This window comes from Nyctibius grandis, chromosome 5, assembly GCF_013368605.1.
Source record: "Nyctibius grandis isolate bNycGra1 chromosome 5, bNycGra1.pri, whole genome shotgun sequence".
In the NCBI taxonomy this organism is placed as follows: domain Eukaryota; kingdom Metazoa; phylum Chordata; class Aves; order Nyctibiiformes; family Nyctibiidae; genus Nyctibius; species Nyctibius grandis.
The window spans coordinates 9,342,712-9,414,800 of record NC_090662.1 but is presented as its reverse complement, the minus strand read 5'-3'; positions in this window follow the sequence as shown (position 1 = coordinate 9,414,800).

Here is a 72,089-nt window from a genome sequence, read left to right as displayed (position 1 = left end):
AGTTCTGTGTCCAGAAACTGGAGTAAGTTTGTGGTGATATAATACATACATACATATATATATATATATATATAAAGTAAATATATATAAAATAATGTGTAATCTAATAATATTAAATACTTATTATACTGCCCTATTATACATGGGTGCACACACATACACACAGCCTACATGTCCATATACGTGTGCGTGTGTGTGTATATGTAACGTAATCTGCTGCCTGTCTGTTTATCACGTCGCCTGAGATCAGATTCATCCAAGGCACATGAAATCTGAGGAGTAATTAACAGTTTTCACAGGTAACAGTAGTCTATATTGGCTTGGGGTGGACAGCTGGTGGAATACTGACCCTTTCATAAGCTCAGCATTTATTTGTGTTGTCTATTTGGCATACAGTTGGAATTCATCTCACTACATTTAAAACCCATACTGTATATTCAAGGCAGCCATCACAGGCTCTCTTTATATTCAAGAGAAAAAAAGAAAAAAAGAAACATCAAAACAAAACCAGCATGCATTTTGAAGGTGGCATTTGCCTTATTCAGATTACTCAGGCAAACCAGATACTCATAATGTCTGTATCTCTTCATTGATCATTACGAACTTCAGGGTGATTTACTCAGCAGTAGATGTCTAAGCAAAGGTGAGGTAATCCCACCCTTTTTCTTTAAGATGGGAGCTGATCCTTCCTAGATTCTAGCACAATACCTCATCCCAAATCTTTTCTAGAAACTACTGGAAAAATGATAAAATAATAATAATCATCATAGCGATTGTACCCAGACCCCTAGTTATAATTAGAAACCTGTTTTTCATTGATCTGCCTTTGGTAAACATTTAGAACCTGTACCTACATAGGAAAAGTATCTCCAGTGTATCAGATTCTTTTAATCAACATTTTCTGACACCACTGACTCCTCTGGTATGCTGTCACAACAGTAGTGATGCAGGCTGCCTTTTGTTGATCTCTTTGGTAATTAGTTTTTGAAGGTTAATCCCACTAGGCATTCCCTGTGTTAGCCTGGAGTTTAATGACTTTCTGAGCTTTAAAGCACTATGTGCTGGAGATAAAATGTTGCACAAAGTTTTGGTCTTTCTGATCCTCCAGCATGCTGACTCGATCAAATTCAGATAACCAACCCATCAGGTTAACACTGTTAATGTGTTCCTGTTTCCCTGTCATAGTCTCCCTTCTGACACACGGGGAGCTGTAGGTAACCTGTGCATCCAGGCACATTCTCTTGCTCATGGGAAATGAACACATATCTATTTATATCTCGGTCAGATGGAACTGACTTTTAATGGAGATCCATCTCAAAGTTAAACCCTGACCTCCAGCAAATCCTGAAATTTATTTGGAAATAAACCCCAGCTTTTAAAGTGCCTAAGCTAAAATTATTTGGCCATGGGGAGTGTAGCAGGTGACAATGCTGCTTGCCCAGTTCTTATGCTCTTGGTACCTTCTCTTGGCCATGGTTTGAGACAGCAGATGGACTCTTGGTCCGATCCAATGTGACTATGCTTTTTGTATGGTCTCAATAACAAAAAGGCTTCAGAGTGGCACCCTCACACTTTAGCATAGTAATGTCTCTATTATTATTTGTATGGGGGTTGTAACTCAAAAACCCAGTAAAGAATAAGGGCCTAATATGATATGCAGTGTACATACAAAGACTAAAATAGTCAAGAAACGAAGGTAAGAGACCTTGTATCAACTGGAATTTAATACATACTTGGTGCAAAATCATCTCAAATGGATTGATTTTACAAAACTTCAGTCTTACAGAAGTTAGATAAATAAGGTAGGGTTCATCTAACTAAAAGTGAATATCCACCTTTGAGAACATCACCCTTCTTTTTTTATATAGCCATCACTGGAGAAACAGGCATTTTTTAGAGGAAGAGTTCCTCCCACCTCTAATCTGACATCTAATAGAGAGCAGATGAATTATGTCCTTAGTTTTCCTACCACCAGTGGATAGAGGAAGGGACCTCAGATAATGATTCTTCCTACCTATGCTAAGTGCCTATGTAAGGACGGAGTAAGTTTTATCCTAGAGCTATCTTTTTATCTTGCCATGTATGAACATATCCTAGATAACTAACTTATATTATATGCCAGACGTAAATAAATCTGTCTGTCAGTGTTGCACACATTAGACGTATTTTTAGGGTAAAGGAGAAACTTCTCATGCAGTGTCAAGTTTACCTTCTGGAGTGAAGTTTGGGCTTAGCTTATCCCAATGGCACCAAACTTAGGCTACCTGGTTAAATATCTTACACTTGTAACACAGAAGGAATATTTGCAAATATATCCTCTTTCATGCACAAGTACCTGCTCAGTGAAGACCAATGTAGCTGTGCTGGGGCTCAGCTGCTTTCCATTAGGGCTAATGACAGCCACTGGGAGATATCTGCAGGATGCACTGGCTCTAAGGGAGATGCAGAGATTTTCTGTTTATTTGTTCCCTTTCATTTAATGTAGCTCAGGAGGAGAGTGTCTGGGTCATTAATTTTTAGGAAGGGCTGTAGAAGGATATAAGGAAAAAAAAGGAAAAAAGTAACAGAAGTAATTTCACGAGAGCTCCAATGAAAGTGTGCACGCCTCAGCTAGGTATATTTTTACTGTTGAAACATGCTTGTTGGATACCTCACCACGTAGACATTTACTCTAGAAGTCACAAAAACAATGTGCGTTTACACTGAAAGACAGCCTGACCCAAGTTCCCCTTCTTTCCCTGACCCCAACTGGATTGGTAGTCCTTGTCCCCTCATATAGTCAGGCAAGCAGCCTGGGGCAGGCCATTCAGTCAATACCTGGGGTGAACCTCAAGAGGGAGCTTGTGGAGAGCTGAAAAGTTGGTCGAGTATCCTCCACTTGGGGAGATGAGAGACGCAAATCCACAGAGAGCATTGGTTTTGGAAGCTCCTGAATGAGAGAAAATTAAAGCTATATCCCTTGTGCTGACTTTCAGCACAGCTGTGAATTGGAAGCTAAACCTCTAGAAGGAATGCTGTGAAAATCCTCAAGTCACTGGTATGTGGTCTGTGAAGAGCACATGTTGTGAACATTGCAATTTTTCCTCTGCTTGGCCTTCTAGGGCAGGAGCCCTGCACACTACAGGGTGCTGAGAAATTTCAACTCCCACTGAAATCAGTGGGAGTCAAGGGTGCACCAAACCATGCCCAAGACATAATCAGGTACAAAAGTAATTTTTATGTGGGCTTACAGAGGTTGTATATCCAGAGATGGGAAGAACCTTACCTCAGGATGGTTCAATAAAGAACCATACCAGATATGTGCAGAGATTTATGCACTTTAGCAAAACAGTTTCTCACTATCTGAAGGTCTGAATGCTTATCTTGAATCTAAATTAATGACCTGTATACTATTAGATATGCAGAATCCATAACTGAATCCTTAAAGCAAATTATGTGTTTTATAGAGTCATAGAATCATAGAACGGTTTGTGTTGGAAGGGACATTTAAAGGGAAGGGACCTTTAACGGTCATCTAGCCCAACTCCCCTACAATGAGCAAGGTCATCTTCAACTAGATTAGGGTACTCAGAGCCTCATTGAACCTGACCTTGGATGTTTCCAGGGATGGGGCATCTACCACACATCTGTCACAACAGGCCCTTCTAAAAATATGTCCCCATTTTATAGGCCCTCTTTAAGTACTGCAAGGCTGCAATAAGGTCTCCCAGAACCTTCTCGTCTCCAGCCTTTCTTCATAGGAGATGTGTTCCATCCCTCTGATCATTTTTGTGGGCCTCCTCTAGACCCATTCCAACAGGTCCATGTCTTTCCTGTGCTGAGGATCCCAGACCTGAACACAGTACTGCAGGTGGGGTCTCACAAGAGTGGAGTAGAGGGGCAGAATCATCTCCCTCGACTTGCTGCTCACACTTCTTGTGATGCAACCCAGGATACGGTTGGCCTTCTGGGCTGTGAGCAAACATTGCCAGCTCATGTCCAGCTTTTCATCCACCAATATCCCCAAGTCCTTCTTGGAAGGGCTGCTCTCAATCCCTTCATCCCCCAGCCTGTATTGATACCAGGGATTACCCCAACCTAGGTGCAGGACCTTGCACTTGGTCTTGTTGAACCTCATGAGGTTTACATGGCCCCACTTCTCAAGCTTGTCCAGGTCCTTCTGGGTGGCATCCTATCCCTCAGGCATGTCAACTGCACCACTCAGCTTGGTGTCATCTGCAAACTTCCTGGGGGTGCACCCGATCCCTCTATGTCATTGATGAAGGTATTAGACAGTACTGGTCCCAAGGCAGACCACTGAGGTGTCACTAATCTCCATGTGGACATCAAGACATTGACCACTATTTTTTGGATGTGACCATCCAGCCAATTCTTTATCCACTGAACAGTCCATCCATCAAAACTATATCTCTCCAGAGACATAGACTTGAGAGAAGAGAGAAGGATGTTGTGGGGAAATGTGTCAAAGGCCTTACAGAAGTCCAGATAGATGACATCCGTATCTCTTCCCTTGACCACGTTATTGTCTTTGTCTTTCCACTTCACAAATCTTTTTTCAAGAGTAATGCCCTGCTGGTGCAAAAATGTGCATAACAGCAAAAATCTTATTAATTTAAGAAGGAACAACAACCAAGAAATTTTCTTACCAAACTTGTAGAAATGCTGCGAGCTTTTGCTATTAAAGTGATTAGAGTATGTATTCAAGGTATTATTAATTTTCTAAGCTTTTCTTCAATTTCATTCATTTTGATTTTTAATACCTATTAATTGGATAATTATAGTTATTTAAAGAAAATCTGTTTAATCAAATGCCATTTTGTTAAGCAACTCTTATCATACATTTACCAAAAATTATTGTTATTCCATGAATGGTTATAAGCAAAATTCTAAATTAAATTGATGAATAAAAGCCCCAGATTTTATGATGCAACTTCCATTGACTTCAGCAAGCTTTGAATCGAATCCAAAGACCTGAAGGAGGAAACGTAGTAATTCAAAATGTCTGTGACTAAACAGTTATGTTTCTGTTTATGATATTAGAAACACTGCCACATGCTTCCCAGTCTGTGATATGGTCACGTGGGAGCAAATCTACACCAGGGTGGGGGTGTTTTTGCTGGTTTTTTCCTCCATGTATATTTCATCAAAATGAAATGACATAAAAATAAGTCATTATATATTCAAGATAATTTAGACTATTCTATCAATCTCCTTATCTCAAACGTATATTCAGAAGAAAATGTTTGTTTCATGCAACTGTATGTTAATGAAAATAAGAGCAAAACTTGTTTTCAAAGGACATTGTGCTATTAGACAGAAAAGAAAAAAAGGAGAGAGAAAAAGGAAGAAAATAATGAAAAAGCAAATGAAGAAACTTTTTCAAGTTTATTTCAAGGGAAATTCATAGTTTAAATTCACAGGAAATTAAACAAAAGAACCATCTTTGAAGAAATAATTTTTTTCCACAGTTATATGATATGTATGTTCATCAGTTTATTTGCATCAGATCAATATGTTTCACATGTGATTGTTACAGCTGTCCAATAATGAGATTCAGAATGATGTTTCTAAATGAGTGTCATGGTTTAACCCCAGCCAGCAACTAAGCCCCACACAGCTGCTCGTTCACTCCCACTCCAGTGGGATGGGGGAAAGAATCGGAAGGGTAAAAGTGAGAAAACTTGTGGGCTGAGATAAAGACAGTTTAACAGATAAAGCAAAAGCCGCACATAAGCAAAGCAAAACAAGGAATTCATTCACTGCTTCCCAGTGGCAGGCAGGTGTTCAGCCTTCTCCAGGAAAGCAGGGCTCCATCACACGTACTTGGGAAGACAAACACCATCAGTCCAAACGTCCCCCCCTTCCTTCTTCTTCCCCCAGTTTTATACGCTGAACATGACATCATATGGTATGGAATATCCCTTTGGTCATTTGGGGTCAGCTGTTCCAGCTGTGTCCGCTCCCTTCTTGTGTACCCCCAGCCTACTCTCTGATGGGGTGGTGTGAAGAGCAGAAAAGGCCTTGACTAAGTAAGCACTGCTCAGCAGTAACGAAAACATCACACTGTTTCCAGCACAAATCTAAAACATAACCCCATACCAGCTACTATGAAGAAAATTAATTCTATCCTAGCCAAAACCAGAACACTGAGGCAGAGACATTACTTATATGTCAAAATGGCATATAACTGAAGTTCAAATTGTTCAAAATCAAGTCGATAGAAGTTGTTATCATCTCAGTTTGTACATAAAAACATTCTGTACTGACTTTATTTCATCTTTTTTCTACTATTTCTATCATGTTAAAAGAATATGTGTTTTTAGGAGTTTTAGTGGCTAGCATAAAACCAAAATCCACAAGGAAACTGAGCCATGCTTCATCCTGCTTTGGGAATAACAAGTAAATGACATCTCATTTCACAGCCAAACTATCCTATGTGTAGGTTGTTATGTTCCTGAGCACTCCATATAAAATTTCCAATAAGTTGCCAGTTTGAATATATTTCCTTTCCCCTCTGTGCCTGAAAAATTGAGACTAAGTTAACATGGGAGGTTTGTGTGTGTTTGTAAATATTGACCCTGTGAAATCACAGTGGTTGAAATGTTTTATGCTGCTTTGTCTATGACTCAGCTTTTGATGGGCTGGAGCTTTTCTCTCCAGTGCTAGGTCATTTTAACTCTGTTACAAGTTCACGTTTCTACCCATGATGAGGCAAAACCAAATATAGGCTATACTGAGCGCAGCTCTAAACAAAGCATTTATTCTCAAGTCAACAGACTTTCAGTTTCAAAGGAACTATTACTGTTTTCATTTCCGCATGTTTCTGCAGATTATTCTATCCACCTTTCCAAGTCCAAGAATTTCTCTTGTTTCCATCACCACTGATGTCTCTCTGCCTCTTTTCAGGTCACTTGTTGAGAATGGCAAATTCATGTCCTCCCCTTTAGGAAATAACAACAAAATAAATCATTGCTATTGATCAAAAACAAGGGGAAAAGGAGGGGGATGATATTGTTACCTTACTCAGTAATCTGGTGTTCAGAGAGAATGGTAATGCCTTCCCTTTTAAGACTTTAATTTGCAAACTTTTCAGGAAAATACTTCTCATTGTACCCATGTATTAATTCTCATGCAAACATGTACTAGACTCATTTTAACACTGTGGTTAAAAATAAGAATTTTTTTTTACTATAATTTCTACATTTTTATTTGGCAATATAAATGAAACTTTAAAATGTCATAATTTCCCATGAACCTACATTTTAACGATGCCATTGCTTAACTCATCTAAAACATCCTTTTGATAAAATTGAAAGGTTTCGCTCAAATTTGACTTAAAATGTAGTACATTTTAATACATATCACTCCAAAAATTTAATGAAGGAAACAAATTGAAAACTTTCCTCCTCATATGATATTGAGAGTACTAATAAATGTAAAGCCTTTATCTTAAAAAATTCTTCCTCATGGTTTATTTCAGTAGAAATTCAATTAAATTGTTACAAGGGAAAAAAAAAAAAAAACAACAAACTAGTTACACAGCTTTCATTCTGCCAAGTGTGGTAATAGTACTCACAAAAGTAAATCCTAACTCTTTGTTTCTCTTTCCCTGTAAGTAAAAGTTAAACATCTGCCCTAAGCACAATTTTGGACTACACAGTACATCACATTTCAGCTTTAGGATCTCCTTTGTCTCACCTAACTAGAGCCATTTAAAAGCTGATAAGCCTAAACTAATTGTCTAGGCTCCCGTTTTAATCAATTGACAGAGACAGGCATCTCCAAAGCATGATTTGTCCTGTTTATCTTAGAAACATAGGTGCAGAAATCTCATTACCATTGGACGAGTTGCCTTTTCAGAAATACCTCTCTCTCTCCTTTGACTACAAAAGAGCTTAAATAGTTTGACTGAATTAAACATGTAACTTTCAAATGAAATGGGGTGAATCCCCTTACCCTTTCCATGTGAGACTAGATAGTTTTCCAATACGTTATTCCTACCCTTAAGTTCTGAATTCTGAGGTTAAAATGCAGGCTTTTAGTGGGACAAAGATGTGACCCTGGTTGTGACCTTGAGTTTTGCCTTGAGATTTGGGCTTCTGAGGAACTTGAGACAGAAGGCTCCAGTTTGACACCAAGCAGAAGGAAGCTGTTAGATTAGCCCATGCAAACACACACTGCCATGTTTTGCACAGTCCTAGTTCTGATACATAGTTAAAATTCAGAACAGTTAGTAAATCCTTATGTTTCATGTAGTTCTTGGAGGCATGAAAAGTCCATGGCAATTACAGCCAGTAAATCTTATTATAAATTATATAATAAGCATGTATTTCAGCTACATTATGATTTAATGTTTTATTTTTAATGGCATCTTTTTGCACAATTTTAGTTGGGCATCAAGCAGGAGTCTAAAAATATTAGGCTATACAACCTTTCTATTTGTTACTATGAGGTCTGAGTCTTGTTATTGGGTACTGGGGGTGGGTAGTATTTTTTTTCTCTGGCTGGTTTTTTTTTTCTCTCTTTTTTTTTCAAATATATATCAGAAATGCATGTTAAGCATTTCAATTCTTGAAGCAATTACAATTTGCAAATGAGAATTCATGAAAGCTTTGTTCTTTAGTTGTTTCTTAGCCAAAGGGAGAAAATCAACTTTTGAATTGTTTAAGTGACACGACACAAGGGTACTTCAAGGTCCCAGTTTTTTATTATTGGCTTCTGACCATATAGGTTGAAGCAAAATTATCCAGATAAAACTCTTTAATATAAAATGGATAAAGGAATCTAAATCTCTGGGAGCCATAAGCTCTGACTGCTAAATCTCTTTGGGTAGTGTTAGCATCTTCTAGCTTTAGAAATCTATATTGTAGGAATGTCTTTTTCTTTGTTAGGCCTATCTGAAAGTAGATATGTAATCCAAATCAGATGAAATACAATTTAGGATTGGTTATTTTTCACCACTGAGTTTAAAGGTACTTCAAATGATTGATTACTTCAGATACAGATTCTCTCTGTGGTCAGATGAAACCCATCCTATGACAGTAGCACTGATGTAGCACAGACATCAGGACGTATAAATGCTACACTCAGTGATTATTTCTAGCTCAGACGTAGGAATTTTATTAGCACATTTTAAATACATTATGAAGAAGATCAGCATTATGATTCCATTTTACAGACAGAAAAGCTGAGGGTCAGAGAAGTTGAGTGATATGCACAAAGGGGTCAGGCCAGACATTGGCAGAGATGGGATTACAACCAGTGTCTTCTGGAGTTCTGCCCAGCTGCAGTATCTTTTGAGCAGAACTCAACAGAGGAAAAATTAAAACATCTGAAAAATCTGACCCAAGGCAATTCAGAAAATGTCATCTGATTCATCTACAGGCATAATTCCTTTTAAGGATCTTTTACCCTAACCCAGCCTTCTAAAAGGATTTTGAAATGGAAGTTATATATTTCTATATATGCAGTGATTTCTTCTTAATACTCTTTACACTCACCAATGTAAAGTAACCAGCAGCACTTAAATATTAATTATGAATTAATTTGTTTCCAGACCTAAACTGAAGAGTAAAAAATATTCATTTTATTTGGCATTTTTGGTACTGGCTCACAAACAGCTGAACATAATAAATAAAATATTTTCATTTGTGAGTTCTTATAAACAGAGGTTATTAGTAGATGCTGAAGTAATTTGCTTCTGCCTTTGAAGCAAATCACTTTCTTATCAAAGGAAACTCATCTCTGCTGGAACAGTACTCTAGCTCTGGGGCAAGGAGCCTGACTTATCTCAAGCAGATCCTCCCTGAGAAAATCAAACTCCAAGTTTGCCTGAAAATGAGAAGTGCTCAGATCTGATGCTCGTAGCTATCATAGCAGAGTATCAAAAAAAAAGTAAGCTCACTGAAGATTGGTGGGAGGCAGGGGAGTGCTACAGGCCTCCCCTACCTGCTTGTATCACTGTCTAGACCCTTCTGGGGATGCATTTGCTGGGAATCAGAGGACTTCATATGACATACACAAAAAGCTGTTTTGGATCATTTTGGCAGTATTGGTACCCCATGGGAGATAACTACTTCATAAGGAAAATTTATGAGCTAGAAGAGATGTGGCAGCTGACTAAAAGGGAGGGGTCAACAGGGTGAAATAAAACGACTGGAGACAAGTAGGGCTGGAGTTCCCCAGGGACTGGTATTGAATTGATTTTGCATATCTTCATTAATTATTCTGACCAAATGAAATGTAGGAGTGCTATACTAATTTTGGCTAACAGCCTGATTTTTGGATACATGGTCAGTACAGAAAATCACAGTTCATAGGCGAGGAACTTTGACATTCGTGAAACACAAGGAGAAATTATGTACATGCAAAAATAACTGTTTTTAAAAATCCAGTCTTGCCTTGCTGATCGAAAACTACAGCTGATTTAATGATGTGAAGTAAAATCCTAAAAAACTATTCAAGTGTGTCTTGATGCAGCGATCGTGCTTGGTACTGCTCGCTTTCCCACTCTTATATGCCTCTCACTGCACTGTAAATGCTCAAAGAGACAAATGAATGTGTACAGTTAGTCGCTGGCAGAGCAAACAATATGTGCTGTGAACAGCTGGCTGGACGTATAAATTGCAGATCATGGGTTTCACTGAATTTATTCCTTTTTGCAAGATCAGTCTTATTTGAGATAAACAAAAACCTTATGCAAGATCTAAAGTAAGTGTCCTTAAAGTATTTGAGAAATAAATAGCCTTTGCTGTTAAAAATTAGTGCCTTGTTTCTAACCTGAAGGCACATATATTTAACCATCAGCCATCACTTCTCTTTATGCGTATGACAAAATCATCCCTCAAACTTCTCTTTAGTAAGTGGATTGAACCATAGTGCATGTAGTCCTATCCTTTAGTAACTCTCAGAGCTTTAACCAGTTTGATACTGGTAATTGCTGTACTTTCAAGCTAAACATCTATGTTTCTTTTCTGATCAATGAGGGGAAAATAGTTATCATCATCATCCTCTCAGGATGAGACAAACCACTCTTTGGAGGTGTGCACTGTTCTCTGCTGATTACAGAGTGAGCCTGGAGCTCAGATTTGCGTGTCTAACTCCCAGAGGACCACAGAAGGGCAGATAACTCCTTATTCACATGAACCCTGTTTGCCAGGTGATCTAGATCAATCTGTATCAGTCACCTATCATCTTACTTCTTCCTGCTCTCCTGACCTTGATGTCAACAACAAATTTATAAGTGATAAGACTGCATTTAGTTCCTGAACATTGATAAATACCACAAATAATGCAGATTCAATAGCTCATCTATATGCAGTCCCACAGAAATAAACTTTTTCAGGATTAATTTGTCTTTTATACATTTATTCAGAAGACTGTCATTTGTCCTATGTTAATCTGTTTGACATGTACCATATAAAGTTATGTTACCCTGTTTTCTTAATCAAAATAATGTGCAGTGCTAAGCTAAAAATAAAGAAATCTATGTCCGCTTCATCAATACTGTCTCTATTAATATATAAAAGTCAGTTTGACAATATCTTTTTTCCATACTAGTTGGTATTAATTTTATTTTACTCCTTTAAATCCTTACTATTCAAGTCCTGAGATCAGTATCAGACTGACGGTAAGACAAATTTATTATCTCATTTATCCCTTAAAAGCAATGGAATAACATGAACATCGCTACAACATTTTGAACTTCCTCCTATTCAGTGGTTATTGAAAATGGGGCATGAATGGTACTGAGAGCTTCTGGGCTAAACAAACTCTCAGGTATACGAACATGGATTTTCTGGCTGAAAAACTTTCATAACTAGTCTTTAACACCATCTTCTTAAGGAGACCTGTCTTTAGGATCTTCATCTTTTAAGTTGTGTTACTGGAAAATGAATGCAGTAATCAAGTTCTGACCTTACTATTATCATGTCCAGATAGACACAGGCCACACATAAACCTATTAGTGGCTTACATATATGTGCTCAACAGTTTGAAAAGTTAATGATAGGCATTTTCCCTGAGCTGTTTTTGAATACTTAAATGCATTTTCTCAAAGATTATAATAACAGCAGTTCATGATAATGTTATGCCACTGGCAGCCATGAGGAATTCCTTCGAGATGAGTCAGGGTGTATGAAATTCATATTGCTTGCTGCATAGGCTTCCCACTTGTATTAACCCCAAAACTGAGAGATACTGGGTCCTGTTAATTACCATCTGTAACGATAGCTCTATTTCCATCACTTTTGTGACTCTGTAGAAAGGTCTTCGTTATTTAATTTATTCTTTCTACTTGCTTAGTTATACCACTAACCACTACCTTTAAGCCCTTACTGGTTCTTCTCTTCTGACCCATTTCACTTCTCTAATACTTATTTGCTTCTTGTGATGAAGAGTAGAAAACTCTTCTCCAGGATTTGTGCCTCACATACAGCAGTTATTGTTGCTTCAAACATCATTACTGCTGGACTTTCCTTTAGTTCCTTAATTAATACTTACTGCTCTTTTGCACCTATTATTAGATAAGATTACTGAGCAAGAATAATTACATACAACCTGTAATGACTACCCCAAATTTTATATGATACTTGGAAAATTAATGTCTTGTCCAGTACTAGTACTGATGACATATTGACTAAAATCTACGCTTTCAAGGAACAATGGATATGAGGTAAAATTTGGGAAAGGCTTTTACATCTTTAGTTTTAAAAGAGAAAAAGAAAAACAGTGAAAGAAAAATCAGGGGAGAGAGGGAGAGAGGGAGGAGAGGGAGGAAGGACTAAAGAAGGAAGGAAGGAAAGAAGAGAGGAGAAAAAAGGGAGGAAAGGAGAAGAAAAGGGAGGAGAAGAGGGAAAAAAGGGGAGAAGAAAGATGGAAGGAAAACTCTTATTCATATAGCAGTTTTAACACGGAGTTCACTGAACAATTTTACTAACATAAATCTACGTTGTGTCAGCACGATTTAGTGCTGGTAGTTAGTAACCTCTTCATGATACGCATAATGGTTCTTGCTCTAGTTCAGCCTATCAGTTAGATACTAATACCTCTCTTCTTATCATTGACTCATAGCCTAGATACCCTTGCTGAGTAATCAAGAAGCCAGGGAGACAAGATAAGAAGTCCAGACCCTCAACACAACAGTACCCTGTAACACACATAAAGAAGCCCTTACTGCTTGTCCTGTGAGTGTGTACTGAAAATTTCAGTCCCTAGGGCTGGAAATTTTGCAGTTTTCCAGATGACATAGTTGACACCTGCTACAGAGAGGGTAGAGGTCCTATACCAACATCAGTGAAAAAGACACGAGCAGAGACCAAAGTGATGGGGGGGGTGGTAAGTGGGAATGTGAATTTGAGCCTTGTAGGAATTTGGGCCCTAAATAGAAGCAAGACAACATGGCTGTTGATCCCAGCACTTTGCTCCCCTGGGTCCCACCTGGAAGCTCCTGCTGCCTGCTCAGGTCATGGTCCTATGGCGGGTAATTTCTTCTGTCTCTCCTGCATTGTGGCAGAGCTGTTTTCTCCCAGCATCAGGATCTTACCTCTGCAAGAGGCAATGTGGCTCCCAGTTATTCTCAGACCCAAAGAATGCAGAAACAACTGCTTCTCCTACCAGCATGATGCTCCTGCGTAGTTGTGACACTGTATGCAACACCTCCGCAGGGGCAATGGGCAGGCTGAATGCGACCACTTCTCTCCAAAACACAGGGAAGAGGAAAGGTGAGGGTTATCATGTCAATGTTCAACTTCTAAAAAATGGGAATGTGGCATGCTACCCCACTCTGACATTAGGACACAAGGGAGAACAGAAAGGATATAAATGTGAAAGGGTACATTCAGTCCAGAGAGCAGAGTTACAGTGATAGCATGAACAACAGGATTTCTTAAGGGGTCACAAATAGTTGACCTAATCTTCCTAATTTAAACAGCAATATAGAATTTCTGGTTTAGGCTTTTTTCATTTTCTTTTTTTACTTTTTTTTTTTCTCCTCTTAATCCCCTTGGCGAGAAGGGGTACATCTCACTTGAGCAGACAGGCAGGGAAAGGAGCAATGTTCATTGACTTGTCATTTTTTCAGCAGTTTTTCAAAACCCATGAGTCAATATTCATTGGAAGATTATCTCCAGAGGAAATGGCTTGAAAGTCTGTCTGACAATGTATCCTAACAGAGGGAAAGATACAAATGAGATTATGTGAATCTGGAAGAGCACTAGCCTCACTCCCAAAATGTCTTAAACCTGGTATGTTTGGTGTCCTTTTCTCTTCTGAGTGCTCAGAAGCCTAGTAGACTGGCCAGAAGCCTCCTGGAGACTGCTCGCCCAACAACATTTTGTGCTTGTCATTCTCATATCCTCTAAAAACCAATCTCCAGAGACACCCAAAGCCTTGTATACAGACTCACCACATACATAGGGGGCAAGTTAGGCTGTGAATATACAAATCTCAGATGCTTTCATCCTTTGAGCAAGACTGGAAATGGGATGAATCCTGGCTTAAGCCTTTTATCTCATGCCAAGTTCTTCCGTGCCGGTGAAGCCTATGGTATTTTCTGCCATTCATGCTCAAGTCCTGAAATGAGATTTAAAGTCCATTCTTTGCATCTGTCCCTTAGCACCATTTTATTTGCAGCTTTAATTAAGATACACATCAATCCTATTAGACACTCTGAATTATGTGTTAATTAAACATGGCACCCAAACATGGGTCTGCTGAAATTACTGGCAAATCTCATTGCCTGTAGGTGGAAAGGATACAAAGCGTTTACAGTATACTGTTTCAATCATTGCTGTCAACTAGAAGTTGCAAAGGCCAAAACCAGCTTTATTCAGGTACCACAAGCATAGACATTGAAATATATCAACATTCACCAATAAAACATGAGAGGGCTCAGGTCTGATGACTGAGTCATCTTTAGATTCAGGGTGTTGAACTGAGCAGATTATGGCATCTCTTTGTGTCAGAGCAATCTCTGATTTTGCAGCACAATGATCTGGTTCAGGATTCAGTTGCCCAGACCTAGATATCCAGCTCCATTTCAGACACAATATCTCACGCAGCCTCCAGTTGCTGCTGCAGAGGGTAGATGTCCCAGATACCTCAGAGTGTTTCTAATATATAAGCAAATGTGTTGAAAACTGAATAGTGCTCTTTTCTGCCATGGAAACACTTACTTTCACTGACATGCATGAAAACAGAAGTCAGAGGAAACCAACAGACTGTGACTACTGCCTTTTGTCTTGACCATTTATGCGACTGAGAAAGAAAAAAACAAAACAAAACAAGATCAACAACAAAACAAAACCAAGGAAAGTAATAATAAATCCAGAGGTGATGTAAGAATTAATTTTGTTAAGTGTAGACCTTTTTAAATGTTTAAGTTTTGATCTTATAGGGAATTCTAAATAGGAAAACTGTTTTGTTTCTGGGGGCGGGGAAAGAAACAAAACAAGAAGAAAACAGTAGTTACAAAATTTCATAGAATATTAGGTTGGAAGGGACCTCAAGGATCATCTGGTCCAACATTTCTTGGCAAAAGCACGGTCTAGACAAGATGGCCCAGCACCCTGTCCAGCTGAATCCTGAAAGTGTCCAATGTTTTGGGAATCCACCGCTTCCCTGGGGAGATTATTCCAATGCTTGATTGTTCTCATTGTGAAAAATTTTCCCTTGCGTCCAATCCAAATGTCCCCACTTGTACCCATTACCCCTCATCTTTTCCATGTGACTCCTTGTAAAAAGGGAGTCTCCATCTTCTCTGTAGCCACCCTTTAAGTACTGCAACATGGAGATGAGGTCTCCCCTAAGCCTTCTTTTCTCAAGGCTGAACAAACTCAGTTCTCTCAGCCCTTCCTCATATGGCAGGCTTCCCAGTCCTTTGATCATCTTTGTGGCCCTTCTCTGGACCCTCTCCAGACTGTCCACATTTTTTTTTCACAGCAGGGACCAAAACTGAACACAGTATTCCAGGTGTGGCCTGACAAGCACTGAGTAGAGTGGGATAATGAGTTCTTTATCTCTGCTGGTGATGCCCTTGTTGATGCAACCCAGCATCCTCTCGGCTTGCTTTGCTGCAGCAACACACTGTTCACTCATATTGAGCTGCTTGTCTTCCAGGACCCCCAGGTCCCTTTCCACAGAGCTGCTCCTCAGCAAGGTAGATCCCAGCCTGTGCTTCACTCCTGGAGTATGTTTTCCTAGGTGCAAGACCTTACACTTGCCCTTGTTGAACTTCATAAGGTTCTTGTTAGCCCACTTTTCCAGCATATCCAGGTCTTCCTGCCGGATGTCTCTCCCTTCTGAAGCTTCCACTTCCCCCACTCAGTTTAGTATCATCAGGGTACACTTGATCTCATCATCCAGAGCACTTATGAAGATATTAAACAGCATTGGGCCCTATATCTATCCCTGGGGGATCCCACTTGTGACAAGTTGCCAGTTTGAAAGGAATTATTTACCACCACCCTCTGAGTGCAGCCTGTCAGCCATTTCCCCACCCACTGCACAGATCACTTGTCTAGACCATAACTTATGAGTTTCTCTAGGAGGAGGCCGTGGGAAACCATAACGAAAGCCTTGGAGAAATCCAGGTAGACAATGTCTACCACTCACCCCACATCAACCAAGCAGGTTACTTTGTTGCAGAATTTTCTACAGAAAAAAAAAAAAAAAAAAGAGACAAACTTCAATAAGAAGTTTTGTAAAAAATTGTAATGTAATTTAAGTCTAGGAAGTCAAACTCAGAAATTTCGAGCTCAGTCATGGCACCTGGATCAGCCCTGGAACACTGATAATGCTCCAAGAGCCACATAACTCAGAATCTGAGTTTGGACCAGTTCCATAGTAGTCTTGCAGATAGCCAAACTACCCGTGTATGGCTGGAAGCTCAGTCCCAGATGATTCTTATGTTTTGCAAATTTCTTAACAGAGAGCCTTGCACCTCTGAAGACTTCAGGCTGAGGCTGTTGGCACAGCCGCCTGCACTGCAGCCCTGGAGCTGTAGATCTGAAAATTTTGTTTCTTCAAACTCTGAAGGCAGACTGTACTTATGAGACATAGCACTTTCTCTCACTTTCTCTTATTGCATGGATGTATTGAGGTTTCACGGCAAGGTTTTTGGTAGCGATGGGGCTACAGGGGGTGGCTTCTGTGAGAAGCTGCTGGAAGTTTCCCATATGTCAGATAGAGCCAATGTCTGATGGTTCGAAGACAGACCCACTGCTGTCCAAGCCTGAGCCAATCAGTGAAGGTGGTAGTGTCTCTGTGATAACATATTTAAGAAGGGGGGAAAAAAAAAACCCAAAACTGTAGTGGAAGAGCAGCTGGAGACAGGAGTGAGAATATATGAGATAAACAACTCTGTAGACACCAAGGTCAGTGAAGAAGGAAGGGAGAAGGTGCTCCAGGCACCAGGGCAGAGATTCCCCTGCAGCCCATGGTGGTTAACAGTGGAGCAGATATCCACCTGCAGCCTGGGGAAGACCCCACGCTGGAGCAGGTGGATGTCCAAAGGAGTCTGTGTCCCTGTGGGAAGCCTGCACTGGAGCAGGTTCCTGGCAGGACCTGTGACCCCATAGAGAGAGGAGCCAACGCTGGAGGGGGTTTGCTGGCAGGACTTGTGAACCCACGGGGGACCCATGTTGGAGCAGTCTGTTCCTGAAGGACTGCACCCCGTGGAAGGGACCCACACTGGAACAGTTTGTGAAGAACTGCAGCCCACAAGAAGGACTCATGTTAGAGAAGTTAGTGGAGAACTCTCTCCTGTGGGAGACATCCCACACTGAAGCAGGGGAAGAGTATGAGGAGTCCTCCTCCTGAGGAAGAAGGAATGGCAGAGAGAACATGTGATGAACTGACCGCAACCCCCATTCCCCATCCCCCTGCCACCACCACAGGGGAGGAGGTAGAGAATTCAGCAGTAAAGTTAAGCCCAGGAAGAAGGGAAGGGTGGGGGGAAGGTGTTTTAAGATTTGGTTTTTATTTTCTCATTATCCTATTCTGATTTGGTTTGTAATAAATTTAATTAATTTTCCCCAAGTTGAGTCTGGTTTTGCCCATGATGGTAATTGGTGAGTGATCTCTCCCTGTCCTTATCTCGATTGATGAGCTTTTCGTTATATTTTGTATCCCCTGTCCAGCTGAGGAAAGGAGTGATAAAGCAGCTTGGATGGGCACCTGACATCTAAATAAGGTCAACCCACCACAATGGAATTGACTGGGTTGTCTCTTCTGATTCCCTTTCTCTTTCACCAGAGGGACAGACAGTGGAGAAGTCAGAGGACATGGTCTGACAAAAGACTTGCACTTTAAGGAATGGAAGTGGAAGAAGGCAAACCCAACTTCTCTGAAAGGAAAGTGATCTCTGGTATCTCTCAACACGTCACACTCAGGAGGTACAATTAATTTGCCACTCACCGATGGCAATTTTCTTAGTGGAGAACAGGACCTCAGAGGTGAAACCAGAAGCACCTTAGCACCTTCTCCAGCAGACTGGAGTAAGAGACTTAATTTTTCTGTTTCTGTGTTGAACTCTGGGTAAAAGCTAAGTGATTGGTTTTGGAGTCCCTTTCAAGAATCTTCCAGTGGTTTGGAAATACTCATCAGGAATAAAATCTTTTCCTGCTCTTTTGCTTCTCTATATATTATTCTCATCTGATAAAGTGAAAAGCTAGAAGCTCTTAATTTGTTATTCAGAAGTTGCTCTATAGTTGATTGCAATTTTATTCTGCTCTGTGGAAGCAATTTGTAACCCTGAAGAGTTGCTCTTCTGGCTTAGTCCTGATATATCCCACAGTTTCTTATAATCCAGCTTTCTTCCATATTAAGTTTTTCTGCAGGTCGATATCATCCATATAGGCTCAACTGTCATAAGTGTGGAAATAGTAGTCAGATTTATCACTAAGTTCCTTCTGAGCCTACAGAAACAGCAGCTAATGTTGCTGCTTGATATTCAACCTTCATGTGTATTTCTGGGGAAATAGAGTCATTTTTACTGTTTCTTCACTACTGCTTGGATGGCACTTTTCCCCGAGAGAGTATGGCTCCACCCAGTTGTGATTTTCCTATTCAAAACATGTACAAGCCCACAAAAACTGAAGACACACAAGAGTTATAAACTGTACGCATTTAGATGAGTTTGGCACTGTATCACAGTTTGAAGTTGTTCACACATTTTATGTTATTACAGTCTAATACAGCTTACAATGGAGCAAGTTAGTTTTAATTCCAGCCTTGACAGGCAGCAGTCTAATGCCTAGATCTTCAAAAGATTAGACATAGATTCTTGGAGATTTCTCTGCTTCAAATTAATGTTAATATAAGAAAATAAATAAAGTAACTTTCCAATCATTCATTAATTGCTGTAATGACCCCATGGTGGATCATTAAAAATAATGTACTCATAGGGAGGAGTTTGTTCTTAACTTCCTGTGTCTCCAGTTGGTTTATGCCCTGAAACAGGGAGCTCACAGCTTTATAACTTACATTCTTTGTAAAATAACTGTTACTTTTCCTGGGGAGAACTAATCTTTATTAGAATCCTATCAATGTCCAAGATGGTGACATTTTGTGCTAGTGAGCTTCAGGGGTTATTATTGTCCATAAAAAAAAGGATACGCTTTCTAATGTTTTTTTTTAAATTTATGAGTATCCTCACTTCAAAAACTTCAGGCCTTATGCCGTATGTTAGTCAGAAGTAAAGATTTCAACTCGTACATATCTTCCAGCTAGGCAAGTCAAGGTTGAATGTTGAATTTCATGTTCCTTGAGCTTGGCTTCTTATTATCTTGCACTTTTGTGCTGTATTATTTTTGGAATTATATTTGATGTTAATCTTTTCCACCCCATTACTTGCACAATCCTCAGAAATTTTGGGGGGCAAGGAATAGGTTTATTTGCCAATTAAACCATGAATCGTTATACAGATTATTTTATTTACGTATCTTTTAATGGCTTTCATCAATTACTCTTGTTATTAATACCATAACTGGACCTGGAGAAGGGGATTGAATACTGCTGAAACCATTATGCACTCTTCAGCTACTCTTTTCAAGATAAGATTGATAACTCTGTACATTTCATGGTGAAACCAATACGCTAGACTATTGTGCATGCATTATTTTGCACAATTTGCTGAACAAACCATTGTATGAAAAATGTTTTCACTTTCCACAAAATACTGGCTACAGGAGGTGGTCGTGTTACGAATGTGCCATAACATGTATTGCCAATGTAAGCACGGTCAGGTGTGTTGAACTAGGTCATTCTTGGAAAAATAGTCTGTTCCTGTGTGAATCTACTACATTCTTCCATTTTCTGTTCTCTGAGATGCTAAGTTGCATTTAAGCAATTTTAATGGGAATCCAGCACAGTTTTTCTCTAATGGGTCCTGTAACAAGTACAAGATGTACACTAATGGAGGAGGTCTTTATTGCCCGATGCACAATGATAGATGGGTAGTTAGTATTTTGAACACTTTAATTATTTTGATGAAGAGAGAAATGTGGAATAAAGCTCTAATCACTATGGGAGTTTTTGAACTGAATTGAGTATAATAATAAACTCTAAAAACTTCTATATATCTTCCTTAACAAAGAGTTACTACAGAAATCCTTTCACTGGAGCAAAAAAATATATCAAAGTTAAGAACATCAATAGTTAAACTGAAAGGAAAAAATTCCTTCAGAGCAAGAAGGTCATGGAATTTTAATCTGATCTGAGTTCAGGATGACAAAGAAAAATACCCATACCCTTGTGTAATTCCAAGAAACACTAGCACATTACAACAAATAAAGCTGATGCTTGCAGTAGGTTTGCTATTTAATTTCCTTGTTCATTCTTAACATTTCCATACCTATGGAAATTAGAGTGGCAGAAATTAGCGAATTAGCAAGATGGTTAGGAAGATTTCGATTTACTTTTTTTTTTCTCAGAAAATACTGACTCAGGAAAACAAGAAACTTTCAGAGAAAGTTAGTTTTTAGAAATCTTGTTTCCAATCAGATGAGGCAAACAAACAGATCTTAGGGACATTTTTTCAGAATTGCTGACACTTACTTTTGGCATTTTCAAAATGAAAAATTCTGTTTTCTTAATACAAGACTTTTTTTGTTTCACTAGTCAAAATAGAGCAATACCTGACCATCACTTACCCTTGTACAACTATTTGGAGTGAGTATTGTGATGAAGGCATATATAACTCTATTATTTCTTCTCGCAGGGCTGTGTGCAGCTGAGTTTAGCTTCCAGAGTTAAGCAGTCTTTAAAACCCCAAGTGTAATTTTTCGAGTTTTGCAATAAAGGAGGTTTCTCAGCAAACACTAATGGTTTGGAGGAGGAAGAAGAGTTAGTCCCTAATTAATAGAATTAGTCATTGTATTGAATAATAATAGAGTAGGAATGCTTTGCAACACCAAAGCCTAAACATGACTTTTCAAAATGAGTGTACCAATACCAGGAGCTGGATCACTCTCTGGTCCCCTGGCTGTCTACAAATTCATCAGCCAGGATTTTTCTCTGTAGCAGATCATCTAGGTTTTTCCTTAACAAAACTGGAGCACACACATATTAGGCTGGGTATACATAATATATTGTGTAAAGAAAGGTCTGTGAGGCACTGATCAAGTCAAGGACTGCTCCAAGTGCTATGCAGAGAAGCTAAAGCCAATTCATTAACCATAAGCAGTACAGGTTCTGCAACAAGAGGTCCAGAAAATAAATATCATTTCTCCTGGGACAGAGAATGAAGTCAGTATACACATTAATTAGCATAATGATCCTGAAGAGAGCTCTAGACTGGAAGATGCTCATTTGCTTGGTTGCCTTGGGTGTCTCATGTCCACTCACTAAGAATTCACTCCAGAATGAAGATTGTATTGTAAGATGTTGCTAAACATTGGTTTGATACAACACACTGTTCTCCTAAGGTATAATTCACTCCCTGACTAAGGAATACTTGCATTAAAACTCATATTTTTAAATGAAATCACAATTAAGGTAGTTCATTTGAATTCAAGATTTATCAGGTTCAAGAAGAATGTCAATCATTGGTCAAATGAAAGAAGTGTAGTCTGAGACAGAGTATCTAGTCAGCAAAAATAAGTTCAAATATTAAATGTTTGTGTGTAATACAGATCCAATGTTTTGAAAGTGCAAATGTCATACCTTCATTTTAATTTTAAATACAACAGGTACACAGATAATGATGTTTGGGAGTTATGTGCATAAATCGTATTAGCATATAACAGGATTTGTGACTGCAATGCCCACACATCTGTTCTTATATTTACCGCAAACACTCTGGCTAGGTTTCCCTTCCCAAACTATTCTCTAAGTCCGATTTACTTCTCCGTGGACTGTCACGGGGCCAAGCTGGCTTGTGGGTTTATAATACTGCACAATGCTCTAACTGCTCTATCAGTGTTTCTATTTCTCATCCGGAGAAGGATTAAAAAGACAAAGAACCATGTTCTCCTAATTGCACCACCATGGTTGCACACACTGGGGTGATTTTTGAGACCCCAGCTGCAACAAGAGTTGTAATAAAGGTAAACGATGTACCCTTTAAATAGGTGTAATTAAAACATTTTCGCATGGAACATAGAATCAATCATAGAATTACTTGGGTTGTAAGGGACCTTAAAGATTATCTAGTTCCAACCCCCTTGCCACAGGCAGGGACACCTTCCACTAGACCAGGTTGCTCAAAGCCCCATTCAACCTGGCCTTGAACACTGCCGGGGAGGGGGTGTCCACAGCTTCTCTGGGCAACCTGTGACAGTGTCTCACCACCCTCATGGTAAAGAATTTCTCCCTAATACCTAACCTAAATCTACCCTCTTTCAGTTTAAAACCATTATGCCTCATCCTATCACTACATGCCCTTTTAAAAACATCTTACCACTTAGCGGATATACAAGTTACTATGTGAAATGTGTAAGTAAGAGAATTACTGTAACAAGCAAATTCTGTGTATATTTCCAAAAATACCATTCATGTGTTGAACTATGAGTTTAAACAGCAATGTGATCCATCCTCTTAGGAATTAATTTGGATAGCAAGAGCAGTACTATTGAAGTTTGTCAAGAAATACCTACTGGATCTAGAAATTATTTATATGGAGCCCCTTTTTAAAGCAATGTAATGAGTTTCCATACAAAAGAGAATCTGGCCTGAACTGACTGAATAGCAAACAGTATATTGTGCTGCCCAAGAGGACAGATTCTGCGTGGGCCTTGGTGCCTTTTCGAGTCTGCTCAGCTGACTGCCTGCATCCACTTATTTCACTCTCTCTTCTGCTTTCTTTCTCGGAATATGGCTTCGAAGTCGGCTGCCCACTCTTCTCATTGCCTTTTCTATGTTTTCCTTCTTTCGATTTCCCTATATTTGAGGGAGGGAAAGCAAATATAGAACTGAAATTGGCTGACAAACTTTGCCTTTTCTTCCTGATAGCTGGAAACGTGATGCTGTTTTTCTAGGTTGTCACTAGCTGGAAGAGGAAACAAAGCAGCGCTAATTAAATGAATTACCTTTGTGCAGTCTTTCCTTCACACTGCATTCACATGAAAAAACTTGTAGGAAAGATTTGCTGCATACAAAAAGTCAACAAGAAACACTGTGCCTATGAAATCCTCTTTATTTTTACTAATTTGAACATTTTGAGGCACAAAAGTCAGTGGGAAGGAGTAGGTTTGCAAAACCGAAGAATTCCTTCCTTTGCAGCTGAAAGAATAAACTGAGCTGTCTAAATTTGTGATTACTTTTCATCCTCACAAAACAAATGAGAAGTGTGAACTTCAGCATTTTTACCTCTCAGAACTATTTTTTTCCCCCTTTAATCAGACACGAAAAGCTGGACACTTCAAATCTATGGATGCAACTCAAATGGAAAAGCAATAATGTAGACACAAGTTGTTTTGGTCACTGAAATTACTTGAAATGCATCACTGAAGAAAAGGTTACACGGCCATTATTTATATGATGAGACCTTGTGTAGCTAAAAAATATAATCTAAAATTAACTGTTTTGGAGAACAGTGTGAGTCTAATTATGGTACCAAAAAGCTCAGCACACCTTACAAAATACACCTGGTAAGTTGGGTAATTTCAAGACCAGATGGCAGTCATTGGATTCCAGGCTGATCTCAATACCTGTGTTATGAAAAGCTACCTCAGATACATCAGCCACCTTGGTCACCAATGAGGAGCAGTTAAACAGGTGGACTGTGAAATACTTATATCTTCAATTATTTATCATCTTCTTCTATTACTACCTCTCAACACTATACAACGGATGGACTGCACAGCTTAAAGATACCCACTAACTGTGCTAGTTCCCCAGTAAGTGGCTATATTATTTTTAAACTATTTACACAAAGGATGTATTTAGGGTATTTTAGTCTAGGCAGTTCTCCCTTCCCTTTGTATACTTTTTTCTAATGTCTTGATGCTGACTACAGACTGTGATACTAACCTGTAATAGCTCCTGTACTAGATTGAAGTCTCTATGCATGTGTTCAGAGCAGGTTATTTGGACCCTCATCTCAAACTCAGAGAAGTTTGGGAAGTTCAGTTCAGTGGTTGATGATCTGTTTGGAAACAACAGATTTACTGAGGAAAAAAGAAAAGGCTGTAGATATCCTATTGAAACCTCTTACTGTGGCACGTACTCATCTTGCGAGGTGAGCACGTTTTTTTATGATTATAGTTACTCTTTCTCTTCCTTGCTTTCGTACCCAGTTCTGCACCAAATTAAACTCAGGTTCTCATTTCTACTAATGTCCTGGTTTGGCCTAAACCAGGCCGATTTTCCTTTCAGTGATTTTTACTTTCAGCTAAGTCTCCTCTAAATAACTGCACTTTCTGAAACTAACTGCATGTTTTTGCAGACAGTGTCTGCTTCCAGGACTGATAACGCTCGAAGTTTGTAGTTATCGCTGAGGCACAGGTAGGGATGTTGTGCAGTAAGGCTCTTGCTGTACTTTTTTCTTAGAGAAACCAAGGTCACCGCTGGATTCCTCACTGCTTACAAGTGAAAAGCTGAAGGGGGGGTCGCAGCTGCAGGGGGGAGCAGACAGGGCAGGTGACCCAAAATTGACCAACGAGGGTATTCCATCCCATACACGTCATTCTCGGTATAAAGCGGGGGGATCACGAGGGTCTCGCTCCCTCTTGCTCGCTCTTGCTTTTTCTGCTATGGCCGGTGTCCAAGGAGGACTCCGACTGTTTTCCTGCTGCCCCCGATCCTGATCTGTGCATCCCTGAATCCAGCTCTCGACCGTCGCTAAGCCCAGCCTGGGCCTTCCCGAAGCCTGCCCTGCAGTGCCGGTGGTGACGTTGCCGACATCGGGGGAGCTCGATCTTGGTTTTGTATATATATTTGTATATATTTGATTATTCCAATATTATTATTATACTCTTTTTCATTATTATAGGTTTATTAAAACTGTTTTAACTTTCCAACCCGTAAGTCTCTCTCCCTTTTCCCTTTCCCTTTCCCTTCGGGTGGGGGGGGGAGGGTTAACAGAGAGCGTCTGCTGCAGGTTTAATCGCCAGCCCAGCTTTAAACCGTGACAGATTTATTGGCGCCCAACGTGGGGCTCGAGAGAAGCTCCAACAGGTTCCTCTGATAAGTCGAATCCCGGCTCCGACGGGAGGAGACCCGGAGAGCTCAGCTGAGAGAGTATCAGATTTCTTCCTTTGAGATTTACGAGGGGCTGGAAATTAAAACAGATAGCGAAGATGCTGATGTCATTTTTGAATGCTGTGTTATCTCATCTCTTTATAAAGCCTTTTACAGAGTTAAGTGTAATGATACCTTACTTGCCGTATGCGCTGTTTGTTACTGTTTATGTGCAGTTTATCACTGCTGGGCACTGGTCAATGTGCATTGTTTTGTTATGGCGTTTCATACTGATTTATGTCGTGATAAACTGGGCTGTTACTATTCTGACCGCGGTAGCAGCGATTTTATCTGCGGGCTCCGGGCGTCCTTTAGCTGATTATGTTAATGATTACACTTCCAATTTTACTTCGGGAAATAGTACCTTCTCCTTTTCTGCCAAGCTGATTCCTCTAGATTTTGTGAAATTCGGATGGTGCTGTCTAGGTGGCATGTTTTTTATTTTCGGTTGTCCTGAATGTGTTTCTGATGTGGGATAAGATTAAATATCGGTGCAGGGACAGTTGTAGATGTTGTGCAGCCACCTCAGATCCTACAGCGTGTGCTGCCGCTACAGCCACTAAATCCACTGAAACCTCGGCAGCCTGTACCACAGCTGCTACACCCCCCAAGATGGCCACTGCAGCTACTCAGACTCTAACGAGTCTCAGCACTCCCACACTTACCTATTTTATGCTTTATGGTTTAGTTTTTAAATGAAACTTTTAGACTACTTGTTTTCCTGGAAAGCCAGGTTGTCTTGGAGAGCACTGTTTGTGCAACTTTTAAAAGAACAGCTTCAATCACTTTAGGACAGGATGTTACTTTTTTCCTTTTATTTTTCTTTCTTTTTTTAAAAAAAAAAATTCTCATAGCCTTGTACAAAAGATACTTCTTCTGATAACATTTCAAACTGTTCCCTGAATGGAATCATATTTCTATTTAGCCTTTACAGTGGAATACTATGAAAAGGGGACTTTGAGCCCTTTTTCTCTCTCACACACACACAAAAATATAAAAATATTGTGTTTTGTAGAAATCTCAAATCTGAAGTGGGTGACATCTCTTATATCTCTTATCACACTAATGCATGACAACTAACATGTGCTGTGTTCCTATTTATATCACCATTCAAACATTAAATAATGAGTTACCAGAGCAACCATCTTGTTATCCAGTGGGTACTGCAATAACACTTCAACAATTCCTTTATCTAAACCTTGTAGCTGGACACTTACCTGAGATGAAAAGCATGCTCCGCTGCAACCAATGGAAAGTCAGTTTGGCCTGTTTTACCCAGCCTGGATTTTGCCTTTGCTTTTGGATGAATGAATAAACAATCTTGGCTCACAGAAGTGAGATATACTTTGCAGAAGTCCACTTCGCGCTGACATTCCAAAGAACTGTGAATGCTCTATTCAGTAAGTATGTTGTAAATAGTCATCCTGTTCATCGATATGTTTTTTTAAGCATTCCTTTGCAGACAGATTAATTAAAGTATCTGAAAATCATCTAATGGTCATAATAGGGTATCCCTTGAGCCCAGGGAGCTGTTCAAGTACAGCACTTTGTGGAGCCAAGAGCTTATCACGCAGCTTCTGCAAATACAAATCCTATGTAAGTGTTGAATAGGATTGCTACAACCTCTGTCAGCAGCCTCCTCTGTTATGCCAAATATGTTTCGATAGTATCTAGTTATTTTCTTCTAGATGGCTTCAGGGCATATTCTGTATTCAGCAACTATTTCTTGCCTTCTTGCTTCAGCATACAGGGCACAGATACAAACAATACGCAAACATAAAAACTATATGTAATAACTAACAGTGGAGTCATCAGTTACTTCAGGAGATTTGTCTTTAAATGAGTAACACTAAATAAATCTGTATAAAAAAACACCATCAAATTAAGAAGAACAATGGGCTTACAGGTCAGCTGCCCCAACCTGAATTTAAGGACAGAAACTCTATAACACCTAGTTCAGAAATTTGTAGTCATTTATAAGTCAGAATAGATCCAAACATGGCAAGAATGCCATACAAACAGTACAGATATTGGCTACCATATGTGTGTGTCAAATGCAAAAGTACGATTTCTAGCCAGTTAGCAAACAGATAATGCAGTCCAGTTGAACGTATATTGTACTTATAAAAAGTCATCTTTAGATGTCTGCCATATTTACCACTGTGCCTGAATAAAGAATTTGTGCAACCAGCTGTTCACAACATAAGAGGTGCAGCAGCAGCACTGTCTAAAGAAGTTTCTTTTTCCTTCCATTGTAGCAATTAACTGTTGGTCCTGGGGCATGCCTGTCACACCTTCAGCTGTGTCAGGGAATTTATTTGTCTGCAAAACATTGCATACATATGTAACATTTTTTATACATGTGCCCACACATTTTTCTAGCTTACCAGTAATGTAGATCAGTTTCCCATGGATCTAATGCAATAAGTAAATTTTAAAAGAAAAAACAATGGGACACTAGTGCTCAGAATCAGTGTCTGAATATCCTGAGCTCTCAAGGTATGTCACCTCTCTATCTGCACTTCCAAATTGAAGTTCACAGGGACAAGAGAACAGAAATCAGAACCACACGGGCTGAGCCACAGAGCTTTTCAGTAAAGAGATCACTAATAAATGTCCAAGAGTTATTGATCTCTGACACCAATACAAGTGCTGAAATTAATCCTCTGAAGTCTGACTTGAGCATGCCTGTGGCTGTGAGTACCGTTATGGTGCACTGCAAGCTGGGAGAATTCCTATCTGCTTGCTCTTACTCTTCCTTACTTGTATAAGGCGAACTTCAGTAGATCCCTACTCTTCAGCTTGTCTCTAGGTGATGTGTTGACTAGGACAAACTGTGTTTTCTTCCTTTGCTTGTCCTCATCACAACATAGGGTAATACAAGCATAGACAATAAGCATCTAAGTAAAGGAAATTTAACTATGCCTTTTTAGGAACTAAAGAGGGTATATTTCATTTATGTAGATTAGCTGGTTTTGTTCCAAGTGGTCTTTAATCTTATCTGACACTGTGTTTTTTATCTTTGTAGTAATTACATTTGAGGAGTCCCATTCTAACCTTGCTACTTGCACTGAGTAGTACCTTGCTTAGCAAGGAGTCTTGCTGAACTGACTTATTCATTTAAGAGGTAGCACAGCTTATGAATCACTGTGACATATTGAAGATTATAATCATCTGTCAAAGGGGCAGAGAGCTTGCGACCAGGCAACCTCTTATGAATTTAAAAAAAAAAAAGCAGACTTGAAAAATAAACTAGAAAAATTACAATCAAGATTACACAGCAAATCTTAGTCAGTAGACAGAAGGGAAGAAAAGAGCTATAACGTCCAGGTCTATATGAAAGTCTAAAGGTTGGAAGAGTATTTTTATCTAGATAATATCAGGTGACCAGTGTGAAGACTTGTTTCCAGAAAATCCATGCTTTTACTCATCCACGCTACTGCAGGGGCTAGCAGCTGTAGGAAGAACTGGAATCAGTCTAAATAGCTGTAACTATGGCTAGTGGGATAAGACAGAGAGGATCAAAAAGCCAAAGAAAATGTCAGGTAGAAGGGCCAAAGGCCACACTGCTCCCAAGATGTGGTCTGTGTCCATTAGGTGCCTCGATCCCAGCTTGTTTACTTTGAAATGGCATCTGCCCTGATGTGCTCATGCAAGTTGGACTGCCGGGAAGCTGAGAACACAAGAATCATAGGTTCATTGCACATATACAGTGCTTTGGATCTCACGTCTTGTGACAGGACTGTCCTGAGCTTTTAAGGTCAATGGTCTAGATAGTCTTCTATAAGGAGTGCCTCAAAAAAGATTGAAAGGTTTTTAAATTTCCAAAAAAAGCCAGACTCTGTTAGATTTAAAGCTAGGACAATTAGCTTACCAAATTGAAAAAAATATGCAACAGTTAGATCAAATAGAAAATATGGGAAGAGTTTTTCACAGCCCTCCCCTGATCATAGCTGACTTCTTGCTTTCACTCCTAGTGATCGCTAATTTGGGGTTGGATTTGGCTCAATATTAGACACATAATTTAGTGGTCTATATGTAGCTGTCAGTATATGAGCTAAGTATCTAAGCTCCATTATAGTTGATGAAGATCTAGTTAACGGAATCTAATTGAGGCCTAGGGAACATTTCAGATCATGAAAAGAGACACATAAGACAGGCTTCAGTTATGCAAGCAGAAGCATCCATCTATTGCTATTTTAGACACATGGAAGTATGTAAGATATTTAGTTAGAGTCAGCAGATGTAACAGACTTCTAGGAAGCCCATGGCCTTCTAGAGCAATAGTTGGAGGCCAGGCAGGCTCTCTTAGGGCACCTCAAATAGCTATCCCTGCTTTCAGTCCCTGCACCTCGTCTGTCGTAAATAATCTCAATACGTCCCCAAAACAAGACTGATCTTCCCTGTCCAGGAGGTTCCACTTGGCCCAGTTACTCCTCAAAGGAACTGCAATCTCTGGCTGAAAACATTGAAACTGAGACTGAAGGGAGAAGTCTCCATCACACCTTTGATCCTCACTAGTTACTCACTATCACTTCAACATGGTTAGACCTAGTGACTGTCAGTTTTACTAAAGAGTTCAGATATTCTGTTAGAGAAGGGAAGGAATGTGAACCCAACTTCCCACCAATTACAAATACGTTGCACTGTGCCTTTTGCCTCTATAACCTTTTTTTATCTCTGACTGGTATAAGAGTTTCAGGAATTTGTCTAGGTAAAACCAAAGAAATCTAAAAGCTAACGAGAAGACACTGCTGTGAAAACTGCTGTATCATCAGACTCCTTTCTGAGGGTGTTGAAATTAGCATTTTTTGACAAGGCAAAACATGATCTCTCTCCATGACTAGATACAATGGGAAATCAATAAACTTAATGACTGTGCTCTGGGTCATATAACTGGTTTTCAAAAGAAGCTGGCTAGAGTCAGAAGATGCCACATCCTCCAGTAGTTCACAGAAGGGTGGAAAAATATGAGTCCAAAAATGAGCCAGGTGTTAGTTTGAAGAAATATGAACTCAAAAGACTTGCTGTGGTCAGAGGAGGGAAGCCTGCCCAGGAGATACAAAAGCAGCAGGAAGAAAATGTCCTGTATTGTCACAGAAAACCGTATTTGAGCCCAAAGGCCACATCTAGAATGATGAAGCTATTGAGGCAAGAATACATGCAGAGGATCTGAAATTTTTTGTGCAGGCCACTATATCTCTGACTCTATGCAGTAAATAAGAGCAGTGCTTTAGAAGTCCGTGGAGAAAAAGTATTTCTAATTTAGTCCCCAGTATGTTATTAGAAGGTTAAATAATAAACCAGAGCCCTTACATCCTTGATGAAATACTAAGGGAAGTGCAGAAGTCATTGAGAGTGAGGAAAGCAGCATTAACTTTTTGGCCTGCTGGAAAAAAAATCTACTGCGGAGGGAGGGTGTCAGGTAAATTTTATCCAGGTGGTGATTTTTTGCACAGTTTGAAACACCATTTCATAAACCAGTCACAGCTGGAAATAAGAAATTAGGCCTTTTCTGGCTATTGAGGAGTTCATTGGAAAGATGTATTGATTTTAAACCTGAAAAGGGGAGAAAAGGCTAGGTGCAGAAGAGGAAAGTGATTTATCAAAATTCAGCCTACCACCACCCCAGTTTTTATTATTCTTTATCCAGTTCTTTGGCAAAACTTTCCTCTTTCCTCTCATCAGTGTGTGTTTTGTTCTCCCTTTTCCATTGCCAAGCTCCATCCTGCAGAAGTCTATTGGTGGAGTCTGGGCCCTAAAGTGCAAAACAGGTAACTCTGCCTAGTGCCAGCATGCTAACATCTCATGGGATTCAGCAGGTGGATCCTTTCCATATTCAATGAGCACTAACACAGCCAGACAAACAGTAGCAGTCCCATTTGCGGAGTGCAAAAAAAGCCAGTGGAAATCATTATTAAAGAATGTATATTACCTTGAGATTTAGAACTAAACACTCCATTTGAAAGCCTGTTTCTGTATGAAGAGCTCATATCTACATGACAACATGTATAAGAAGCAGTGTGACCTCCATTTTCTCTCCTATTCTTTGAGACTGAGGGCTTGGAGTCATAAAGAAAATGACGACAAGCACTACAGCACACTCCTGATTCACTACATAGAAAAAAAAAAGAGAAATTTAAATATAGTGTTTGATTTTTCATCTTCGTTTTTAAAGGACCTCCAACAAAAAGTGATCAAGGAAGCTTTCCCCCTGCCCCCCCAGAGCAGAGCACTGTGCTGCTTAAATATTAGCTCATTAGCAGGGAGCATTTATTTTGTGGCAGTTTGTTGTCTTTTAATAAGCAGAATGACACACAAGGTTTTCCATTAGTGACTTAAACTTTATCTTTCATGTATTTTTAGCATGCCATCTTGGTAAATTCCATTTTTAAATGGCATGAAATTCCCTTGAAAGTGCAATCTGTCTTTGTGCAGGATCTGTGTCAGCTCTCTGTAGTGTATTGATCTGAAATATGATTTACTGCAAACCTAACTTACAGCTTTAAACCACAGACTTGTGGCAGGGCTTTTCTGGAACGCATAACCCAGCCGTTACTCTTGGAAGCATTGTTTTTAAAGAAGACATGATACCTGAAGAAATGCAAGGCAAGCTCAGGCATTTTCACACATGGGTGGTAGGCAAGCTTACTAACCAGCCTCCTCTCCTAAAACATAAAGCTGCAATTAAAATTGGGCTTTCAGTTCAAAAGGCATAGACTACATAGATCAATAGCTTCAGCTGAAGAAAAGTACGTTCATTTCCAGTATACTCCTCATCCTTTCTGTGGTCTGGTGAGCAGAGAGCCCCATCATACACTCCTCGACACATACTCCTCATCCTTTCTGTGATCTGGTGAGCAGAGAGCCCCATCATACACTCCTCGACACAAAGATCTGGTCCCACAGTGTTGCTACTACAGCTGCTTCCCCTCCAGGGTACTTATTCATCTACTCAGAGTCATGAACAGTTTGTCCATCCCACCAAAGGTCTGTGGAAAGATCTTACTTTTACCAAAACTTTGAGATGGTTCTGCCTAGACCTTCTCCTGCAGCGAGCCTTCAAATAAACCTGAAACCCCAGGTTTTACTGAATAAGAACTAGAATACTTCACTTTTTAAGCAGAGAAACCTCAAAGTGCCTAAAATGGAAAGATGAGAAACTAACAGGGTTTATACACAACTCTCTCCCATCCACCTGTGTCCCTCAAGACATACCTTCGACTTCATGATTGTTTTCAGTTAATTCAATGACTTCCTGGGTTGTAAGTAACTCTCCATGATCATTTCTTGTTTTCAAGAAGCTCTTGTGTTTCCCAGCTCCTCACTGTGATTCCCATCTATCCTCTTTCTGCAGTCACACCCAAAGTCTCCCCGGATTTTCTCCCCTCATTTGCTCAGTACCCGTAAGGTAAAGAGAAACCTCCCGCCCAAGCAATCTTCTTACAGAAAACAACTGTGAACAAAAAAGTACCAAAGTACCCCTGTCAGATTAACCTTTGCTGTTTCTGAACACCGACAGAGCTTTTAACATCCCAAAGCCACCTACAGCTCACAGGGCACTTCTTTCTGTTATGACTTGCTCAGTCACATGAGTCAGAGACAACACCATGTGCTTTACCTACACTTGTTGTTCCCTGTCTTTGACTGATGGTGATTTACTGTGCCAAAGTTGCAGGAGTCAGGCATCTGAACAGCTAGGTAAGGACCACTGTATTCCACAAAAGGGTTAATTTACGGTTGCCTTAACCTCAACAGTCCCTAGCTTTTTGTCACTGTTTTAACGTAGGACAAGTTTTATTCCTGTAAGGGAGGGGTTCCTAAAACACCTCTATCTGACTAACATGTTACTTCCGTTTTCTTCACTAACTCCCACTTGCACACAAATTTATTACCTCAGATGGCCAGACAAGAGAGACAAACTTCTGCTTTTGGTTTGGCTGGTCACTAGTGGCTATTCGTGAAGTTTGCGTTGGCCATATAGCTACGCAATGCCTGTTTCAAAAGAAGCTGTATCACCTGTGTCTTGAACATGGTCAGTGAGACTGTGTTTACAGAGTCCCTTGTGCATTTGCCAGATTTCTTATCTTGATTTTTTTTTAATTTCAAAATTCTATATGCCATCTGATTACTTTTTCTAAAATTCTGTATGCCACCTGAGTCAATAATTTTAATGGATAAAAAAAAATAGTAGGGGATGGAAAACACTTGTTCTTGGCATAGCTGTCAAAATGAAGGAGGTCTAGTTTTGTGTTTAAATCAAAATGTCAAAGGAAAAATATTGCGAGGTTATTCTTTTTGGTTTTTTAGTAATTGCAAAATCTATAATTTAAAATGTGTAATTGTACCCTATATATTTTCATTAAGTCTATTTGGGCCTCTATTTTAAAAATATGTCTGAAAAATAAATTTAAGACAAAGAGGACACATTTAAAAAAAAGTACCTGAAAATTTGAAGTCAATTTCCAACCTGCCCATCTAGATGAATGATTTTATCAACCCAAAAGATTAACACATCCATAATCCTCCCAGAGAATGAAGAGAGTTAAATCAAGTGTGAATATTTTAAAATATGAACTACTAAGTAACTGATTTTTATCTAATGCACATAACAATCTACCTACAAAATTCCCTTCCCTCCACCTCCATTTTATAGTCATTCAGAAAGGATATGAAGAATGTTATGACGCATTTCCATTATTTTGAGAAGGAAAAAAAAGAAGAGTTGTAAGAGGTTTGTTTTATATATAGGTCTTGTTTCAGCATACATACCACTGTAATAAAAATTGTCCTGCGATTTATGGTTCAAATGAAAAATTAAGAGGTGGTTTAGAAAACAATCACAGCGATGTTTCCATTTATGTCTCTTCCCCTGCCTTCCTCCCATCTTGTATCCTGTGTTGTCAGAGAGAACAGATGGTTAAGTAATCAACTAGGTGTGAAAATATACAGTAAAGTTGCTTCACACATCTGATAACAGCGAAGGCCCATTTATGGATGTCTCTTGGAAAAAAAGAGAGGTGACAGGATTTTTTAATTGGATTTATCTTGTTAGGAGGAAATCAGCTTTCTATACATAAGTAAATGAAATTTACCTAAATAATGAATTCTACTATTTTTATTGTACAAACTGAACTTACATGCCTCTCTGTGTGAAGAGTTAGACACACACATCATCTGGACCTTCCCTGGCACAAAGTTCCTATTCTCTCCTGTGAATAGATGAAGAAAGTGCTGCTGACAAGTAACTGGAGTGCACAGACACAAATGCCTCAGAGGATGCTTCGATGCCTACCTGTCACTTTGGTTGTGAAAGTACAAAATTTAGAACCTCAAAATCACCGGTGCCAAACCCAAAGGGACCTCTGTGACTATGCAGAAATGTCTCAGGTGTCTACATTTCTGCTGCTTGGTATGCAACAATCCTCAAACCTGTGACACTTCCAAGATGCTTAGTGCCTGGGGGACAGGAGGATTAGTCTCTGCTGTGCCCATTTACCTCCCTGAGCCCAGCGAAAGGGACAGTGGTGGTGCTAGGGGATATTCAGAGACAAAATCCAGAGGCAAAATCTGATGTTATATCTTTTTTTTTTCATACAGTCATAAAACACACGGGACTGCAGAGTAAGGCTCTCTCCTCCTTGCTCTCCTTTTTGCCCCGGGACTCATCGATTTCTGTGCAGTAACCTGAACAGTAACTCAGCTGCTATAGGAGAATTGTACCCCTTTGGCCAATTGCTTGACATGAGAGGCTGTCTTCTAAAGGCATGGCTGGGTGGTTTCAAACCTCCTTTTCTGAGAGGAGCAGAAGCCACTGGTAAACACAGTTGTCTAACCTTTCAGATAAGACAGTGAAAATGCAGTAACGTCTATTAAGGATAGATTATAAAGGGATAAACTCTATTTTTTGTGATTTCCTTCCATGTGATCTCTGGCCCAAAATCCAGGTTTCCCACTTTCTGAGGAAGTTTTCCAATCATGACATATCTATGAAATAGGTAAGAGCCACCAGCTCCTCCACGAGATAGGTTTTAAAAGAAAATCATTACTTCAGTATTTCTCCCTGTCTGCCCTTCTCTTTGTCATTTGTCTGCTGTCTGGTTTTTTCCATATCTCAAACTTCTGTGCCCAATTCCCTGTTCATGGGAATTAAAGTACTGACTGTGAAGTTCAACTCCAAGGCCAACATCTATCTTTTAGGCTACAGAGGCTGAAACATCTGTGAAATACTTGTATTGGGGAGGCAAACCTGCAGACGCATGCCTCTTGGAGACCAAAATGAAGGTTGGATGTGAAGGGAGACAACATCAACCTGACACAGATGCTGAAAGTTCTCATATCTGAGCTCCAGACAAAAGATGAAAAAAAATAGTGTTTTTCTGTTCTTCAGCATGTTTTGTCTGACAGCTCCTGGCTGCTTCCTGGAAAGCAGTTGCTTTACTATTAGTTCATGGCACATATTTTCCCAGCAGCCTGGAACAAGGTTTAAAAACGGAGCAGCCAAACATTCATCACTCCTACCCAGAATCATCAATGCCGTGAAGCTTCGTTCCTGTCCTTTCACATATTTTAAGGTACACCTCCATACACACTGCAGATTATAATGTACAACATGTAATCTCTTCCAGTCAAAATCAAAGATTTTTGCAACATGCTTAGGAAGCTTTCATTTCTTTCATTCCACTAACGTTTCTCAAAATTATTTACTAAGAAGACTGCATAACACAAGGGACTACAATACGACAGTCTTTCATCTGTGCTTTACTCGGATAAATCCAGCATGGATATGTTTTAATGTTAATACTTCTGGATAAATTTGTTCATTGCAATGCTACAAAAGAAAACTAGGGGAATAAGAACAGCGTATAATAGACCCTCCATAAAGAAAGAAAAACACTTTAAGGCAGGCTACGACACACTGCAAAAACTGGTCTTATAATGACTGCTTAGTAAGTGGTGTACACTAAGAGCTCTGAGTCATCTAGTCTGAAGCAAACATCTGCAGGGGCTCAGGACCTTACTACCACTCATTATCTGGCTATCCTCTTACTGGTGATTACTGCTCTTGAGGCAGAAGCTACAGACTGGGATGTGTTCATGTCTCAGCACACCCATGTTAGCATAAACACATCTTTATCAGTTTCTTAAGCTGCTGTGGCAGACTAGGTACTACAGCCCAGGGGAAGTAGCCTCTGGCAGAGGAAACCATAATCTTTTTAACGACTGTGGTTAGCATGGCCAGCAATCATCTGCCAGGATCCAGAGGCTGATGTCCTCACACTGGTTCCTGTTTCCAGGGAAAAGCCAGCACCACCAGCATGAGTGGGGCTCCTTCTGACAGCCTCCCTGGAAGAAACCTATAGCACCTTTGTTGGTCATGATACATTTTGTTCTTATTTTCTGCTACAGGACATTACTGTGAGGTTTAGGTGATCCTTTCCACTTGCCCTGGTTTGGCTTAAAACAGACCAATTTTCCTTTCAGTGATTTTTACTTTCAGCTAAGTCTCTTCTAAGTAACTGCACTTTCTGAAACTAACTGCATGTTTTGCAGACAGTGTCTGCTCGAAGTTTGTAGTTATCGCTGAGGGATGTTATGCAGAAAGGGATGTTACCAGTAGGGATGTTATGCAGAAAGGCTCTTGCTGTACTTATTCCTAGAGAAAGCAAGGTCACTGCTAAATTCCTCACTGCTTACGAGTGAAGAGCCACAGAAGGGTCACAACTCCAGGGAGGAGCGGACAGGACAGGTGACCCAAAATTGACCAACAAAGGTATTCCATCCCATACACGTCATTCTCAGTATAAAACGGGGGGATCACGAGGGTCTTGCCCCCTTCTGCTATGGCCAGTGTCCGAAGAGGACTCTGTCTGTTTTCCTGCTGCCCCCAATCCCGATCTGTGCATCCCTGAATCCAGCTCCCGTCCATTGCTGGGCCCAGCCTGGGCCTTCCCGGAGCCTGCCGTGAAGTGCCGGTGGTGACGTGACCGACATCGGGGGAGCTCGATCTTGGTTTTGTGTATACTTGTATAGATTTAATTATTTCTATTATTATTATTATACTCTTTTTTCATTATTATAGTTCATTAAAACTGTTTTAACTTTCCAACCTATAAGTCTCTCTCCCTTTTCTCTTTTCCGTCCCCTTCGGGGGCAGGGGGAAGGAGAGTTAATAGAGAGCATCTGCCACCGGTTTAATAGGCAGCCCAGCCTTAAACCGTGACACCACTTCACCTTCAAGCTCAGGCTAGTTCTAGGCGTGAGGAACGTAGACTGTTACCAAGGAAAACAGACTAACAAGGGTGGTAAAGTAGCCATGGCCCCAGTAGCTATCCAAATCTCTGGATAGCTAGACTTGTCCAACTGCTAGTGCCAAGGGAAAGGTAAAGGTCAATGGATTGGTTGCTCCTTACAACCATTTCCACCAACACGCATTACAGTTCCAAACGCTTTGATTAGCAGTAGCAAGCCAGTCCATCCAGGCTTCTTTGTGTCCTCTCTGTCTCAGCTTCCTTGTCCCGTGGATGGAGCAGCCTGTCCTTGTCTCCATCCCCACTTTCTCTGTATGTTGGCTTCATCTTTGTATATACCAGAGAGAAACCATGAGTCATTAATCATGGTAGCATGAGGCGTTTGATTGCTTCTGATTCACTTTCTCCGAGAATAAACTGAGTATCTTTTTATACAACCAATGGCAGTTCAACTCTTCCCACTAATATTATACCCATGTCTTCCACACATGTCCCTCTGATGGTTCCTGTGAGTTTCAATTGATAGCCAAAGTTGTGGCACATGACTGTCCCAGCTCCCTCAAACATGACATGTCCCTTTTTCTCTATTGTCTGCTCTTCACAGTTTTTCAATGGCTCATGGTGTCAAGCGAGATATCACTTCAAAGCATTTTGTTTGCTTGAAGGGAAAATAATGTTGATATGATCAGTTATAAAGCAATAGGCAGAGAAGATGCCAAGAAAGCTCCACGTGTTCATGCACACATACATTTTGTTGTCTTTCAGAGTCTTTATTTTCCTAGAGGACGTCGAGGGTTTTTTTTTTAACAGAACATTAAAAAAGTATTGCTCCAGGCAAAGAATAGGCACAGCAATAATGAAAGCTGGCAAGTGGTGATGGCAAAAGGCAACACACTGCATTTCTTTATGAGAACACTTTTTACCTTATCTTTGAAAGTGGGAGGGCATAAACAGAAGGACAAGGCAGAAGCACATATGTCTGGGAGAAAACTTTTTCCAAGAGCCAGAGGAGAGAGTGAGGAATCAGACTGTCCTGGAGAGAAAGAAGAGTCATGTACAAACTCTTGTGTAGATATGATGTGTGGTTTTAGGCCTGCCATTAATATTTTCTAGTTCTATTTGTTTCAGTGAAAATCTTCTTAAGGTGACATACGCAAACCTTGAAGGTTCAAAACAGAGGGGACACACACATGCACACACAAAATGCCCTTTAACTAAATCCTAAATATCACAGTATTTTTAAGGTAGTGTTGTGATTTGGGGGAACACAAATCTTGATTTTTAAATTCTTGAGGTGCCTTGAGATAAGTGTCCTTACCCCTTGCAATTTATTCTAATTTTGTTTTCAATAAAATGAAGGAGAAATGTGACTGACCTGACCTATTGTCAGTTTGCAGTGGAACACAGATTACTAGAATCAATAATTTTGTGAATGTCTGGTTTTCTTCCGCCAAGAAGTTACCACAGATAACTATTGATCTGACTACACTCTTCCCTAAATGGGTACAGAATGGATTTTACTTCCAACCCTGAGAGCTGGAGAGGAGAAATGTAACCAAATATGTAAACCCGGTAAGATATAGAAAGATATTTCAGTGATCTGCGAGTACAAATATTCAATGTTTTTCTAGTGATAAAGGAGTTCAGGAAAATACACTAAGTTTGGAAGATAAAACGTATGACGTATTAAAACAAGATATATCTCTTTAAAGACCTAATGAGTCCCATGCCTTCTGCGTTTTCTGATCTAGAAGCTATCAAAAACTGGTCAAAGCAACTAATTTTGTTGAGTATGTACACAGTTCATAAATATGGTTTATATGGGCCTAGATATGTTTGTATGGTCTCTTCAGAGAAATATGAGTAAAAAGAGACAGGCACAGAAAATATATTCATTTTAAGTAACATTATTTCACAAAATTGATGTCCTTTTTTTACTCTGCACCATCCTCTTATGAACATTTTGGCAAAGTTATCTGATGTAAAATACAGCTTCAGAAGCAGTGGGTTTTGTGCAGTGAGCACAAATACTTGGATACCACCTTCTTCTGTTCTGTAAAACTTTAAAAAAATTTACCTGCAAAAAGATTTGGAGGAAAAACGTGTTCTGAGCACCAGTTTACTTGGGTACATTCCTAATCTCAGTGAGGAAGCTGGAAGAGAAGCTAGGCAATAAGAGAATTTTGTTTGTCTCCCATTGGGGTGCCAGAAAAATGAAAACAGGGTCCTCTCCTCTCTCTATGGCCTCAAGTGAATTCTGGCAGTGAGAGAGAAGTTGGCAGTGGGAACAGCAAGATGTAGTGAACATGATGCATGTGTGACAAGGTATCTTCTGTGAAGCTTGAAGACTGGCATAAATGCCAACAAGATCATAAAGGATGATGAACTGGTCTGAGACTACTATCATGTCATTTCTGCATCAAAGCACATGGGTATTATTACTTTGTCATTCCTGCTCCTTCTTATTTATCTCACACATTACTGCTTTGAAGATGCTGCTGGTTAATTATTGAGGGGTTTATGTGGGAGGAAGGCACCTGTGAAAAACAATAGGTTGCTCACTGTTTCCTACAAGGATTTCATGTAGCGCTGAGCAGGGCAAAAGATGTCCTCCCTCAGGCTCTAGAGTTTCAGACAAATCAGTCAGGGGAACAAAAGCCCTGACTTCTCCCACATGGTGGGTCAGAGGTGGACAGGGAAGTATTGCCAGGGAGGCTAACAGGCTGTCACTCTCCATCAAATTGTCATCGACCCTCCATGAATAAAACTTTGTTTTGAAATTTAAAAGAAATAACAGGTTTTTATCAGTGTCTGCATCTCAGCCTCCCAGTCCATTCTGCTTTTACTCTCCTACATAGCTCCATTGAGCAGTATTGCTCCAAGAATAGGTTCCGTTTCATTCTTTGTGATTTAGAGTTATCATAATCTGTCAGCTGATTATAGATGTAACTCTTAAGAAGAAATAATCTGAATTTAAAAGTTTGTACATATTTAGAAAGAGGAGATCAAAAATTCAGTCTGAAAATTTGTTAGTTAACTCCTTTGCACACTAGTGGGTTCAGATGAAGAGTACAAAGTGCAGTCCCCATTTCTCACATCTCCTGATAAACAAATCAGATTTTCTGCATCAGGTAAATCCAATCTCCATTTTTGCTTCCTCTGCAACATCCAGGAACAGAAGGTAAAGGAGAGGTTGCTGCCTGCTACACCACTGATGAATAGCAGACTCTCGAAGTCATAAAAACAAAGCCTTGTGCTGCACACAACACTCACCCTGCCGTGCTAGCAGCTCTCAGTGTTGTAAGTAGTTCACGCTGCTTTGAACCTCAGTGACTGGAGGTTCATGTGGCCCTCAAAGAAAAGGGCAACCTTATGCCCCAGATCATGTTTTGTGTAACCCTCCGTACTCAGAGAGGCTGCCCAGGGCAGAAGCCAGCAGCAAACAGCTTTAGTTTCAGCTGCAGAGTGCAAACAGAAAATAAATCTAACAAGTACTGGATGAACTGGAAATAAATGCACTTTAGAGCACCTGACTTTCACACTATCAGCCATAGGCCAGTTAAAGCAGCAGCAGTACAGAGCATCATTGATACCACAGTAACCCACTGAGGCACAAGACAATTACCTCTCCTGGAGCCTCTGCATGTTTCCAGGGAGAATTCAGACTCTGTGATCCGCTTTATTTATCTCAGGAGGATTGAGATAGTGCATCCATCTAACCTGTTTTAGATGTCTGCTTTAGGAAAAGAGAGTTCTTGCTGTGGAGTAATTATTGTGTTCACAGACTGCAAAAAGAGGCTTTTAAACTTTTTTGCCCCAGTTAATCAGACAGACCCCATCTCAGCTCAGGGACAAAAAGTGGGCTAAATAAGCCCAGGCAGAAGTTGTTCTCAAGAGCTGGAAGTTTCCAATGGAGTAGTCCATGGGGAGATGTCTCAGGTACCAAAGCATCTCTCTGATCACTCTTCCCCCCTTAACTCCCATTTCATAGTGGTTTATACCTCATAGTCACAGAATAAGTCAGGATGGTAGTCCCACACCTTAGTCAAAGCAGGGCTTTGACAGGCTTCTCAACCTCTCTGGGTTTCAGCATCAACCACCAGTGACAAAGCATTTTCTGTGAACCTTGCAGACTAGAATAAATGTCACCAGTGAAAATTTTTTTCCTTATAACCAGGATTCCACTTGCTGCCACTTTTGACAACTGCCTCTCAATCTTTTCATCATGAAACTGAGTGCATGACTCTGTCTTCCCCACAAAATTTTTTTAAGTTGTGGAAAACTGCAATTACATGTCCATGAGCTTTCTGTTCTCCAGGGTACCTAACCTCAGCAGAGAGAAGAACTGGCAAATGTGTGCAATACATCTGCCTGCATACAAATGTCTGTAGCACAAGTGTCTAACTGTCTCCACAGATAGAATCACAGAATCATGAATCATAGAATCATGGAATCATAGAATAGTTTGGGTTGGAACGTACCTTTAAAGGTCATCTAGCCCAACTTCCCCTGCAATGAGCAGGGACGTCTTCAACTAGATCAGGTTGCTCAAAGCCCCGTCCAACCTGACCTCGAAAGTTTCCAGCAATGGGGCATCTACCACCTCTCTGGGCAACATGTCTCAGTGTTTCACCACCCTCATCACAAAAAAATTTCTTCCGTATATCCAGTCTGCATCTGTCCTCTTTTGGTTTAAAACCATTACGCCTTGTCCTATCTCAACAGGCCCTGCTAAAAAGTTTGTCCCTGTCTTCCTTATAAGCCCTCCTGAAGTACTGAAAGGCTTCAATAAGGTCTCCCCAGAGCCTTCTCTTCTTCATGCTGAACAATTCCAACTCTCTCAGCCTTTCTTCATAGGAGAGGTGTTTCACCCCTTTCACCATTTTTGTGGCCCTCCTCTGGACTCACTCCAATAGCTCCATGTCTTTCCCATGCTGAGGACTCCAGAGCTGGATGCAGTGCTGCAAGTAGGATCTCACAAGTAGAATTACCTCCCTCGACCTGTTCGCCACGCTTCTCGTGATGCAGCCCAGGATACGGTTGGCTTTCTGGGCTGTGAGCGCACATGGACAGTTCATATCCAGCTTTTCATCTACCAGTAGACCCAAGTCCTTCTTGGCAGGGCTGCTCTCAATCCCTTCATCCCCCAGCCTGTATTGATACCAGGGTTTACCCCAACCCAGGTGCAGGACCTTGCACTTGGTCTTGTTGAACCTCATGAGGTTTGCATGGGACCACTTCTCAAGCTTATCCAGGTCCATCTGGATGGCATCCCATCCCCCAGGCATGTGAGCCACACCACTCAGCATGGAGTCATCTGCAAACTTGCTGAGGGTGCACTTGATCCCACTGTCTCTGTCATTGATGAAGATATTAGGCAGTACCGGTCCCAAGACAGATCCCTGAGGGATACCACTTGTCACCGGTATCCATCTGGACATTGAGCTGTTGACCACTACCCTCTGGACGCCACCAGCCAACCAATTCCTCATCCACTGAACAGTCCACCTGTCAAATCCATATCTATGCAGTTTAGAGAGAAGGATGTTGAGGAGGACTATGTCAAAGGCCTTAGAGAAAATCCAGATTGACAACATCAGTAACTCTTGCCTTTTCACTGATGTAGTCACTCCATCACAGAAGGCCACTAGGTTGGTCAGGCAGGATTTGCCATTGGTGAAGTCATGCTGGCTGTCTCTTGAATCACCTCTCTGTCCTCCATGTGCCTTAGCATAGCTTCTAGGAGGATCTGTTCCATGATCTTCCCAGGCAGAGGTGAGGCTTACAGGTCAGTAGTTCCCAGGGTCCTCCTTTCTACCCTTTATAAAAATGGGTGCAATGTTTCCCTTTTTCCAGTCACCAGGGACTTCACCTGACTGCCATGATTTTTCAAATATCATGGACAGTGGCTTGGCAACTACATCAGCCAATTCCCTCAGGACTCTGGGATGCATCTCGTCAGGTCCCATAGACTTGTGTATGTTCAGGTTCCTCAGGTTGTCACGAACCTGATCTTCTCTTACAGTGGAAGGGACTTTGCTCACCCAGTCCCTGTCTTGTGGTCCATCCACTCGAGAGGTGTGGGAAGAGAGGTTACCAGTGAAGACTGAGGCAAAAATATTGTCGAGTACCTCAGCCTTCTCCTGGTCCAGTGTTACGAGTTTGCCAGTCTTGCTCATCGGGGGGGTACACTTTCTTTGACCTTCCTTTTCTGGCTGACACACTGTAGAAGCCCTTCTTATTATTCTTTGAATGCCTTGCCAAGTTCAGCTGCATCTGCTTGTTGGCCTTCCTGACCCCATCCCTACACAACCAGCACAATGTTCCTGTACTCTTCCCAGGATACTTGTCCCTGCTTCCTCTGCCTGTGCATTTCCTTCTTGCCCTTTAGTTAGACCAGCAGGTCTCGACTCAGCCATGCCAGTATCTTGCTCTCCTTGCCTGATTTCTTACACCTGCAGATCAAGAGCTCTTGCACTCTGTGGAAAGTATCCTTACAGATCTCCCAGCTCCCTGCTACATATTTAGATATTCAGAGTGATTTTCCCATTCTCTGAGTTCTCTGAGCTTTCTGGTTTCTGTCTTGTCTCTGACATATAAATGCTTGAAAGCAGAGGATCCAGAGCTCAGCTCTGCCATTTACAATGAATCCTCAGGGAGAATCCCATTGCCTTACACGGTCTAGCTGCTGCTGAAGCACTGTCAACCTAACCACTGCTTTAGGCAGTAACTCCTCATCTTTCGTTGCAAAAGTGGACATTTGATTGTTCCTTCTCATCTGCTGCATCACTTGCCTGCAATCGATGTCTGTCTTTAACAGTGTTTAAAATAACAATAACTAAACAGTTTCCAGTCTATGACAGCATTAATTGAAGGTAATAAGATAAATTGCAAATGGCCAAACTGTATGACAGTTTGACACAAGAGTAATCTCAATTTCATGTTCAGTGCAGCTGATTTGTACCACTGTTCATGGAAGCAGTTACCCCTTTTACCCTGGGTCTCAGCCACTCATTTTGTCACCCACTTTCCTAATATCAGCACATGTGTTTGTTCAGTCAGGCCAGGAAGTTGAAAGTGTGGTTGAAAAGAAAACAACTTTTGTTAAGTGTGGGTTTTAGTTGGATGGCCTTATGGGAAACTTTGGAAACATAGAGTTATGAATGTGAGGGAAGGCAGAACCATCCCTTTTTCCAAGAACCCGTCCACAGACTGGGTTAAACTGGTCATGAAACTGCATCCCAAAAGTGAAAAATCTATTATAAAGATTAGCTAGTGAGCTACCAAGAACTTTATATTTAAAGAAGTCAGATTCTTAAACCCTAATGAACTCCCGTGGATTTTAATGAGAATTTAATCAAACTATGCATCTTGTATTTCTCACTCAAATTTATTATACCATTTATCTTTCCTACAAGGCCTGTTCAGATACATACATTTTATCACAGAAAATTGACTTTAATTTATCAGTAAAACAGATTAAAAAATGCAGTGATTAAGTTATTTACAGCTCATACAAATTAATCTAAAACAGAGACTAGGACATTTCTAACCTGTGAGGCATGGAGTGCACGTTTAGTGTTGATGTAACAATGTTATTTCTTCTTGTCAATATTCAAGCAGCTACTACAAAAATATCGCGTAGTCAAAGGCAACCTTAAATTTGTCCAACTGTCCTCTGCAACAGCTGCAGTATAACAGAGCAGGCAAATAGAAATAAGCCAGCATTTCTGTGTTGTTACCTTTGCTTTGGACTGGCACTTTCCAGCACCTTTAGCACAGAAATAACACACAATCTGATGGTATTTCAATTCTTATACCTTCATTCCTGAATATTAGAATACTGTTCAGAAATCAAGACGTGAATTAATCTATTCTTTCTTCACTTTACATACTGAAGAGCCATTGAAAAGTAAAGCTGATAACATAGAAGTAAAATTGCAAGAACTCTTTTTTGGCTTAATTATAGATTCAGGACACATACGTAATATAATTTGAAAATAACTGAAACTGAACAAATACTCCAAGCAGTTCATGGATGTGTGACTAAGATGTAAGTGGAGAGCTGATATTAGTTATACTCCTCCAGGTTTTGTCTTGGAAACAGACCTGCTGAGTATACTCAACAGAGCATATTCTTATAACTTGGTATAAGAATTAGGTATGAAATCTATACATGATTGTAAATTGGAAGCTATTGGCAATGGACCAGATCATCATACAAAGGAAGTTTTTTCACCAGAAAAATACAAAGTATGCACAGTGCAAAGCCCTTGATTTAGAGATTCATTGAATAACTCATTCTGTAGTGGTTGGGTGGCAACAAAAGAAATTAGATACCCTTAGGATCCCTGTTGCTCTTGAGAAAACTATGAATTATTAAGATAGTGAGACCATGAAAAGGGATAATGGAACTATTGGATGTATCAAATTAGGTGTTTTTCCACTACAACAATTAAGATTTTAAGACCGCTGCATAAACCTTAAGAAGGCCTGCTGTAGAACCATGTAGGTAGATTAGATATCACCGCTGCATAAACCTTAAGAAGGCCTGATGTAGAACCATGTAGGTAGATTAGATATCAAACAGAGACTAAAAAGTCTCTTTGGATGATTGGGGAAATAGCAAAGACATCCTAAGAGACTAATCAACAGAACTTGGCGTGTTAGTCTGGTGAAAGAGAACTGAATTACTTCATATAAGTACATTTTGGCATGAGGAGAAAACATTAACAGTAAGAATAGAGTAGAAATATTTATGTTAGAAGGTAATTCTGGCAGAAAATCATATAGACAAACTCATTATGGATATGTTTACACCAAAAATTAACTGACATCACAAGCATTGAAACAGCTTCCCAAATAAGACAGATAAGGTAAGAATACTGCATTGTTCCAACATGAACCTTAGTAAGTTTATGGGGGAAAATGACAGGAGAGGGATAAACATGGAATGAAAAATTCAAGTCTGTGAGAGGCAGTTATAGATTTTTACTCTATTGATATACCACAATATGGAGGCAGGAGGATATGAAAGGATGCATAACTGCTATCTATTGTGATCTATTCATACATGGTAAATCCAAATTACTGTTGTTTGCCTCCCAGGGCCAGGAATATCTTTTCTGTCTTCTAAATAACTTGACTGCCATTATTTTTTCCATTCCTCCTCTAGAAAGAAGACAAGTGGCATAGCTGAAGAGAAGACATTGAGTGAAGAGTCTTACTGTTTCTAGGTCTAACAAGAAGTGTCTCTTGACCATGGTCAGTGAGATTTGCTCGTAGTAACCCAGACACTCAGCGAATTTTCCCACAATCAGATTGAGGTTTTTCCATTTATTTCAATGTGGCTCTAGCTTCACCCTACAAATCACCTGCTGTTGCAGGAGTCTAAAATATTGGAGGTAACAAAATAAAAAGTGATCCAATGAATGCTTAGAGAACAAGGCATGAAATGTTTCCCTAGCTATGTTTAGGAGTTTTCTGAGGAAGGATTTTGATTCTGTAATAGCTCTAAATGTTTACATCCTCCATGCTTTTAAATCAGGAGTGCCCTAGATTTGTCAGGCTCTTTTCCAGTGTCGGGATACAGGTTTTTTTGTATCATTCAATCTTTTATATAAAGGTCTGGTGGCTTTGAAGGTAAGACAGGTAAGAAGGACTTGGAACAGATGTCTGAAAGGCCCATTGGACTAAAGTTTGCAAGCATGAGGGCTAGTGTTGATGATGTATAAGTTATACTACTCTTTGGTTCCTGCATCATTTAAGTCAGTCAGTCTTCAGGCCACTCACATCTCTTTGCTTAATATGGGTTAGTAGAAATCAATAATTAACTTGAAGGAGATCAATTAAAGAAAAAGAGTGACACAGATTCCCCCATATACATGTGGCTCAGGTGTAAAACTTGCCCTGTAATTTTCTTCTGTCTGGCCGAAGACATGCTCTATACAAGAGATACGATTACAAAACCATTAAGTAAGTAGCTGATGCTGTACATAATAAGAAGTGATGAAGTGTGACGGCAGCATATCTTGTACATTATCATAATAATTTCTAGACATGCTGGCTAAAGAAATGTGTCGAGTTACAAGGCTGCTATCTCTGAATGAAGAAAAGAGCTGTAAGAGTGTTAAGGGTGATTAGAGCATTTGGAAATCAGTGCTTTTGCACAGGCTGCACAACGTGCTCTTTAACAGCATGATGGTGGATCTACACCAGTATACGCAAACTAGCGGCTGTCATAGCTATTAATTTTTTTTCTTTCTTGCTGAACAGAAATAAATGTAAAATTAGTCTTTCTTTAAGATGTTGTACTGCAGTTTATGTGGTAAAAATTTAGAACATAACAAAGTAAAAAATGTTTTACCTTCAAGCCACAGTTCTTTATTTCACCTGCCTAGTACCTGTTTCCTCCATGAGCCTCAAAGTGCTGAGGAAATGTAGGAATGTAGTGTTAACCAGCAATTCACTATAAAAATGTTTCACTCTTTATTATTGCATGTTGAATGTCTGACTGAAACAAGTCTAACGGAAGTGAAGCCTTGGCCACTTGTCATTCCAAACACAGGTCAGGTGTGGAAGAGCCAAGAAGCAGTAAGGATGGCATATTATCCATCTCTGACCTTTGCTTACAGCTGTTTTTTGACTTCTCATTTAGTCTTATTTTTTGAAAAATGGCTGAAGTAAGCTGTAGTCTCTTCGTTGTGAATGAACCAGTTTTTAAGCAGTGTTGCCCCAAGCTCTTTTCTCTATTCTGGCTCTGCAACATGGTACAATAAAGTCTTACCAAGAGTAAATTCAACCAGCAATGGTTTAATAAACAGGTTCTGTTCTTATTTGTACCCAGAGAGGTCCATGTTGCACATCAGTTCTTAGTTCGTTTGAAGTCAGCTCCAGGAGGAGCAGCATATGGTTTTTACACTGTTGACATCAGTGTTTACACTCATGCCAATGAGATCAGAATTTGTTCTTAGTATTCCAGAAGTGAAAATCCCCAGACATCCTAAATATCATTTCTATACAAGCTGAAGGTACTTCAAAATGCTTCATCTCAATGAAACACAGTATGAACTTCAAGAAATGCCAGCTTATCACATAAGTCTCTAAATAACCAGTTTAAGCCACAGCACCGCTTGTCTCCTCAGTGGGGGTTTCTTTACTGAATTCAAGTGGATAGGTTTACCGTAAGTCCAGTTAACTGATTTACTAACACTATAGGGAATAGAAAATAAATCAAAGAGCCCTAATTCTCTGATCTCTCCCTTTAAAAGGCTACTTGTGCTGCTGAACAATACCATAAGAAATTAACAGAGACCTTTAACTGGTTCATATTAGTTGAAGTGTTGTCACTAAATATATTCACCCAGAAAGCCTATCATCTACTGGAATACATGCATGAATGAAACAGAGGATTGCAGGTAGACAGAGCAGAGATTCACAGAGAGGAAATTTTGTCTTTGCCAGTGCTACAGGGTTACAGTATAATACAAGTCATATTTTAGATCAACTCATCTAACTTCATTTAAAGTCAAGTACCTTGCCTAAACTAGTTATCTGCTTTTCCCTACAGCCAACAGAGAAAAGTAGTATCTCTAGTAATGAATTATCTTACTTAGAAGAGGCATCCAAGATATAATAAATCATGTGTGAGAGGTGCCTTTGTCTGCTATGTACTGTCATAAGGTTACTCAGTTTTCTTAGACTGAACTCCTAACTTTAAGATGAATTAAAGGAAGTGTATCTCAACCTTAATCACATCTTTTTACATCTTTTCAAGTGTTTCTCACTTCACTTGTTCAGCTAAAGACTAGAGATATTTTTCATTCTTTTGTGGAAGAGACAAGCATTTATAGTGCACAGTAGCTGGTGCTATAACTGAAGCTGATGAGGACTGTGTTTTGATCATTTAAACTTTCATGTAAATCTGGTTCTGTGGGGAAAAAAAAGAAGTATTTCTAGGTCCTTGGCATCTTTAATTTAGATTGCCCTCAACTTCGGAGACATTTTTTATTTTAATGTCACCAATTCTGCTTCTGTTAATGAATAACATAGTTTTCTGTACTGGAGGCTGAGCTCAGCCTACCAGGAGACAAGTGGCAGAAGTACCCTATTGTGACTGTCTGGCTGGGTCCATGTATCCTTGGCATAGGCTCCCTTAGAAGAGCATGTTTCCAGGACTCAAAGGGTGATACTGGTGGGACTTTGGTGTAGCCACCATGGACACAAAGATTAAACAGTTTTCTACTTTGCCTGACCTCTTGGAGGATCCTTCTGTTTGAGGTTGCTGCATGTCAAAGTATAGCAGTTGCTGACTGCTACCACAATGGTGCACCAGTGGTGATATGGCATCAACCAAGACTTCCTGATCAGAGCATCCATTATCTGACTCCTGTAACAGCAGACCAGAAGTCCCTTAGATCTCCTTCTGAGGTTAATGCCACACTTTAACCTCCCAAGATGCTTTCCACATGTATAAATTAATGTTTTTAAAGCATTCTGATATGATAGTGATTAATAGATATTTTAGGAAGGAAGGGAGGAGGGAAGGAAGGAAGGAAGGGTGAGAGGGAAAGAGATACAGAGAACATTGACTTTATTTGAATGGTATAACTGAAGTTTCACTCTAGAAAAAACAGGAGGCTTGTGGGTTTGACCTCTGTAGATCTGAGGCTTCAGTGGTTATGTCTAAGTATTCAGTTGCAGTAAATACTTTGCCTAAATGCTTTAATCATAAGACTGTTCAGAGACCATATTCTGGGCTTGAAATCTTTTTTCCAAAGCAGGTGAACAAATCGTTTCTGACGAATTCACATATGGGGAAAAAAAACCCCAACATGTCAAATAACCTGGCTCAGGTTTTTATATCTCCTTTTCTTTATGTTTAGTGTCTATTTGCTTTGTGTTCTTCCCGTGTGCATGGTGATACCATCTAGAGGAGGTATTTACATGTTGCTGTCAATTGCAGCCACAGAATATGTCTTCATTATTATATGTGCCCCACATGTGCATGGCATAGAGTAGCTTATTACCATTAGTTAAAGATAACAGACTGAGACACAGAAAGGCTAAATGTTTCCTTCAGAGGACTTATGAACAATATGGAGAAAGAAGATCATGTCTTCCAAGTACTTCAGTCAGCGCATCATCTCCCTCTTCTCATTTCACCCTGTCTTTTTACAAGCTGGATATAGCCTGTAGAGCTGGTTTAGGGATTCACCCCTGCCTCGGTTTTGATCTAAGTCACAGGCACAAGTGCCAGAAGGTGACAGCTGCTGAATATTTCATAGTAGGGGCTGACAGACCAGGTGCTTGGAGCACAGGTACTTTAAGAGATATATTTGAGAGACATAAATGTTCCACATTTGGACAGAAAATTATCAGTACTCTTAAACACTGATTTCAGGAGAATAAGGTACAAGTTGTCATACTGTCCATGCAAAATTACCAGCCTTTGAGCTTCTTAAGGTGTCTTTCAGCCGTATGTTTCCATGAATCTTCAGGCAGGTTTGCACTTCTGTGTTGGATCTGCCCTGGAGTTCCTCTGCCCATGCTCTGAGATGACTGAAATTTAGCTCACTCTTGTCTGTAAACTGTTTAACTTCACTATCATATCCATTTCATATGGAAAACTTGGTCTCTGCCTGTGGCAGTAAGAATGAAATGACTGTGCCTGCAAAGGAAACCAAGGATGCAAATCGCTCTTACACAGGGAATTATCTCTCTGAATTTCCTCCATTTGTCTGTTTACATTCTCACTGAATATTCCCTCCCTTTCACTTTATGTTTCTGGTTTTTTTTTTCTTTTCTTCCTCGTAGTCTAAATTAAAGATAGTCTGTTCTGAAGATTTGGTGGGTTTCTGCTTATTTTTTTTTCGTTAACTTATGTTGTCTGTGTCATCACCCGTTGCAGGCACAGATGAAGGCTAATACATCATTATCAGCATATTGAATGAAGAGGCTGTCTTGTGGAATTGTCTAAGTGATACACCTGCTTATTTGCATCGTAATAAGGCCTGATGACAAAAAACCCTCCAGGTCACACTGTCTGAGTCTTTGCAGAATGTTAATGTGCCTGTAATGAATTGCAACTTGTACAGGGTACAAATGCACTTGGATACAAACCATTCAATTACTTTAGCAACCTGTAGAAGCCAAAGCCCATCTGTGTCCTTTCAGAGGCTTTCAGTGGCTTCACTGAGCTTTGAATCAAACAGATACATACAATTGGATAACTCAGTGCTGGAATTTCAAGACTATGTTCATTCAACAAATTGGAATTAATACCAATGAAATTCCTAGTGCTGGAAGTAACGTGACACAGAGAAATGCAGTGTTGGGATTAATCTCTCCTAATTTTAGATACATAGGTTGTCCATAGGCACACCTGAGAGAGTTGTCTGGATTCCATTTTTTGTCAGCTAAAGGAACATCACTCTTCTCATCTTCTCTTGACAGTTAAAATGAGTCCAATAAATTACAATTTAGAAGCTTCTATTTGTGTCCACTGATTGTAAAGGAGTCCAGAAAACCAGCTCTGATTTAGATATATGCATCGAAAACATGTGGAGTGAGGTGGGATGAATGTCACTTCAACAGCTTTTGAAAGCCACAATGAGACTGACACCTAAATTTTTGCACTTACGCTTTATATTACCGAGACCGTTCACTCTCTACCATGGGATGGGACTCATTTCACCTAACTTTAGACAAGCCTGGTATAAACATCTATGTATAAGTGGATCCACCTGGCGTCCACATATAACCAATTTTGGGTTTTTTGATAATGGGATGACCTACACAACACCAGGCTTGCTGGCATCAGATGGGATTCACCTTTCTCAAAGGGGGAAGAGGATCTTTCCTCATGAGCTAGCAGAGCTTATTGACAGAGCTTTAAACTAGACTTTAAGTGGGGGGAGGATAATATCAGACTTGCCCGTGACAAGCTGTGGGATGACACGCCAAGGTTAGAGGGATGGGGTGCTAGCAAGAGCCCTCAGCCTGTTGTTCTGAGACGTGCTGGAAAAACTACAGCACAGCTGAAGTCTTACAGAGATGAGCCAGGGGCTCCTGAGGTAATAGGAGCAAACAGGGAAACACCAGTGAAATACCTCAAAGGAATTAAGGAGTGTTCCTCTAAGAAGGTGACACGGTCAACAGCCCAGCTGAAGTGCCTCTACACCAATGCAAGCAGCATGGGCAACAAACAGGAGCAGCTGGAAGCCACCATGCTCCTAAAAAGCTATGACCTAGTTGCCATTGCTGAAACTTGGTGGGACGAATCCCATGACCAGAGTATGGGTACTGATGGCTACAGGCTGTTCATAAGGGACAGGCAAGGAAGAAGGGGAGGAGGCATTGCCTTCTACATCAAGAAATGGAGAGGTTCTGAAGAGCTGTATTCCTGCCCTTAAATCCCATATAAATTATTCTCTGCTGCTTATTGTAAACCTAACTAACTGGTTAATAATGTACCTTTGCTTTCACCCTTCTCCCTTCCCTTCTGACTGCCTGATCTCATGTTCTGACAAGGAGTATCCATTATTTAAAGGTTCCTAGGTCCTGCCTCAGAATAGAAGATCTCATTTTTGTTTGGTTGGTTTTCTTTTCTTCATGGAAAGAAGTTTATGCTTGTTTGGGAAGTCAAAATGGGGAGCAGCAAGCCCAAGCCCTCATCTGCAATAATTTAATGGCTTCTTCCATATGAGCTGACCTTTCTGACATTTTCTTTTTGCAACACTTCAGTGCTATATTTTATTTGAGTAGATTTTAGGGCAATATTTTAAATAATCTCCGTGGGATTTTTTTTTTTAACAACCAGAAACCAGTATGTTTCTTTATATTCATTGTTTGTACTGTTTAGACTTATGCTGTTTGACAGTTTATCAAAATTCTACATACCGCTTTCCCTGTCAAAGTCTCTTATTGTTACAGTGTTACAACAAGCAGCATAATGACTCTTTAACAACAGCTTTTCAGTTGTTTGATCTTTCAAGAAAAAAAGCCATATATTCATTAATTGTGGAGATTATACAATTCCACTTCAGGAGGACTGTCTTTACCATTTTGTCACCTCTGCAAAGGAAAGAAAAATCATCATCATCTTCTGGACCCATTCACTGGGTAGTCTCAAAGGTTTACTTTCCTTTGGACAGCTAAGTGAGGTTCCTGAATTAGGAGTGTAATCATGCTGAATTACTGCTGTAGTCCAAGGAGAGGAGAGAGGGACACATTTCCAAAGTAATTCAGAGATCTAGTGCTTTGAATTGAGAGGTCTATGCATCTCTGCAAAAGAAGAAGCTCAGGGACACCATGCAGAACAATACCACCAACTTGGCAGAGAACATTGAGCAGAGAGGGGGCTTGCATAGGGCTACCCAGGAAGTGACTGAACAGGCTCGCAGCCTGCTCAGTTGGATGATAGAGCCTGACAGTATAAGCCCTGTTTCTTCATTCCACCCTAGTCATAATTAAAGATGCTTTGTAAAACAAAAAAATGGTCAAAATCTCCCAAATGAATTTGGAGGCATGTTTCATATATATTTTAGCAAGACTAAGACATTCAAATCTTTCAAATAGCCTGGAAATTGTCATCTTATTTGCACATTAAACATAAGACACCAATAAAATTATCTTTAGATGAATCCTTGTCAAACATTCAGTGAAACTAGGACTGAACTAACACCACAGAACCAGCAAATATAAACAGTCCTTGTGTATTTTTAGACATCCCTAATAATCTCTTTACTGATGGAAAAATGTAGTTTTAAAATAGCTCTGCTGCTTGGGCAAGCAAATAATGTCAATACAGAACAGATGAGTCTATATTTTTCACCTTATGCATTCTTGCCAAATTCGCTATTTAATTTAAAGTCCTGTTAAGGATGAAACGAGTATTTATTCAAATAAAATGGAGGGAGATGCAAAGTCCTAGAGAATTCAATGGCAAAATTTCCTTTGACTTACAAAAGGTCAGAATATTGTCACTCAACAGATCTTGTTCCTTGAACATTTGCTATGTCTACTCATTTCAATTACTTGTGACACAAGGAGTGATAATTGTTCTTTGTTCCTCTTATCCCTTAGTGTTGTTTAAGCAGACTAGATAATTCAACGGACTTCCAGTAGAAATTCTATCTTGGTCCTGAAACAGCCTAAAAAATGGAGTTTTAAAGAGCAAAAATGTTTCATTGAAAAATACTCAGTCAATTATGGTTCTTAATCTGACAAGGGTCCAATTTGCCTAGAAGCTTATGGGCCAGTCACGCAGGATGGCTTCAAGACCACATGCACAAAGGGAGGTTAGTGCCCCACATGCAATGGCATCATCATCTTGACCAGTCTTTTACTGTGTCATCACTACAGACATGCTTTGCAACTCAAAAAATGTTTCACTTATGTCTCAGTTCTAAAGTGATCAAAATTAACCTTCTTTTGAGCTAAGGGTTGGACCAGATGACCTCCAGAGGTCCTACATTATCCTGTTATTCCCTGTACACCATTGCTTTTTGTCGTTACTTTTTCTTTGTTGTAAAGTACTTACTTTGTTTATATATTTATTAGATTAATAATATTATATTAACACTTTACAATAGCAACACTGCAAATTCCTCAGCATGCTATTCTTGATCCAGGAGTAAAGCCTCGCAAGAAACTTGAAGCCAACAAAATCACTCCAGGTATTTCCTAATGTAGCCAAGTCTGCTTACACTAATAGTGTTCAGCAGATGATTATTTATAGCAAATAAACAATGTTTTAGATATTCAGAAAATGCCTTACATTCTGTGATTTTGTACTTAATGGCTCTAAAGAAGAACCAAGGATTTGTATTTCTGGTCTCTTGCTATCTATCTATATCTATCTATCTAGGTGTTAACTTGTTTCTTTGCAGATTGAATTATAATTTCAAAAAAAGTATAAGAAAGTGAGACTTCAGAGATGCCTTTTGTTTTTCAGCAGTTCTGCCTCATGGTCTCCAGACAAACTCCCAGCCTGCTGACCTTCTGTCAGGAAAGTACCATAAACTGACAAGATGATAGCAAAATCCCAGAAGTTTTTATGTTGTTATCAGACTCATACCCATGCCATAGTTCCCTCAGCTCCCAAGTCAACCTGAAACCTTTGACTTCACCTCAGCTGCTCACCTGAGTGTACAAAATTTTACCAGGAGAAAAATATGACAATTGATAATTTTTATGTTTTAATTGAAAACATATATAGTTAATGTTCATGACAACATCTAAGGCTAAACTCTGCATGTGTTTTGAAGAGTAAAGGAGATTTTCCACAGTGCCATAGGTGTGCAAGACTCCATTAGGGGAATTTGAAGAGAGTTCTTGTATCTTTGAAACTGTCTTGTTCGTTTTTCATGGTTCATTTTTCATTAGAGAGGATTTATCCATTGCCACAGTAGCAGTCTCACAGCTGTACAGTTCCACATTCAGGCTCATATTCCTTTTGAGAAACAGTCTTATATCTGTAGTTATTTCTCTACATGTGTATTTACATAGTTGTATATATGTGTATGTACCCTTAGATACATGGTCAGAATTAGATAACCATACTTGAATCAACTTACATGCTGATACTTCTTACTCTTGCTAGTACTCTTATGTGGATGGTCAGTTTTTAGCAGTAGACAAGTTAGATGACTCATGTAAGTTCATATGTTAATATCTTATCCTGGTGGGTCTATATAAAGGGAAAACAGTGTTTGCTGGACTGGAACAACAGAAACTTTCTAGGAAGTCAGAGGACGCAGCACTATAGCTATGAAATCATACTCAGTCCCTGAATATGATACAATTCTTAAGTGTATTTTATTTATAAGTAATAATAATAACAATGCCAATCTGCAACAAGGCTAAAATAACTGATAGAATAACCTCTGACTTATAATGTGCTACAACGCCTGAGTAATCATCTTCTTAACTTTTGGGTAACCTCTCATTGCACATAATAGGAACATTGTTTTGAAAGGTTTAAGCAAGCATAGCATATTACAGACAAAAGAAACACTTAAATTTTCAAACTACTATGCACAAGCATTTGGTGCTGTTGCAGATTTTAGACCCTGTGTTCACAGCGCAGTATCTCTTCAGCTCAACCCTATAGACCATATTTCAGTTCTTCAAATGAATCAGAGCTGCACAATTCAAAAGCAGCACAAAATGATTAATTAGAATCTCTTGTTGTCAAACAAAAGGGACTTAGCATGTGGAGGGAAAGAATGGGAAGGTAATAGGAGGAAAAACAAATCCTGATAACACAAATTAGGTTGGGAAATCTAGCTCACTAGGAAGCAAATAATACCAAGAGCAGCAGAACTGAATAAGCTGGATAAGGCTGATTACAACCATTGGTTCAAACTTTGCTTGTTGAGTTGCATCCAGTGCAGTTTCTCTGAGGTCTAATAGTGTGTGAAGTCAGCCTGGAGCTCTCCAGGACACTACGAAGATTTCTGTCTCTCCTGAAAACCACCTCTCATACACCTTCACAATGGTTATTTTTGGGACTTCTTGCTTTCTCTCATCTAAAGCAGAAATTAGCCAAAAGGTTCAAAAAATGTCAGTGTGGACAGACAAACAAAGAAACAGGGATCAAATAAACCCTATTCTTTTAGAAAACCTGGCTTAATGTGTATGCCACAACTGTGCAAGACAAAAAGAAAGGTAAAACATATATACTGTCTTTAAATAATCTCAAACATTTTAGATTTGGTCACCCTTCTTTTCTCTAGTATTTAGTGCCTTTACCATTAGCTGTCCTAGCGCCACCTGTGCTCCAGTCCTCCTCTCCACTCACTATTTGGCTTCTCCAGAATGCCTACCCCAACCCCAATTTATCCTCCACTCAACCCAGTTAGTCCTGCCTACCCATTTCCTCTCCCCCACAAAAAGAAAATTTTGCAGGCCATTATCTTCCCTCTATTCCCATCCCAACTGGCCTGTCATAAGCGACTGCCAGAGAATGAGGAGAAAGAGGAGAGGAAACTGGTCAAACCAGGACAGTTTTCCAGAAGTTTTTCCTACCCATTTATAAAACACATTCAGCCCTGTTAGACAGGAGATCCACACACACTCCTCCCCTCCCTTTCAGCACCTGACTTTGATACCTACTGTGCTGCACAAAGGTGAATATTTTGCTTCTCTGGTAGACTAGAAAGGCAGCATGTTTGACTTTCTTCTGACATTCCTGTAGAGCACCGCCCTTTTTCTCCCAAGAGAGAATTCTGTCCTTTGGCATGTGACTCATTGCTAGTTGACACCACTGATGCTTTGCCCAGTTAGTCTGCGATGTTTTGTTCTGAATCCCATTTGTGCAGAAGACAAGACCTCTATGGTGAAGCCAGATCTCAGAGACCACAAAGGACATAAGGAGCAATAACACTAGTCTGAGTTTCTGTGTTTCTCTGACTACAGCTCATGTAGCATGTCTAATCTGGCTTTAAATGAAAAAGGTCAAATTATGATGGCAGGAGGATGCAACTTAGCCATATGAGTTCTTATTCTGTTTTTTACAGCCACCTCTCAGTTGCTGTCTGCCAACCGGTTTCAAGTACAGTACTTAGCTGCATTCAGAGCAGTTACTGCAGTATATTTGTGCTCTGTGAGTCATCTTTACGGTACTTTGGACCACTTCTATTCTAGTGCCGAATGTAGTGAAATCTTATCCATTACAAGGTGCATATGTGTCAGTGATGCATTTGAGTAAGATGGAGTGAATTGTAAGACTAGAACAGGCCCTAAGGAAGAGCTGGGCAGAGAGGAACCTCATGAAGTTCAACAAAGGCAACTGTAGGGTCCTGCACCTAGGGAGGAATAACCCCATGCACCAGTACAGGCTGGGGGTTGACCTGCTGGAAAGCAGCTCTGCAGAGAAAGACCTGGAAGTTCTATTGGGCAAGAAGTTCACCATGAGCCAGCAATGTGCCCTTGTGGCCAAGAAGGCCAGTGGTATCCTGGGGTGCATTAGGAAGAGTGTGGCCAGCAGGTCGAGGGAGGTTATCCTCCCCCTCTACACTGCCCTAGCGAGGCCACACCTGGAGTACTGTGTCCAGTTCTGGGCTCCCCAGTTCAAGAAACACAAGGAACTACTGGAGAGAGTCCAGCGAAGGGCTACAAAGATGATCAGAGGACTGGAGCACCTCTCTTATGAGGAGAGGCCGAGGGAGCTGGGTCTGTTTAGCCTGGAGAAGAGAAGACTGAGGGGGGATCTTATCAATGCTTACAAATACCTTAGGGGTGGGTGTCGAGAGGATGGGGCCAGACTCTTCTCAGTAGTACCCAGCGACAAGGCAAGGGGCAACAGACACAAACTGAAACATGGGAAATTCCATCTGAATATGAGGAAAAACTTTTTTCCTTTGAAGGTGACAGAGCACTGGAACCTGCTGCCCAGGGAGGTTGTGGAGTCTCCTTCTCTGGAGATATTCAAAACCTGCCTGGAGGCGACGCTGTGCAACATGCTCTAGGTGAACCTGCTTTGGCAGGGGGTTGGACTAGATGATCTCCAGAGGTCCCTTCCAACCCTTACCATTCTGTGATTCTGTGTTTCCCAATCTCTCCAAAACCACCAAGGTTTTATTCCAAAGGCAATACCCAATGGGAAATAAAACAGGTTTTTGCCTAGTCTGTTATTCGAAAAGAGCATTGGTCACTTCTTGAAATATTTTCTTGGATGTATGTGTGGGGGTTAGGTGTCATTGTTTCACAGAATCACAGAATCACAGAATCACAGAATCAACCAGGTTGGAAGAGACCTCAGGGATCATCGAGTCCAACCGTTGCCCTGACACCACCCTCTCAACTAGATCATGGCACTAAGTGCCATGTCCAGTCTTTTCTTAAACACATTTCTTAAACCCATTTCCTTCAGGATGTTTTTCATGCTAGAATTTGCGAAGTCAATCTCTGATGTCATATGGAAATTGAAGATGTGGCAGGATTATGGCAACAGAGGAGGCTGTCATGAAAGACAAATTAAATACTGTTTTTATTTGAAAGAATAAAATTCAAATTTTGAAAACACAATGGGGAAACTGTTACTGAATCCTGATAACACTGAAATTTTGCTGTAACCTTCATTAGAGCTAAGACTACCTCTGTTTTTTAAAAGTTTATACTTGCAAATGCTCATGTAACAGCTGGACAAGTTATGAAATATTGATTTTCTTGAAAGCCTAGGTAATATACTAGTCAATGTTTCCAGTTTCACCAACTTATTAGTACTTGTAAAAACTTGCTTCTGCTGAATAGTGAAACAAAGAACAGAATCTGTTTTGTTTCCATGGTCTGGTAAAGGTGAAGGATCACTGCCCTAAGGAATAATGGGACAGGAAGTAATTAAGTTCATGTGGCTAATGTAATGAAAAGGCTGATTGCCACTTATATTAGCGTTAGGAAAATTTAGTTGTAAGGGAGACGTCATATGTCTGAACAGGGATGGCAGGTGAAACTGTCTTTCAAGGAGGCTGAAACTAACCAGTAGATACAACAGCCATTAGATTCATGTATCTTTCATCCTTGATCTATAGAAGGGAGTGGGCAGGATGTTAATGGCAGTTGCCTCTTCCCAGGTCCCCCATATGTCACAGTGTTAGCGCAGTCACCTTAAGCATGAGCTGCCACTACCAGCCAGGGCTGCTTGGCAGACAGACAGGCTCTGCCATTACCCTGCTCTGAACAGCAGTACTTGGACACAGTGACTCATCCTAATCCAGCAGGTTACTTCTTCCACCTTAATAAACTTCACTGCTTGCTCTCCTGTTGCACTGGATTAAATTCTAGACAGAATCATAAGACCCAAAAGCAATGAAAGTACCTTAATATCCTTGGACATATGTAACGACTTGTTAAAGTTGCATGCTCTCTGTGCTTGTACTGAGAATTGTAAAGGTAGCGATTGAAAGTGTATGTTGAAATATTTCTGTGTAGACTTGTTAAAATGTGTAGACTGGAAAAGTCTATGGCACATCCAAGTAGTGAGCTGTCTACCACAAGACTTAGTTTAGTCTTTGATGTGCTTTTTTGAGTCCCTTGATATGTGGGTGCAGGAAGAAAAGTTATCATCTTCTGCTTCCCATAAAATATTTCAGGAAGAAGAAAGGAATTTGGTTTCTTGGAAATGCAGCTGAGGCAATGTGGAGGTAACCTCTCAAGCTGATGGAAACTAGGTAAAGGGAAACCAAGACTGGGAATCCGGAGCTTACTGGTGAACAGAATCTTCAGTTTCCTTAACCAAGAAGGATTTCATTGGTTCTTACGAGTTTTAAATTTCCATGAATACTCTATTATAGGTGCTTATCAATGAAAGCTGTTGATTGCTTTTTTCCAGGGAACTGCAGTCCATATCTAACTGAAACTGGAAACTAAGCCTTAATTCCAGTTCAGGATGGGGGGAATCATTATATTCCCCTGTCAGAAAGGCAGAAGGAGAAAAAATTAAAGCTTGATGGAGTGTCCTCAGAAAGCATGAATCCAAGCAGTAGAGTACACTGCAGAGCTCCCAAACCCAGCATCAGCCTCAGCTAGTGCCTCCACATGAGTAGAAGCCAACTCAGACTTGAAAGCAGTATGTCATGTAAGTATGATCTTGAACCTAAGTCTCTGACGCTCGTCAGAGCTCATTAGCATGGTCATAGTTTCATGACTACCTGTCTATTCCGCTCCTGGTCATGGATCTAGCATGCTGTTCTCTGGCTTGGGTGTCCCTACACCATCCTCTACAGTATGCAACAAAGAGGACAGCGATACAGCAGTATTCTGACCATGGCAACTTGTTTATCCACATTCATTAGCACAACCATACTACTTGCAGAGAAGCATGCTTGTTGATTTGTCAGCTGATGACAGCAATTTTACTCACCCTTGAATAAAGGGCTCAACAAGATTGGTCAGTCCAGATCATAGCGTATCTGAGAAATAACCTTCCTCTGAAGGATAGGATCCTCTTGGATAGGATCTCGGGTGGTTTTTGTTATTGTTTTAAACTTTAAACTATAATAGTGTATCTGGGATGCTTGTCAGATTCCCCTGTCAGACACTAGTGGTAGGATAGCCCTGTTGTTATTATGGCGCAGGTGTGTGCCTCAGTTTTTATATATCCATACTGCAGGAGCCACATATGGCAAAACCCCCCAAACACATGCCTTCAGCAAACCAGTTGTGTCAGAGTGTGGGTGCATACAGAATAGCCTCATGAGCATGTTCAGTACTCCTTGGGCAGCATTTTTGCTGGTTGCACCGACATCTGTGCTGCTGTGGTTGTTGTGCTTACTGTCTAAAGAGTTAGTTAGATTAAAACTGGCATGGAGTTATCTATACTAGTGTGTCCGCCTCAGAGATCAGCTGTGGAATATGCTTGTACCAACCCAATCCAACTCTGGAAGAATTCATTTCAGTGCTTTGTGTAAAAATATGTGTCTAGACCTTTCTCATCAATCAGAAAAATGCGAGGATTCTTCTGAGTGTTGTGAGACAGGTACTGGGGTTTCTTTAATCAAATGGATAACTGCAATTAAACTCTGGACGAAAAATCCAGTGGATTTGAGACAGAAAATTAACAGTGGCTGTTAGAAGCTTTGATACAGTTGCTAGAAGTTGCTTTTGTTTTTTAATATAAATAGAAAAATCAATCACCTCAAACAGTGTCTCTAAAGTATTTTAACATATTTCCCCCCCAAAATAGAAGCGCAGACTGAAATGCCAAATGCAGTCCTTTCATTCTATAAATTTTGAGCCCTTGTAGTGTACTGCAATGCAGCATTTACCCAGGACCTGGCCAAAATTGAATATGTGAAAGATATGCGCTTACCTGAATAGTGTCTTCAATCGCTTTACAACATACATACAGTGGCTAACTTGTGTTTACCTGGAAACTACATGAGATGCCAGATATGAATAAATAAATAGCATTTTTTGTTTGTTTTTGCATGCCATTGCAAAAATAAAGGATATTAATGTCTTTATTAAAGCCAAAAAAAACATTAATTTGTGGGAAAATTATATATTTTATTAGTATTCATTCATAATAAATTTTTTAAATTACTTTTCCTTTTTTATCATGAAGTTCATTTTTCTAAGGTTTTCCTTACACTTCTTCTTGCTTGCTTTCTGGCATAAAAAATGACAGTGATTTACAATCCAAGTCTCTAAAAACTCAAGCTTTCAGAAAATGTCAAATGTGAGTCATAAGTCACATGTGTTAGAGGTATAAGAAATATAACATTGTTGAGCATCTTTCTAAAGTTCTAATATGTGTAATGATGCATTATTTGTCTCATCTTATTTTCTAAGTGTTTGATAGATATTGGAAATGCAGAATACAGTAAGGGCTACTGTCACTAGTTACTATGGTGATAAATGCTATCTATCATCCTAATCATACATGATTAGCTGATATTAAAACTGGTCCAGGATAACTAATTTATTAGGATTTTTATCATTCTTTAAAGCATAAAAACTATTAAAAGCCTAATAATTGCTATTTAAACAGGATGAATGCCATCAGATGACTCTTCTGCAGCTAGATAAAACTCTGTTTTTCAGTAGATTTAAATTTTGAATCATTTTTTGCAATATTGTTGAGAAGCTGCAGTTTGCATGAATGTATTAAAATCAGTTATAACAAGAATCTATGCTCTCAGCTAGTAGCAGACATGGCTTAAAAACTGAATTGCTGTCTCTCAAAATGAAAATTGGTCAGGAACGATTTTTCATGGAAAAGGTCTATGCTTTAAAAGTCCTAATCACTCAACCAGTAAAATGAATGTTTTCACCTATATCAGATATGTGGAAATGCAAAGGTGGTAGAAACATAAAATATGTGCAGATTGGCAGAACAGCATTACCATGAAGGCAAACGGTAAATTACATTTTCAAAACAGCTTTCATAGAACCTTAATCTGCTGAGAGATAATTAAACATGAACAAGACCTTTTGGCTGAAACATTGGAGTTATTTACCTGTTGCTAAAATCTGTCTTCAGAGTCTCAGCATAACAATTGAGCCAGGCCCATTTTACAAAAGAGCACTCTTTATTCAAGACTGCACCTTTTGCACCATGTTTCATTTGAGTATCTGTATAAATTCCTCTGACATCAATGAGACTTAAGCACCTATTTAAAGTGAAGAACAAGTTTTAAGAGATTACCTGAATAATAATGCACTTAAGTGGGTACTTTTCTGGATAGGTTTCATATTTGGATGCAACCTAAACAGGAGCTGTACATAAATATTTGATTGTCCTTTAGGGCAGACTCTCAAAGCTGAAGTAATCCTTTCGAGGTGCTGAGCAAGTGGCACATATCATCATGCATTTAGTGAGCTGGTCAGAGAGGAATATAATTACACAAATAAATATTGCTAACTTTATTATTTTTTTTCTAGTTGGACTATAACTGAAACAGTTGAAAGTTGCTGATGGCTGCGGAGGCCTTTCTCTATCATACTATTATTATTTACTTTTCAATAATACTTATAATGTGCTAGTGGTTGATCACACACAAGAAACTCAATCCCTACAGTGTCAGAGTATGAGTCCAGATGAAGAATGGAACTAGCATATTTTTGCTTATTTCCTGTTTGGGGAATACTTTCCTGATCACATCTGCTATCGTTCTCCCACTGCCAGAGAAAAAGAGGGTTCAGCAGTTAAACACTAACATCATTAAGAGCTCAATGCTTTTTCTGCCTTGAATGACTTGGGTGAACCTAGAGATTTCCCTTATTACATATCTACCCCTCAGTTTTCGAAGTGTAACAAGAGACACAGGAAAAATGGGAACAATAACACTGCCTCTCACATGGCTGGCACAAATTAGAGGCTGTTAAGACGAGCTAGCAATAAGTCTCTGAGTCACTCATACGCTACTCCAAGCCAGTGTAACTCTGATGGGATAAAGCTTTATTCATCCATTTATATGAACATTAAAATATATTCATATATTCAAAGATATTTATTCATATTACAGGAGCACCAAAAAATGTCTTAATGAGCCTGGAGCCATTATAGCAGAGACTGTCATAAAATTTTGGAAAAATAGTCTCTACGGCAAATAATTTATTGTGGAAGTACTGTGGAAAAGGGAAGCGATTCGTTTGAGATTCTAAAGACAGTAGTAAGACTGTAAAAGATGTAAAAGCTACCTAATTATCCTAACTCCATAAGTAAGACTATAATTCATGTCTTCTGGCTCCATTACTCTGTGACTCAAGGCATATCATCTCTGATCCTTTCCCTGGTGTGTGAGCCGACACAGGCAGGACGCAGGAACAGCCACAAGACCACGGATAAAATGCAAAGAGCAAATTTATTCCCGTTACCTCGCAAACCAGGGGATCTCCGAAGCAGCACCCGGGGCAAAGGCACGCAAGCGGGGACGCAGACACCGCGGAGCTCGGTTCCTGCTAGACAGAGAGTGAGAGATTTCGGGCCTGCTGCTTTTGCCTGCATATAAAGGATTTCTAGCAGGCGGTAGTTTTCCACAGTGCTTTGATCTTCTTGCAGCAGGGCCGGAATCTCCGGCCTCAGCAATTAGGTGCCCCTGAGTCTTACCACAGGCCTCTGTTATCTAACTGCAGATGTTCTACTTGTTAGGCACACAAGACTAAACAACAGTTAGTAGTATGATATATGTGTTTTTCGATACCCTAGGTGCAAGTCACTTGAGCGTGTTTACAATCCTCCTCGCCAATCTTCCGTTGCATTCCCACACCTGGCATTGTTTTTTTTGCCACCCTCAACCATTCTGTTGTTTCTGAATTACTCTCGAACATAGGAAGAGATGTGTTTCTTTGGTTAGCAACCACTTTTCCTAAGCTTAGTTTCATTGATTCTCTGTGACTTTAATCCTTAATGTATTAACCTAACTCCTGAGAGAATATCACAGTCTCAAGCAGAAGAGGTGTGAGTGATTGGGAGGAGGAGGAGGGAAGGTGCTCAGAGGGTTTCTGACGCTGTCAGTGCGGTGCAGGTGTGCTAGTGAAGTGCACTGTAACTTCTGGCTTTCAGACCAGAAGTCTGAATCTGGTATGAGTATGAGCAAGAGAGACTGTTTTGTACCCAGACTCAGTTTGGAAACATCCCTGCTAAATTCAGCCCAGAAAGAATATGCATTGAAAACAAGAGTCAAGTTCAATGCAAAATAGTTTCTAAAACTCGTGCATGAGGGGGAGTATAATGGAAATGCCAACACAGGGATAATGACAGCAGCTGTAGTAGTGAGCGAGCGTTACAGCCCCTGAACAATACATCATTACGCCACAAGGCTACCTGCCTCAACGCTATCATTTCTGCCAACAACGATGGATTGTTTTGTGAAGTGAAGGACAGATTTCTGAGTGCTTTCACAACGACACCATTGTGGAAGTGTTCTCTGATTTCTTGTTATCTGCTTGTTTGAACTTGTCTTCTTTAATTTCCCTTTGCCATTTAGAGGGAGAATTATGTGGAGTAATAAGAGATAAAAGCTAAAACAATCTAAAAAAAGAGTTTGAATATTCAGAGAAAGGAACAAAAAGTTAATTCAAAGGCAGCAAGGTCAGAAACAGGATAAAATCTATGCTCCACAGGATCATGGTTGCAAATACTAATAGCTTCGCAAATACTAACAGAACTGTTCAAAACTGTTTCAAATGAAACTTTTCAAAAATGTACTTTCAGCTCCACTGAATGTTTCAGGAAAGCTTCTGTTACTATAAAAGTCTTCACTTTTTGTTAAAAAGTTTAAATTTAAAATTGTATTTGGGAAATGTGACATTTCTGCTTGGAAAGTCAATTTATTCTTTGGAGGTTTTGCTTGTGTGTTTGTTTTCACTGATATTTTCTAAAAAATATATATAATTCTATTCTAACATCCTAAATTACAAACTTTGCAGCATTTTCAAATTACCTTCTTTGTGCTATGACAAAGTCTCCATGCTGTCTTTCAGGTGGTAAACTGAAGCATATGGGATTATTAAATATCAAATTGTAATAATTTTGTTTTAAGTAATATTTTCATAGAACCATAAGAATGGCAGAATGTTGAGTGGTCATTTACTTGTCTCTTCTCTACAAAGCACAGAAATATAAATCTAGACAATATTTGAGAGATGATGTCCAATATTTTTTTATAAACTTTCAACACAGGAGAATCGGTAGTTTACCCAAGCACCTGTTCCAGGACTTTACTAATCTGATAATTAGATATGTTTCCTAATTCCTGTCCTACAAATTTGTACTGAAAATTCTGCCTGAAATATTTTGTTTTGAATTAAGTCAGAATCTCTTACAACACGCACACAGATTATGGAGAAAAAAATGAGCATCATCATCTTTAAACTAATTAATTCCATTGCATATATATTCATGTTTCCACTTTATCTTCTTTTTAATGAATAAATAGAATTCTCACAGCCTTTTTACATAAACTGTGCTTTCTATGACTTGTCTTTTTTTCTCCTTTAGCAATTGTCAATTTATTTACATCTATCTTAATACTTGTTCTCAGACTAGGGGTAGTACACCAGCTGAGGTCTCACCACTGCTTAGTACAGCGGAATAATTACTTCCCTTGTCATGCTGTTCATATAGCCCAGAATGAGAATTGTCTTTTGTGCAACCACATTATCTTGTCGACTCATAGGCAGTTTGTGAGCCGTGATGACCTTGGACCTCTCCTACTGTACTGCTGTTCCTCCAGTTATTCTCCCATTTGTATTTGTGCACTTCAGGTTTCCTCCACAGATATTAATATTCATGGCACTTGTCTCTATTGAATTTCAGCCTCATGGTTCAAACACTTGCTGCAGTTTAGCAGGATAGTTATGAATTCTGATCCTTTCCTCCAAGGTACACACATCCCTTCTCAGCCTGTCATCCAAGAACTTTTGTACGTGTGCTTCATTCCCTCATCGAAGCCACAAATAAAAAGATTGACCAGCACTGGGACCAAGGCAGATCTCAGGGGTGCCCTACTCAAAGTGGCTTCCATGTTTGACAGAAAAAGGATTGAAAATCACTCCCTAAGTGCCATTTTTCAGCCAGTTACACATTCACACACAGTGACTATAATTCCTTACTTTGCTGATACAGAATGTCAAAAAGCTTAATAAAGTCAGAATACTTCACATTTGCTGCTTCTCCTCCATCTGCTAAGCAAGATCATTCATCAGAGAAGGAAATTACATAGGTTTGGCATTATTTGCTTTTGGTTGATAGATCCATGTTGGACATTTTTAAGTATTGCATTTTGCTTTAGTTTGTTATCTACCGATTATTTAGCAATCTGTTCTAGTATCTTCCCAGCTACCAAAGTTAAAATGACAGGTATATCAATTTTGTAGGTGTTCCTTCTTTATGTGTGAGAGTAGGTACCATGTTTTCAGTAAATTCACACTTTATTTAGCCTGCTAGAGAAGTAACCACATTTTCGAAATAGCTAAGCACAGCAGGAAACTGCATGTTATGCAGAATTTCATCATAAATGTTGCAAAGGGAAACCAGCACTTGAAAAGCCATCTCTGCGTCATTTTCCAGTGTCTGGCAATACACTAGCAATTAGAAATCGTGTTTGTGTCACCTCACTTGAGTTCATATTATATTAATCCCACTCTTCCCTCTTTTTCAAGGATCAGAGAGTATTTCCACTACTTCTGATGAAAACCCAGTGTGCTTTGCGGCCAAGGGAGGCAGAGGAGTTCACCATCCTTCAAAGCATTCAAGACTGCTCTGCATACATGTTCTGTTTGAACAGAACATTTCCTTCCCTAGCCCACGTAAGCATTATTCATATCCAGCTGTTTTGGGGTTAGTCAGTCTGTTCCTCTTTCTACACAAAATGTTTATTGAAACAGGGACTTGAACCCTTGCTGCTCCGTTTTTCAAATAAATTTTCAGAAAATGACAGAAAATATCTTTGGAAGATGTATCCGACCCAACACAGACACATACCATTTCAATACCTCCATCTCAGATGGTAGCACTTGACCTCTTTTTTAACTAATCATGAGAAATTGGTGTTTTTACACATCTCTCTTTGGATTGTCTGACTCACACCTTAGGAGTAGGGTTTCTCTCTACTGGCTAGAGAAAGCTGAGGCTTACATATTCAGATATAGACACTGGGGAAAGACATTGCTTAATGAGGCTAATTACAGCCTTTCTGTCTCCCCTAAACTGGAAAATCTCACCAGCGTGAGAGGAAGCTTCTCTGACAGAATAAAATTTGTCATAATTGATATATTCACACCAAAAACTTTGGTTTGACAACTGTGTATTTTTGATGTATGACCATGTAATGAGAAAATACCAGTTGCATTTACTTCTGCACATTGTTGAAGCACAGCTTAAAATCAATTTTTAAAATTAATCTTTGTAGAAAATTATACTGTGCATCTATGAAAAAATGTATTCATGCTTATAACCCTAAAACTACCAAGTCATTAAAGGATCCTACTCAAGAAATCCTAAGCCAAGTTAGAACAAAACATATTAGGCTGTTTTTAAATTATTCCCATGAAAGACTCCTGATCAGTAGCCAGCCTGAAGAATGTAGCTCATTTTTGGTCTGAAGTCATAAGCATCTAAACCAGTTTTACTCAGATCTTCACTCCTCCCCAGAACTGCTGCTGAGCTGTAAATAAGACTGGAAAATTCCAGTTCACAATTCAATTTTCAAAATGTTACAAAAGACTGACTGGAAATACAGGCATGGAAAGCAGGGAAACTGAGAACAAAAATCACATTTTAACCTTAACTGTACCTTTTATAAATTCTATCATTAAAATAGCCCTCATTAAATGATTAATTTATCTATAAGTTTAAGAACAGTACATATCATTGCCTAAATTTCAGTTAAAATATTGAAGTATATTGTTTGCGTGCCAGACCATAATGCTTTCATACTGAAAAAAGGTGTAGGAGGTGGAATGTTTTAACATTATTGTGTGGTGTCTCACTGATTTTTTCCATAAAAATATTTGATTTAACAGTGTGGGTATTCATACAGTAAATTAAAACCTAAAATTGCAAGGAATAATATGACTTTAATTGCCTGACAGGACTGGGATTATTTCTCACATTGTCTCCTGCACAGCTAAATATAATCTTCCTAAAGAGGAAATATATTCACTGCTGAATAAAGTGAACTGGGTTAATACATTGAGCTCTAGGAAGTCCCTAAATAATGTGGTAGAAAGTATAAGCATTTTTCACCCCTTTGAAGATCGAAGACAGGGGGCTGGTTGTTGTTAGGTGTTAGATTCATAAGCTATACTTAGGTGAGCACTGAACTGATATTGCAGGACTAAGCCTTACAGGAGTAGAAATCTTAGAATAAAAAGAAAGGCACAGGGACAGGGATTTTTTTGGGGGGTGTGTGTCCTTCTTCAGACATACCACATCCTGTGAAATAATTCCCAGGTTCAGCTTGCCTTTTATAACCTTGTAGCTGAAATGTGAAATTTCTGTTTTTATCAGTAGATGTTGGTGAAGCTCTAAAGGAAGAGAGCTCTAGACGAGGTCCTCATGCTCGGACACACAGTAGTTGCCTGAGGGGTTTGAGTTTGGTACCCGTTCAGTGTTCAGGCATAATTCTTTGTGTTGCTGGAAGAATCAGCTGTGTTTAGACCTACCAGAACTGGCTCTGAAAACTTTGTGTGAAATTCAGCTCCTGGAAGGAAAGTCTATGCCATGGGTGCAGATATGGGTGAGCTGATTACAAAAACTGAGCAAATAATCTTAATCAAGCGGATGCAATGCCCCACAAAAGCAACAGTACCATTTCTAGATGCAAGTTGAGGTACCAGTGTGATTCAGTGTAATTCAGTGAAGCTTGCCACAGAGACTATGATAATATTGGGATTTCTGTTCTGTGCTCTTAATGCAGTGCCGTGTGAGATTCACAACAGTGACAATGTGGGTGGCATGAGCCATGCCAGGTGGGATGCTGTGCCAGGTGCTCCGAGTGTCAAAACCTCAACTCTGACATTGTCTCTCTCAATAGCCAGGACCAAGACATTTAATACGGAAATACTGTCTGTCCCTGTACGAGTGTAGGGATTTTTCTAGAAGTAATTAAACTCTGGAAATAGCTGATAGCTAGGCATGGAAATCTCAGTAAGGATATGTGAGAAAAAAAAGAATTAAGGCACAACTCCAGGCAATTCCCACTACACGAGGGATTTTCCAATTCATATCAAGCTTTTCTGACCTGGACCTTGCAATACGAAGGTGGAGTACAGCCCTCTGGGGATGGCAGCTTCCTCACTGAAGAGAAGTGCTCCAGTGAGTAATGTGTATACCCGAGTAAGGTATCCCAGGGCTGGGGTATCCCCAGGGCTGGGGAAATCATGAAGGTCCAATCTGTGTATTTCTTCAAGAGAAGTTTGCTGGGGGGAGGGAAGTACTTATTTGTTTGTTTCTGTATTTCTTCCCTGCCCATCCTATAGCACATAATCAGCCCCATGCAAATAGAAAATCTTAATTAAATAGTTCTAAAAAGTCAATACCTAATTGCCTCTCTAGATGTGATGTTATTCCAGACACGTCAGCTATTCATTGTAGAAGGTAGTCCTGACCTTCTGAAATCAGGAAAAGCAGCTTTTGTCCGCTGTTTCTTCCTCCCTCTGCTCCCTTTGATTGTTACAAGCAAATAGTCATTGTAGAGAACACCTGTGCTCTGCAGATACCTGGAGCTTCCCTGTGGCACTTAAGCCTTTGAGGCGCTGTAGCATCTCTATCATTATGCTCAGAACAGATTGCCCCAGTAATTGACACAGAAACATGGACTGCCGCATGGGGCGAGATGATATGGGGAGTAGATGGAGTAAGATGTGTTTTTATTTGGGCTGTAGCAAGCTGCTGATCAAAGAATCGAATTCTAGTGAACAACCCACCAGGCATACTAGGAAAAGTTTGTAGATTCAGTGTTAGTCTCAGCTGGCAAGGAACACTAAAATCTATAACTATATATGGTAGGTTTGCTAAGAAAATGGTATCTTTGAGGGAAAAAATTGGAATACCCAGGAAGTCCAATAGCTTAACCATAAGTAGAAAGAATCCATTCTACTCCCTGTTATATTCTCTGCTCTGCTATTTGATCTCATTAACTCCAGTAATTTCCAAAAAAATCCCGTGTGTCATATTTACAGATGTGTTCTTCACCTTGGCTTCCTAGG